We start from the raw sequence: 72,089 nt of genomic DNA on the forward strand, positions 1-72,089 counted from the left end.
ATATATTTTGCTTTACTAAATAATTTAGCATAGCTTCAAATTCAAACCAATTCGTTTCGTTTCGTTATTCAGCTATCGTTGCTTAAGTGGCACTAAAGTTCCATGTATTTAGTTTTAAACCTTTCTATTTGTAACTATAGTTTCGTTTGGTAGCTTAAGTCTAAAAGCAACTGATAAGTAATGTTTTGTGTGCTGTAGAAATAAAAAGTGTATAACGTGTTGTTGTTTTTGTTGAAAAATTGTTTGTTATATTTTCGCAAGTAATTTATATATATATAGCTTATTATATAAAAAATTTGTGTGTGTGTGTTTTGAACTTAAAACGTAACGAAAATGATTTTAAATTAAATTTAGTTTTAGTTTTTGTTTTGCCATTTTGTTGTTGATTTCGAATCAATTAAGGAAGTACAAGTTAGGCGCGCTTTAGCTTTATGCCCAATTTGTTGCACAATTGTATATGTATGCGTAACACACATTTGAAACTTAAGTTAAACTTATGACATGAAAAAAATGGCTGCTTTAAATATTTAAATTTAATTTATACAAAAACATGATATGCTAAAGTTGTTTAAATTTAAACTAATTTTTTATATACGCTCGTGTGTTTGTGTGTGTTAAGACCTATGCTAAATAATTTATTAATAGACTTTAAAAATGCTTAACTGCAATAAATTAGCGTTTTTTATATATTTTTAGTAATTGTTAAATTATTGTTAGCTATGCAAAGTTTTGAAAAATTATTAATGTGTGCACTTTATGTTTTAAAATTAATTTTAGTTGTAAGAAATTAAAATTAATAATTATTACACATGAGATCACAGTATTAGAGACATAAGTTAAATATTTTTTTTATACCTTTTATATTTTTTGTTGTTAGACTTTGTTGTGTGTGTTAGTAACTTTTGCTTCTGTGTGTGCTTTTTAATATATTTTTTAACTTTAATGTCTTGCGTTTTTTGTTTTTGCTGCTAGCACAACCCAAAATTACGGCTACAACATTCGATAATATGTAACTAATTTATTTAATTAATGTAAATTATTCAGCATCAGCGTTTGATTCCTGCTTGCAGTTTAGAAAGTGAGATTGGAGTCATCGCTGCTGAGCACATAGTTCAGATGCGGCGGACTGTTCAAGGGCGAGAGTGTGCCATAGTCGGAGCTCATGGTGAGCTCAAAGGGCAGCGGACTCTGATCAATGTCAATGGCCAGACCCAGATCTATGTTGTAAAAGTTGTCGTTGGCTCTGTAGCTGGAATCAAATGAAGATGTTGAGTTCTCTGGGCCCTACATGCTGGTGGCGCTGCTGGTGACAATGGCCAAATCGGCGGCATGCAGCAAATGATGATGCTGCTGATACTGTTGCTGGTGTTGCTGTTGCTGCTGTTGATGCTGCTGCAGTTGCTGTTGTTGTTGAGCGGCAGCGGCTGCTGCTTGCTGTTGCTGTTGCTGCTGCTGCTGATGCTGCTCGCGGCTAAGCTTGGACTCCTTCTTAATGCGCTGCTTGAGATGCACCTTGGCATGTCGCTTCTTCTCATCGGAGCGCGCAAATTTGCGTCCGCAAATGTCGCAGCTGAAGGGTTTTTCGCCTGTGTGCGTGCGTATGTGTGTGGTCAGATGATCGCTGCGACTGAAGCTGCGCATGCAGATGCGACATTGGAATGGCTTCTGGCCAGTGTGTATGCGTATGTGGCGGGTGAGCTCGTCGCTGCGCGAAAAGCGACGATCGCAGTTCTCAACGGGGCAGGCATAGGGACGCTCATGCACGGGCGTCTTGCTGGGACGATTGGGATACTTGCGCGGCTTAACGGGCACGAGTTTGAGCGGCACAGTGCTTTGCTGATAGACCTGTGAGAGTATTTCATGTCCCTTGCTGGTGCTGGGACTGTATTCGGCTAACTGCACAGCAGCAGCTGCGGCTGCAGCAGCGGCGGACGCAGCGCTGGAGTAGCCAGTGCCATTGGAGTTGGGCTGCAGTTCGGTGTAGCTTTCCTGCTTGGGTATAAGCACGCCCAGCGCAGCATTGCTGGAGCTGGCTGAGCTGGTGGGTCCAGGCATTACCAACTGTTGCTGCTGCTGTTGTTGCTGCTGCTGCTGCTGCTGGTGCACTACAGCTGCAGCATATTCGGCGGGCGTATCCAGCCACTGATACTTGGGTGTGGACAGCTGTGGACGCACTGCGTATTGTTGCTGCTGCTGCTGCAGCTGCTCGTGGCTGCTTTGCAAATCCGCTAGACTTGCAAAACTTGCAGTTGCTACGCCGCCTGCGTAGCTTGTTGGCTGCTTTAGCAGCAGCGGCGTGCAGTCCATGCTTAGACCCAGCAGCTCTGCATGTTGTGCTGCTGCAGCTACAGCAGCGCGTCCATCGTCATAGGCTGCAGGCGTTGCTGCTGCTTGTTGCTGCTGCTGCTGCACATAATGCGCCGGCAGATTAAACATGGGCGGCTGGAAAAGCGACTTGTCCGGACTGGGCAAGCCCCAGCTGTTGCCTAGACTATTCGATGGCGGCGACATTTGTCCTGGCAGCACACTCAGCTGTGGTGAAGCCAATTGCTGCTGCTGCTGTTGTTGTTGCTGCTGCTGCTGCTGTTGTAGCTGCTGCGCTGCATTCATTGCGTTGCTGCTGGCGTTGCCTGTAGTAGTAAAAATGCCGCGATATGAGATTTTGCCAGACTGTTGTTGTTGCTGTTGTTGTTGTAAGGCATGTTGGTGATAGTGTGTGTGTTGCTGCTGCTGCTGCAATTGTTGCTGCTGCTGCTGTTGTTGTTGCTGTTGTTGTTGTTGTTGTTGCTGTTGTTGGTGTTGACTGTGATGATGATGATGGTGATGATGATGATGATGATGTGGCAGCTGTTGCTGCTGCTGTTGTTGTTGTTGTTGGTGTAATATTTGGTGTTGTTGTAGTTGGTATTGCTGTTGGTGTTGCGGCGAGCTCAAATGCTGCTGCTGCTGTTGTTGTTGTTGTTGTTGTGTTTGCTGTTGTTGTTGGTGATTGTTGTTGTGTTGACAGTTGTGGTGTAATTGTTGCTGCTGCTGTGTGTGTCCTGCTGCTGCTGCTGCTGCTACTACAGGCGAGCCAATGCGTTCAGTGTCATTTGTATGTTTGCTTGTTGCAGTGGCGATTGTTGTAGCTGTTGTTGTGCTTGTTGTTGTTGTTTCTGTTGTGTGTTGCTGATTGTTGTTGTTGTGTAGTGGGTACATATTACAACTATTATTACTTGATTCTTCCTTGACAATGGACAGACTGGGCGGTGTGCTGCGCTCCTCCTTCAGCGAATTGCAGGACGAAAGCACTGGGCTGCCCACAGAGACAACTTGCGGCTCCAGCGACAAATCCTCGCACTCAATTGAGCCTGCAATGCAATAGAAAAAAGTAAATAAATTAATTGATGCGCAGGCAAATTGAAGTTGCATATATAAAGCTCAAGCTTTTGTTTTTTTGCTGCTGCTGCTGCTGATATCAATCACAGTTCGCTTGAATGAAGCTGCTGCTGCTGCTGCTGCCTGCAGCTGGTCGCGCTTGCAATTTCGCGGAAATCGCACAACACGGGAGGTCGCCTCATCGCTCATCGTTGTCGCTTGCACTCGATCGCTAGTGCTGGACGCTGCTGCTCACGCCGCTAATTTGTGGCAATGGCAAGTTGCACGTAACTAAATCACGCTGCCAGCGCTAAGAGGAAGCAGCAAAGTGTCGCTGCTGCAGACTAATTACGCAAATGATCACGATAATGTTGCTGCTGCTGTTGATCATTGTTTGCAGTCATTAATGGCAGCGCGACTGTTCATGGGAGCGTATTGATTGAGTTGCAGTTGCGCCTAATGTGCTGCGACATCAATCTGTGTGGCAGTGGCAACTTGCCACAGAATTCACAGAATGCAGCGTTATCAAAGCGGACTGGGGCAGCTGCCTAAGCTCATATATAATATTTTAATTTTAATGCTGTCATGTGCGCAAAATAAACTCCAAGCAGTTTATTATCCTTGCTGTCTGACTCGCTCCTTTGACTGCCCAATTTGAATTATGTCGCTTGAGCCTGCCAAGTTTAGCGATTAAAAGCTGCTTTATCAAGCCAAGCGACGCTTCGACCCACACCCCCCACCCCAGCGCCTGTCTAAGCAAATTGTTTTAATGTATTTTCAGTTTGTCGCTTTGGCTATTTGCTTTTATTTATTTGCTTTGTTTTAAATATATTTTTCTTGCGCTGCGTGGGTTGTGCGCCAAATTTATGTTTGACATTTTTTGGCGCGACGCGCACAATTTTTAGTCATATATATAGCATATGTATTAATTTATAAGCATATTTTATGCATTTTCAATTGTCAACTGCTTCAAGTTGCTGCTGCTGCTGCTGCTTGAGCTTCTCGTAAAGAAAATGACGCGAGCAATTAAACTCAATTGTTTTTGATAGCGCGCTGTGGAAAATCTAGTATAGTTTATTTTGCTTTGCCTTAATTCAATTAGAAATGTGCATATGTCTGACTGATCGCTCTATATAGTATGTGTGTAGTATCTTTAGTACTTAGACGTCTGGGGCTTTGCAGCAAGCGCGTATCTTATGCGAAGCGAGCAAATTGCGCTCGAAACATTGACACTGAACGGAAATGTTTAATACATGTGCCGACAACACTTTTTGTTGTTGCTGTTTTTTGATACACACATACTTATTATTATTATTATTACTATGCTTGCTCATTGTTGTTGTTGTTCTGATTAATTAAGCGCTGTGCGCAGTCGTTGAACGCCTTCAAGTCTCTCGCTCGCACTTTGTTTACACCAGTTGCAATTGCAATATGTTCTTTATTTTTTGTATTATAAATTAAGCAATTAGTCATTAAACAATTATCCAAACTGTCTAACAAACTGTCGCACTCTCTAATAGCAATATGGCGTATTTATTATTTTAATTTTTAATTAACTTTATACGTGTTTGCAAACACAATTTAAAAGTTGTCGGCGCTCAAATTTAAAAACAATTTTTCATATTGCTTGTTTTTTATTTTTTAAATTGTAATAAAATATGCACAAATATTAAGCTGAATTTTTGTTATATTTTAATAAATAATGCTGTTTTTTTTTAATACTGCTTCAACTTTACTTTACTTTTAACTTGTGTGTTACAACTTCAAACTAGCAAATATATTTTGATAAACTTTGTAATAAAATAAAAATATGCAAAAATTGTAGGATGCATTTTTTTTATCTTTTTAAATTTTTTCCTGTAGTTTTTTTTTCTTTTAATGCTGCTTCAACTTTACTTTACTTTTAGCTTCATTATTACAACTTGAAACTAGCGCATTTATTTTGTTAAATTTTTTCTACATTTTTTATCTCAAACTAACTTCTTTTGTAACCTTATAAGCATGTCAAAAAATCTTAATAAATTGTAAAATTGCTTTATTTAGCTCGCTATGTATGTCGAAGCTCTTCAGCTTCAAACTCTTAACATGCAAACACAAATAATAATTTATTTTTTTTAAAAATCTCGCATTTTTTTATAAATTGGTACTTGGGCTCTTGCGTATGTTTGCTTTTGATTTTGAACTTGTTTTTTATTTGAGCATGCGTAGCCCCTACTCAGTCGCTCTATCTCTCTGTCTCGCTCTCTCTCTTTTGGAGTGCGGGAGTTATGGGCAAAGCAACTTTTGCTGCTTGGCCTGGCCGCTGATTTATGTAGCGACTTAAGCCTGACAACGGATTAGTTGCATATTTAGAGTTGCGGCGTTGCGCTGTTGCTGCATGTGGCATGTGGCAGCAGCAGCTGCATCCATTAGCAGCGCCGAGATAAACCAAAAGTACGCGTATATATAACAGGCAGCTACAGTTCAACGGGCTGTGTGTCTTGGGTTTGGGTCTTACCTGTAATTGGCGGCGGTTCAACCACTGTGGATGGCCCAAAGAACGAGGGTATATCGTTGGATGTGGTTACGGGCGTATTGAGATCGCCGGGCAGCGCTTCTATCAATTGTTTGGCCTCCACTGCTTCGACGCCGCCGTGCTCGGCACTAACGGGACTTTGTTGGCTGGTGTTGAGCAAACTCAAATGTGTGGCCGAGCTGCGTCCGCTGCTTGCTGATGCTGGCTGCGCTGCCACGTTGCTTGGACTGCCGCCCTGTGTGGGCGTGGCTGTCTGCTGACGTCCACGCAGCGCGGAGTTGTTGTTGTTGTTGCTATTTAAATGTTGCTGTTGACTCTGCGACGTATAATGCAGCAAAGTTTGTTGCGCGTTGCTGCTGCTGCCGCCGCCGCTGCTGCTGCTGCTGCCGAATTGCGCGCTGCTCAAATAGCTGGCAGCGGCTGGACTGTTGCTCTGAGCGGCCGTGCTGGTCTTGAAGAGACACGTATCGAAGCTTAGCACATTGAAGTGAGCCGCCGCAGCGGTTTCGGTTAGGAGGAATGCGTGATGCGTTGGCGCCACCAGGGTTTCAAGCCCTTCCATGATCATGGCCGCTGATGGGGTTCCAGGGGCTACGCCGCCTGCAAAGCACAGGAAAAAAAGCAAAAGAAATGATTAGCATACAGTAAACAAATTTATTTTAGAAATAAATAGGTATATATAAAGAAATATGGCATAAGATTAATATTTTAAAATTCTATAGTAATTATAAGGATTATAAACAGTGCAATATATGGAAATATTCATTAAATTTCATAAATTTTGCTTTTACCTAATGTAAAATATATTTTAAAATTCCATAGTAATTATTTTTGACTTATAAACAGCGCAAGCTTTAAAAATATTGCATATATTTAATATATGCAGCTTTTATTTAATGCCTAAAATACTTCAAAATTTTATAGTATTTATTTTTGGCTTATTTATATATATTTATAATATTCTAATATTTATTTACGCTTTTTAATTTTTTTTAACAACTTTTTAGCACAGCATTAAATTGTTTTAATCATTTTTAAATTAGTTTTGGCCTATTTATATTTTTTTATATTTCTAATAATCATTTTAAATTGTTATTTAATTTCCTTACCATTTTGCAAAGCATTAAATTGTTTTAATTTTTTTTAAATTATTTGTGGCTTATTTAAGTTTTTTTTTAAATTTTATAACAATTATTTTCAACTGTTTTGCAGCTTATTTATTTTGATAACAATTTTTAAGCAATGTATTAAATTGTTTTAAAAATTTTGAAGCACTGACAGTGACTAAAATAAATATTTTTAATGCATAAAATTTATAAAAATTATTTTTATAGCTGCTGCATATATTTTGCTGCAAATGTGTAAAGCTAAAAGTTTCGAAAAAAAATTGTTAAAGACGTAACGTTGTTAAAACTGCTAGCTCTTGACTATTATTTATTGTATTGCTTTAATTAATTTGCCATGGCAGCTGTTCAATTGCATAACAGGCCATAATTCTCTTAAACACAAACCAATTTAATGTCGCCAACCAACAGCAACTTTCGCTTTTGTTGCTGCTGCGCCTGCGCCCACATTGGGACAATTAAATTAAGTTCGATTAAGCACTTGAGTGCTTGAGAAATAGAACAAGTGACTTTCCCACACGGGCCAGGCCAGGCGAGTCGGCCAGGCAAGTGGGTCAGCAGGCCTGAGACACGGTTTGGGTCAAGCGTTGACCTTACGCAATGTTTAGCGCTTTTAATTGCGCAAGCGCCAAGCAAAATAAAAATATATTAACAACGCTTAGCTGTACAATAAACTTGGCTTATAATTTGGCAAATGGCTAAGATTTGACGTGCCACACAGTGAAGCTTGTGTGGCGTCATCTTTGTGGCTTGGAGTGCTGGCGGTTCGACTTGACCGCGTTGATTTGCATTACAAGTGCGCACTTGTGTTGACAGCCAGCTATGCGCCAAAATAACTACCGTGTTGCCTGCCACACACACACACACACACACACACACAGACAGACAACAACATTAAGTTTAGCTGCTTCCCGCTGCGTTGGCACTTTTGGCACTTTTGCTTTTTTATTTACATTTGATTTCACGCATAATTTTCGTAGCAAAGTGCACTCGAGTCGAGACCCGCACAGTGGGACGCTTACAACAAAACTGCGACGCACACACGTGCAGCAAATTATATTATTGAGCCCACTGTGCAGCAAAGTCAGCGCTAGCGGCTCTAGGCGCTTTACAATGGCAGCGCGTGCTGTGCTCAGAGCTTGTTGTGTTTGCCTTTTGTTGCTGCCTGCCATTCATTCATTCATAAAATTATGCGGCCGTAGTCAATAATTTTTACAGTCGATCAAAGATTTGTATCTGTATGCGCGACCGTGCCACATGAATCATTCACGCGCGCGAGAGCTCCAACTGGTCGTGGAGTGATCTGATTAGAGATGGAAGCGGGTTGCAGCTCGTGAAGCGCGAGGTCGATATAAGAAAATGCTGGAGCTGCGTCTAAGCGGCAAACTCTAATACAATAAATAAATTTGTATATAGCATAAATAAATATTTAATGCAGAATTTTATTGCTTATGGAATTGTATTGGTTTGTTTATAAAATAAGTAAAATTTGCATATTGAGCAAAGAAATATTTTATTAAGAATTTATTTCTTATGGGAGACCCAAGTGTGGAGTGTTTCAACTTTAAATTCAATAATAAGTAAAGAAATATTTATTTAAGAATTTATTTCAAATGGAATTGCATTGGTTTAGTTATAAAATAAATTAAATTGCATATTGAGCAAAGAAATATTTATTAAAGAATTTATTTCTTAAGGCAGACCCAAGCCAATGCGGATATTAAATTGCTGCGGCTTTAAATTCAATAATAAATAAAGAAATATTTTTTAAATAATTTATATCTAATGGAATTGCATTAGTTTGCATATAGTATTAAGTCGTACTAAATAAATATTTTTTTAAGAATTTATTTCTTATGTGAGTTGCAAGCCAATGCGGAAATTTGATTGGTTTGGATTCAAATTTAATAATGAGTAAAGAAATATTTTTTAAAGAATTTATTTTTAATGAAATTGCATTAGTTACACATGTTATTAAGTCGGGTTTAAATAAAATTGCATATTGAGCAAAGAAATATTTATTTAAGAATTTATTTCCTATAGCATTGCATTGATTTCAATATTGCATTGAGTTGGAAAGTACAGCGGCTCGAACTGAACTATAAAAAAAGACAAACCGCTGCCATCTCTAGCGCTGATCTTGGAGCAGCTTGAACAGCTTCTTCTGCCTGCGCTGCTTGTGTGAGCTTAATAACTTGGCTAACAATTGACACTCCCTTAAAAAAAAAAAAAAGTTGATGTTGATGTTGAAGCAGCAGAGAGCGAGAGCTGCAGACATTTACATTTAAAACTTAAGACCAGGCTACAGTGAGCACTAGCTACAAGCAACGCTTGTCATATGCTACAATACACGCTCACTTTAGTGGCTGTTTACTGTACCTGTACACTTTATGTATCGAAGTAAATCTTCTATGTGTCTGTTTCTTTCATTCACTCTGCATAATTTTGCATAGCATTTTGGCCTAGTAGTTGTCTTGGCTTGTTGTTGGCGACATGTAGCATGAATGAATATTGGCACACAGCTTCAAGCCATGAGGAAGAAAGGCAAACACAACAGCAACAGCAACAGCAACAAAATCTAAATAAAAAATAAAAATTGTTGCTGTTGTTGATATTATTTTAATTAAGTTTTGCCAAACCGGCTCTATTGGTTGCTGTCGACTGGTTCCGCTCGATACTCAGTCAGCCAGTCAGTCAGCCAGTCAGCCCAGCTAGCGTTCTGGGCTGTTAAGAGTGTTAACATTTGGTTAGATGGGCGCCAATTTGTTTTTAGCCTAACAAGTGGCCAAGCGAGCCAAAGTGCTCGACGGGCTTGACCCATAGCTCAACACACAAAAAGTTTGCCATGCAGCTGGTCAAATGTTTTTTTAAGCTTTTGTTGTACGTTTTTGAGTTGAGACCTTTATTGTGGCTTAAGCTGCGGACGACCTTATGCACGACGTGGCTACTTAACGGCTCCAAAAATAAATGCAATTTGTTGTTTTTGCGTCTATTATTTTAAGTAGAGTTAAGTAAATTCAACAGACAGCCTTGAGCTGCGCAGGCAAAGTTAGAAATTCAGTTAAAAGAAATTGTAGCATGAGCGGCATCATTAGTCAAAATGCAAAGTACAGGCTGCAACATGCAACACACACACACACACACACACATGCAACAAGCTCAGCAGACGTTTTGCATATGCAGAGACAAAAGACAAAGTCCATCATTCACGCAGCGGGGCAGGCACACAGACTTTGGCCTGCTGGACAGCTGGACAACTATAAACAGCCAACAAGTTAAGCATAACAGCAACAGCAACAACAACAACAGCAACATGTAAAATGTATCTTTGTCGTCTTTGCATGCGTAACACTTTGTCACACTTTTCATGCCAACAGCTTCAACTTGTTGTTGTTGTTGTTGTTCCTGTTGCTGTATTTTTCACATGAGAACAATTAATGAAAATAAACAGCCGCAGGCGCTACCAGCAATTGCCAACAGCTACAAATATGCAGCAACGCTAACACACACACACACATACAATGCGTATATGTGCATGTGTGAGCTGACGTTTGACTTAAGCTATTTGCAACTGGCAAATAATTTTTAACACGTTTAAATTCCGATTTTTGTTAGCATTTTAAAATAAATAAAAATTCAATAAAAACTGGTCAAGTAGCTAATTGTTTATATAAATTGCAGACAACAAGGCACATATAAGAAAATGCTCAACATATTTTAAAATTTATTTATGCATTTTAAAATAAATAAAAGTTTGTTATAAAACTGTTGAAGTGGCTAAATATTTATCAAAATTGTAGACAACAAGGCACAAATATTTTTATAATATAAGAAAATTCAAAACAAACATATTTTATTTAATAATGTATTTTAAAATAAATAAATATTCAATAAAAATTGGAATTCTTAAAAGAAAGTGTAGACAACAAGGCACAAAATATTTTAACAGCTTTAAGAAAATTCTAAGCATTTTTTATATATTATAAAATAAATAAAAGTTTAATATAAAAGTGTTGCGGTGTCTAATATTTTAGTGAAATTGCAACCAATAAGGCACAAAATATAAGAAAATGCTCAACATATTTTTTTAATTTATTTATTAATTTAAAATAAATAAAAGTAGCTCACAAATGAGAATTGCATAAAGAAATTGCACAAAATATTTTTATGTTATAAGTAAATGACCAGCAAACATATTTTAATTAATAATGCATTTTAAAATAAATAAAAGTTCAATATAAAACTTGAATTGTTAAAAGAAATTGCAGAAAATATTTGAAAATAAATAAAAAAAATTATCAGCATTAATATTTCATTTATTTTTTAAGGCATTTTCTTTTTTTAGTATGCACTTAATTTTGTTTAGCGCGGGCGACGCTCAACTCAACTTACAACTATTTGTTTAGCTTGGCAGCAGCAACATTTGTTGTTGTTGTTGGTTGCTTGTTGTTGTTGGTGTCAAAGTGCCTTTTTGCTTAGCCAAATGTGCTAAGCGACGCTTTCATCTACCGTTAGCGTCGGCAATTTGCTTTTTGATGTCATAATTATTTGGTTAAATAAACGCAGCAGCAACCAGCAGCAGCAACAACAGCAGCAACTTCTTGTAAGTTGAGCAAATTGAAAACTGTTGGAAATTGTTTTTCACTTCCATTATGTGGACATGGGAGGCTGCAACTGAAAAACTTACAGCTAATTGTTTTAGCTGTCTATACATTAGCCTGGTCTGTTGTTGTTGCTGTTGTCGATGTGCCATTAAATTGTTGTGCTGTCTATAAAAATAAATTTTTAGCTTAGCCGCGCGCGCTTTGCAAATTAAGCGACAATAATTTAATTACAGGCAAAATTGCAGTCTAGAGACACAAAATTTATTAGTTGCATGCCACACTACATAGTTGCAACAGTCGCCACATTGTCAGGTGCAGTGTTTTAATAACGTGCAGAGATTTTTATTATGCGTTAAATGAATTTATGCTTGATGTAGTTTTCGTTTATAGAATAAAATTGTAATAGTTGCAACGATGGACAGACATTTATTATTGCGTATTAAGGAAGCAACTAAATGTGCCACAAAAATATAAACAAAAAAATTATAAATATGCTAGAGCACTTGGCAACATTTTTATAAAATGTATAAAAATTAATGCGCACATACAAATTTGTTTTTTTTAATTTCCACACTTTTTTATATAAATATAATTTTAATAATCACCTGGATCGCTATGGCACGTGCTGAAGAATTCAAGCAAAAGCTGCTGAGACGCTTTTTTTGTGTTTAGTTCAGTGCAGTCCTTAGCACTGGCACATACACATGTACACTGTGAGAAAACACTTGTCACTCTTTGCTTATTGTTGTCTACACTTGAAAATGTATATTTTTTGTTTTTTTACCCACGCTGCATAAAAATCAATAAAAATTCTTTGCGCTGCTGTCTAAGTTAACATCTTTAGCTTGGATAAACTATATATACACATATATTGTATATATATATTTTGCATACGTCACAGCGTTGCAGCTTTTCATTCATTAAAGTAAAGCTTTTGCAAATATCCTTTCACTCTCGCCATATAAATGGGCTTGGCTTTGTTTAAAACAAATATGCACTTGTTATATAGTAAATTTGTTTATTTGTTTTTGTTGTATATTTGTTGTTTAGTTTTGGTTTGCACACACATTTGATTTGTAATAACTTTTTTTTTTTGTTTGCTGTAGCTCAACTGCTGATAAAATTTTTCAAACCGTCGCGTTTGCTTGTTCGAACACAACTGAGGCACGAGATGCGCCCTCTTTCGGTTTTTATGAATGAAACTCAACAGCTTGGCGCACAGCACAAACAGCTAGAGCGAGAGCGTGTCCGCACAAGCGAAAAGCGCGCACAGGCGAGAGCGAGCGCGCGCGCTTGAGAGAGTGAGAAAGCAGCTAAGCATTGCCCCTACTTGGCAGCAGACTGGCACGCGCCGCAGTCGGCGTTTGAGTTCGAAAAATCGAAAGCAGCAACGAGTGGGGAACTGAGCACGTCACAGCTCTCGCACACACACACACACACATACGTAGCGTCAGTCAGCCGGCTAGGCGCGTATCCAATCGTATGTGGCGTTGCCTCCCTATGCTGCAGCCATTTTCGTGGCGCAGGCGCAGAGCAACCAATCAACAGTTTGCCAGGCCCGTTTGCTGCTCAACTGTGTGTGTGTATTAGTTGTATGCGTGTGCTTCTGTGGTGAGTTTTTGTCTGTTGATTTCACAGCGACGGCGGCCGGCGCTGCGCTCTCTCAAGCGTTGCGCTCTCTTTGTAGGGGGCTCTGAGGTAAAAATAAGACAACAGGTACCCCAGTCGCTAAGCATACACACACATATATATATACGCTTGCTTGTGTGTGTTATGGTTTCCCAAAATACGTCATCAAATGCTCATATGGCGCGCCTAGCGGCCCATTAACTTTTTCAATCTACGCAAAAACACAAAAAGCAGCAGCAGCTAATCCAAACAAATGATTCACTTGACCATTTATGGCCAGATTTGGCTGGCATTATATAGTTGGCTGTCCATTATATAGTCGACACTGGCTGGGTCAAGGAAAACTGTAGCCGGAAGTGACGAGTACTTTAAGCTGTTTGCTCTTGCCTGGGGTCATGGCAGCGCCAGCAAAACGCTAATTGGCAATTGGAGGTGTGTGCGCGTCTTAATTGCAGCAAATTTCTAGGAAAAGCAAGCAACAAGGCTTGGGAAAAGCTTAAATTGAGTTTTACAGCAAATAATGAGCGTAGTGCGGACATCAGCAGTTCATATTTGTCAGTTATACATATATATGTTAAATTTATCTAAATATAAAACTATATTACATAAAATGTTCTATTATAATTTTTTCTAAGCCTAACGTATACTAACATTTTATTAACTAGGCAGCTTTTATTTTAAATACATAACTTATACTTAAATTTTCATCATTTAGCTTAGAGCTAAAAATTAAGCTTTGTTTGCATAATTTATGCGCCTAAAATTAAGTTAAGGTCTGCAACAAGCAAAGATAATAGATTTTTATATCTTTGCTTAAAGTCTTATTAAAGTTTTTGCAGCACTATCTCTAGTTCTAAATATGCAATTTTCCTTATAAATTTTGATCTAGCCTGTCATAAGCTTTCGGCTAGACAAGCCTTTTGCTCGCTGGAATGTTGCAAATAAACAAAAGCGAATTGTGTTTCATGTGCTAAGGACAAGGTTGCAGCAACAATGTGCACTGAATTGTTTATAAACAAAACTAGATAAACAAACGCAACATGCGTTGAGTTCATGTAAATTTTGCTTGTAACCAAACTAATGTAGCCCTGACCTAAAGTGAGTGTTCAGCATTAGCCGCAGCCATGACATGGCTAAAGGTATAGCACGCCATGTGCTAAAAATAAACGATAAATAGAATTTTTTTTTGGGAAATTGTTAACTATTTGTTGCTTTTTTTTTGCGCGCGCGCTCGCACAATTTTTGTTTTTTTGACGTCGGCAAAGTTTTTCCTAACAGACGGCGCGGAATTAGAATTACGTGCACGTTATCTCTTCGACGTGTTAGTGTGCGTGTGTGTGTGAGCCTATATATAGTGTATTTATAGAATTTTGCCTCATTTTGTGAAAGTTGGCAAAACAAAAGCGCAAAATAGACGCGAAAATTTTTAAATACCTAGCACATGATAATAATTAATGGGCATGAGCAAAGAGGCGTGGCAAGCGAGGCAAGGTTGAAAGGGCAGGCTGCCACCTGTAGACAGCAGCAGTGTGTGTATGTGTGTGTGTGTGTGTGAGTGAAAATGAAACGCAAGGCAGCCAAAAATAAAATTACTATGCACACAGCTGTGTATCGTTTTTGCTTTTATGACGTAGTCGCCTTCAACTTGGCCATAAAGCCAAAGCGGCAACAAGCGTAAAGTTCAATTGATGCGCCGCACGCTGTGGCAAGTTATGTGGCCAAGTGCAGTTGCATTTTGTGTGGCTATAAACTAAAAATAATGCAAAAGCGCGAAATGATTTTGTAGCTGCCCAAGAAATTGAGACTGAGACTGATTGCCAATTTGCAAGCTGTATAAAAAATCAAATAAATTTATGCAGCAAGTGCTGCACCTTTTCCTTAATTTGGTAGCAGGCGCAGCCAAAGCAGCAACAACTAATAAAGTTGCATAAAGCTAAACAATTGGCGCATTAGCAAAATTAATTGAAGTTTGAACGCACTTGTTGCGTTTCTATAAGCACGAGCAGCATTGTGACTACACACACACACACATGTTTAAGTATGTGTGTGTGTTGTGTGTGTGTGTGTGTGTTGTGTGGGTTTTCTATGTCGTGTTATCGCGCGTTGAGAACATTGGCTCTGTTGTTTTGCTTGCGTGGGTCAAACGGGGAGACTCGACGTCGTCGTCGTCGTCGTCGTTGCTGCTGATGAGGCAGAGGCGTTAGATAGTCGCAAATCGCAAGTTGCATGACACATGGCACGCGCCTCGACAGCATCAAACTAAAAACCGCAAACATTTAAACTGCGCAAGCGAGACAGCAAATTGCAGCAGCATCCAATGCCAACTGCCAATGTTTTTTTTTTTTCAGTCAAGTCAACAACAAGCTTTGCCTTTCTGCCATAAATGGTGGGCAAATGCTTGTTAGGGCCAGACTCAACTCGAAGCGGTGTGTGTAGGTTGCAATTAAAAGCGTATTGACGTTTCGCTCGCTCGCTCGCTCTATGCTCAAGCCACTTGTTGTTATTGGCCAAGAGCAACCATTGGATGCTTCAGCACTTGTTAATAGTTTTATTTGCCGCAGCTGTCAGCTGCGCATTACGCAAATCAAAAGCTAAAGCTATAGCTGCAGCTATAGTCGCGACCGACTATAAGCAGTGGGCGTTGTCATTCAGCAAGTTATCAAGTCAGCTCATTGAGGTGTGAATAAATTTATATATTTCATATATTACGCATACGCATGCAGCAAATATCTGTTTTTTTATTATTTGTGTAACATGCATAAATATAAAAATGATAATAATTCATTTAATTTATGAGCATCATAATATGCTTTATGTGCTTTGGCAGCTTGCCGTAAATTGTTCCAGTCAACAAAATTCAGAGCACACAAATTAGAAATTTAAACATGTCAAGCAAAAGTTTCCACTGGAAAGGCTCAGTCATAAATAAGCTAAAAATGTTTCAATTTAATAAAAATTAATAAACACAAGCTATTGCTTAAGCGTAAGCATTAAATATATAACAAACATTTTATTTTGTTGCTAGCTGACAAACAAATTCATTAACATTCTTGCTTGATTTATATTTTTATTATATACGCGCGTTGAAAGCAATTTACTAATTTAAATTTAAAAAGAAATTTATTTTCATAATATTTATGGCTTACTTTTGTTATTTAATAATTTTTGGAAAGCCAATCTCAACCCACTCTAATTCATTTGTTTAATAACAAATTGTAATGTATGTTTGCCAAAATAGGCATAAGCGGCTCGTTGGCTAAAGTTGGTGAAAGTGGGTCACATAACAAACAAAATAATTATAAATAGTTGTACTGAAAATATTGATAAGTATCTTTGTTTACTTTCAAAGCGAAAGGCCATGGCTAAACAGCTAAATATAAAACGCGTGCCTCAAAAATTTGATGAGCAGCGAAAAATTGCATTAAGATAAAAACAAAATTGTAGGGTTCACACACAAGATTTAAAAATAAAACTAACTAAAAATAAAAACAGCTGTTTGCAACGTTTTTGAACAAGAGCGCGCGTGCCATGTTAAAAATCGTATAAAGCCAAAATAGGTATTGCGCCTCTCTCTATAGCAACAATTGTTTAGTTTAGACAAATTGTTTACAAATGCTTGTGGCGATGACGTATAAAATATCAAAATAATTAGAGAAATTCTGCACATCAAGTTCATAAATACGCTGAGCGCTTAATCAGCTAGTACTATATTAGTTGCTTACGTTTTAGAGACGTACGTAGTACACTCGTATTTTGGTTGCTATTTATAGTTGATTTCAGTTTGTGCATGGGCTCGGTCAAGGTAATTTTAGGCACTAGTCGTGACGTTCGGCCAGAAATAGCAAATGCTGATCATAGCTCTAGCCTATATACGATTTGCATTTGCTGTATATATATGACGAACTCTATATATATACACGATTTTATAATATTTTGTCGAAATGCCTTGAATACCACTTTAATGACTTTATTTACGAGGCGCTGCACATATGTTTATATGTCTCTATATGTTCGCTTTGCTTCTTTTTTGGATATTTATATGACAACGACGGCCACAAAAAGTTAATCCCACTAAATGCTGCTTATAGTTTATAACATGAAATACTTGGCTGCTTGCATGTATTGAAAATGAAAAGCAAATAACGCAGATAGTTTCATTTTGGAATCAACAAGTTCAGACATTAGTTGCTACAATAGTTCAGTTCAGTTGTTGATTTGTTTATGTCGCTTATTTTATTTAAAGCTGAACAACTGTGGTATGACATAAACTAGTAAATTAAATGATCGAAGCAATATAAACGTTAAATATTGCTTTGCAGTTCATTCAGTAGCTTATTTCATACCACAGTCTTTCATCGATCAGCTACAGCTGAACAAAAATGAATGATGAGCTACTGATCATGCAAGCGAATGAATAATTTAGCTACTGAGCTTAATGATTGATTAGTGTATATATGTATTTAATAAACGCTGTGATCTATAGTTGACTACGAAATAAATTGCTAAACAGTTTAATTGCATTTGTGCTGCATAAATGCGTATACGTAATTTGTAAAATTAATTTTTATTAGCAAAATTTAAGCTCAATGTTGTTATTACATTTTTATATATAAATTAAATTATTTAATTAATTTTTAATAGCAAAATTTTAGCTCAACGTTATGATTAAATTTTTATATATAAATTAAATTAATTAATTAATTTTTAATAACAAATTTTAGTGGGTATATTATATAATTAAAGTTAATTAAAATGTAATAATTATTATGCCTATTGTTCTTAAGTTATATTTTAGTTTAAAATAATATTTTTTACAAAAATGTCAAAGTGTATAAAAACTATGCACAGTCGACAATAAAAGTAAAAGAATACAAAAAATATTTAATATATATATAAAACTATTTAAAAATTATGTTTTTGTTTTTAAGTTTGATAAGCTTATAAATTGGCACTACTAAAAAATAAATATTAATTCTTTGCTCCCAGCTTTGCTTGCTTTTAAAATTGAATTTGGCATGCATTGGGTATTAACTGAACGCTAACTAAACATTTAGTTACTCTTATCAGTTCTACACGTCATAGGCTTTAGTTTAGTCGCTGTGGCTAATGCTAAGCTTTGATAGCGTCACAATATTTATAAATTGTGCGTCAATGCATAGATACACATAATTTAGCATATATATCTATATCTGCATATACATAGCTATATATGTCATTCAGTCCAGCTATATTTATATTTAGTAGGCTATATAGCGATGTTCGCTTGTTTTCTTTTTTGATTAAGACGCCAACTTGCGATCGAGTCTGCGGCTAATGAGCGCACTAAACAGCATTGAAAAACATTTCAAAGACACAGAGACAGACACAGAGACAGACATAACATAACATATAGCATAGCTTTCTGGTATACCCTGACACACTTCCGTTTGTTTGTTGCGCCAACTTACAACATTAATTCTTTTGCTTTCTGCTTTTCTCTGCCGCGAACGTGTGACAATGGGCCAACAAACAAATTTTTCAACGCGCTCGCTGCTTGGAACAAAAATTTGAGACGCTTGATATAGCTTGTAATTTTTATGTTTACCCCAGCCACACAAAAGACTGAAAACTCAACGCATAACTTTTTATATATAAGTGTGTCACGTTTGTATTCTAGGAAGATCTATGGAAACTGTTGCGTGTTTATTGATTTAGTGCTGCATTTGCTGCGCGTTATATATAACCTGAGCCCAGTCACATGGCGTTTAAAATTGCAAATATATAAAAAACAGTGGAAGCTCAAGCAAAATTATGCTTAAAAGCAATTAGAAAATAAAGAGCTTTGAATTCTATTTAAACTAATTTATTAGCAATGTCTTTTCATATAAGTTCAGCATTCCATGAATTTTTATTAGCAAAGATATCGATAGCTAATTGCAATTGCAGAAATACAAAATACTGTGGAAATCAAAGTGTAAAAATTAATTAATATTTCGTAAAAAATCAATTAAAAAATAAATTATGTCGATTTACTGTAAACTAATTTATTAGCAATGTCTTTTCATATAATTTTTATAAACAAAGATATCGATAGCTAATTGCAATTACAAAAATATAAAATACAGTGGAAATTTAGGTATAAAAATGAATTAAAATTATGCTTAAAAGTAATTATAAAATAAATAGCTTTGAATTCTATTTAAACTTTTTATTAGCAATGGGTTTGCACACGAACTTTCATTAGCTAAAGTTATCGATAGCTGCAACAATCGAGCGCTGTTTGCTTAGCAGCGCTGCTGCGAATTATTTATTGCTCGCTTTATTGAGTTAACACTGTCTATGTTAATATATTTTGTTGCTAATTTTAGCCAGCTAAGTAATTATAGTTGTTTTGATTTTTTTGTGCTTTGTTTTTTTGCAAATGTAGTGGGAGTGTAGTTAATACGTCATTGTTGTTTGCGCTTGTTGACGTCGACACATTAAATACTTTTTGGAAAAGCTAAGAGGAAAATTTTTGTTTATAATCAGAAGCTAATATTCGTTACGTGGCTTGCTTATAAATAGACTTGCGTGTGTTTAAATTTAGACTCCAAAGCAAAACACATATATGTAGCTATATATACTTTTTTTAAAAGACTTAAGCTTAACAAATGGCAAAGCAAATATTTTTTGTTGCGTTGAGGCTAATACAATACTCTAGTTGCTGTCATTTTTCATGGCGACGCTCGGGTTGACAGGCAGACTTTGGGGGCAAACATAAATCCCTACCAAATGCCATGACATGTAAATATTTTCAAGAGTCGACGCGACAATCAACAGCAACAGCAAGAGCAACAGCAACAGAACTTAGCACCAACGTATAATAATAATAATATTAAGAGGCACAAGAGCTCGTTGCAGCAGCTCGCGCGTATATATAATTTCATTCTATATGAAAAAAATGCAAAGTGACAACATAATTCGCCAGTTTATCATAATCAAAATACGCCTACATTGTTTTCGCCTTTTGGCTTTGCAAAATGCATAATGAAAGCGACACTTTGCGGCCACACTTCAGCAACAGCAACAACAGCAACAAAACAATGACACAGACGAGTTGTCAGACGCAAAATAACTTCAAATAGTGTTTTCTATTTTGCAGTCTCCAGTCAGCAGGCATTAGAAAATTGCTACACACACGTTTAATTAATGTTGAACAAGCAGGAAAACAGTTTTGTAAAGCGCACAAATTAATCAAATTCTTAATGCGTTAAAAATATCAGTGCAGGTGAAAAAAGTTTTGGCTAGACAGTTTAACATGTACTTAACTTAAAAGACTTTTAAGTTGTCAAGTGTTGTGGCAAATATCAGATCCACAATTATTTAAAGTCTGTCGCATACACTTTGTTAATTTTGAAAAATAATTTAGCTGCTGTAGGTTGAGCGCATTCGTTGGCATTTAAATTAATTTTTAGCTGCAAAATTAGGGCACAAATATAGCTGCAGCTTTTAGTAAATAAATTTCTATATATTTTGGTAGCTTTGGAATTTTTTCATAGTGAATTTATCATTAAATAATACTAGCACTTTTATAATGAATTATTTGGAGGTATAAGAACTTTTTTCAAAGTGAATTTATATATTAAATAACACTAGGATTTTATAATGAATTATTTCAAATTATAGAAATTTTTTTCATAGAGAATTTATAAATTAAGTAGCACTAGGATTTTAAAATGAATTATTTTAAATTATTGGAATTTTTTGCATAGTGAATTTATAAATTAAATAGCACTAGCACTTTTATAATAAATTATTTGGAAGCATTAGAATTTTTTTCATAGTGAATTTATAAATTAAATAGCATTAGCTCTTTTATAATGAATCAAGTTATTAAATAGCACTAGAATTTTAATTTAATTCATTTAAGCTCGACTAGTAACAGTCAACAGTTGAGTAAAATTATTCCAGATGTAAATGTACTAAATTAAATATTAATAAAAGAGAAAAGAAATGTTTAAAATTATGAGATTATTACTCAGACTATAAAGATGCTGCATTCCAAGTGTATGTCGCAGTCGTTTACACTTTGGCTTTGCTGCTTATTATTATTTTTTTTATTTGCCTTTGTCAGTCATTAAGCTAAAATCACAATTCATTCAATTCAATTCATTTCATTTCAAGCAAAAAAACAGGTCAAGTTATGCCAAAAAAAAATAAAAAACAACTTGACTTGGGTACGCGCTATACGTGCCGACTATAATATACAATAAACTTATATAAAGCTCACGAGCACCTGACAAAGAAATCAAATAAATGTTGCAACCCAATTTGGTCAAAAGTAGGCACCACAAATTTCGTGGCCAGCATCATCATCAAAAACTTGTGTACCTTTTACTGTTATTGTTGTTATTCTCAGCGCTTGGGCTGTTGACCAATTATGGGCAAAAGTTTTTGGCTGATTTGTGATTTGCGTTTAATTGCGGCGGAACGACAAATAAGGTTAGCAGTCAAGCTAGCGGTTTGAGAAAGAAAAAAACAAGTTAATAATATACAAGACGACGCTTAATCAGCCAAAAGACGTCGGCGACTATTTATAAAGTCATGCGACATGCGCTAAAAGCTTTGATTCTAACTGAAGTTTGATGATTAAATAGCTATATAGTATATATAGCCAGTGGGAATTGCAGCCGTAGCTAATGAAAATTTATGGCCTACGTCAGCAACAAAAGGAAAATAATAAGAAATGCCGTCAGTTGGGCCACCTGTTGTACAGTCAAGGACAACGTCTTGCTTTCGTCATAGCAGCGAACACACACACATACACACACACACACACATGAGAGCATGTAGAGTGGGCTGTTTGGGTGTTGTGGGCTAACGCGTGCGCGCTGCTAAGTATGCTATGCTTTTTAGCATTCATTCATAAAAATTTTGACCGGGAACTTTAGTTTACGCAAACAAATTTCGCTGCTGGGGCTGCTGCTGTTTGCCCCAGCAACCGGCAAAAATTTTAGCTCCATCGATTTTTTAACAGCAAACAAAGAGCGCGCCGCGTTGCCTTGACTTTGCACTCTGCTGTGGCTGCTGCTGCTGCAGAAAGTGCAAACGCGCCCAAAGCTTTTTTTGCAGCCAGCAGTGATGATGATGACGCCTCCTCTTTTCGCCTTGCTAGCAAACCGGTGCACATTTATCATTGCGGCAGTCAGTCAAGCAGGCAACCAACCCGATTTGTTCAAGTCTCGCCACGAAGGCGTTCAAAATTAAAAGTCGCTCAACTGCAATAACAACAACAACAGCAACATTGGCAATTGCATTGCGCAAATGCGAATGATATTAAAATGAAAAGTTTGCCAAGTAATAAACTGATAAAGAGGCAACGTCTGCGTCTGTCTGATGGCGACATATCTGCAAAAAAAAAAAATAAAAATACACAAAAAAATGCAACAGCGCAAGGTAAACTTATTAAACAACATGGCGCTGCATTTATAGAGCAAATTAAGTAGCAGTCATGTTGACTATGGCATAAGCTTTATATAAATAAATAGAAAGCTAATAAGAGAAGAAAACTGCGTAGGCATAAATAAAAATATTTTAAGAAATTACTAATATGCTAATTTATCAAAAATTTTCATTTATACGATAAATAATCCTTATGTTGCAATAAGTCAAAAGCTAACTGCTTGAAAATATATAATATAAAAATAAAATGTGTACATAATTAATTACTAATTATTTTTCAGAAAGTTATGCAGCAATTGCTTTAACATTTAGTAGTAAAACAAAAAAATATTAAGAATTTACTAATATGCAAATTTATCAAAATTTTCAATTATACAATTCAGTATTTAAATTAAAATCTAAAAAAAATATGCATAAGGCTGCAATAAATCAAAAGAAAAAATGAAAATATATTTGCAAAGAAATATAAATTAAATTAAAATCTATAAAAAATATATATCTAATAAATCCAAAGCTATATACTTGAAAATATATAAGCAAATATATAAAAATAAAATAAATAATTAAATAATTTTGAGTTCACTATGAAGAATTTAACATTTAGCTAAAGAAATAAATATAAGAATTTATATGCTTAAGCAAGGACTCTTCGCTGCTGAATGCGTTATCCTTGCCACAGCTATTGTAGCTTTTATAATCTGCCTAAATTAGTTCATTAATTAGTTCGCTGCTTTTCTTTTGCAGAGCACTTGCTGTTCGTTTTCGCTTATTTATATTATTTATTTATTTTTTTGTGTTGCCATTACCATTTTATATTAATAAAAAGCAAAGCAACAAATTGAGATCCAGTTTATGTTGTTGCTCTTGTTGTTGTTGCTGTTGCATTGTGGCTGCCTCGTTGCTGCAGATAAATGTAAATTATTATGTCGTAAATTTGTTGACTGCCATGTTGGCCCAGCTTGGTCCTCCGACAATGCGCCAGGCGTCGATTTGCCAACAAAAAAGCAAAAAATGCCAAAAAAAAAAAAAAGAAAATTATTATGGCTTATAAAATGGCTTGATTGAGTTTTTGTGGCCTGTGGTTTGCATAACGCGCTGACTAGAGCGCCTGGGCGAACCGGATGCGATAGGCGAGCATCAGACAAGAGACAACAGACATCAGAGACTGGCAGGCCAGGCAACGCGCCAGGGCTACAAAACATGCTTGTGTTGATTTATTTGCCGCTGCACGCGGCGACTAACACGTTTGGGCGACAAAAGTGACAAGCAGCGCAAAAAGTGCAAGTTGCAAAAAGTTGCAACGTGGGCAGCAGCAGCGCGTGCCACACAACGCCCAAGCTGAGAGACATACCCAGCGTAGGGTTTAGGCCAGCGCCCGTGAACTCTGCGCCAGTTGACCAACATTTTTAGTTTTGGGGCAGGCCAAAAAGTAGCAGCAGCAGCAGGTGGGTGAACGCTGCCGGCCGGCGAACAAAAACAAACAAACAACCCCCGCAAAAAAAAAAAAAAAATATTTTTTTGCGACCAGACGTGACGACGACGTCGCCAACAAAAGCTACATACACTTGTGTCGATGGCGTAGAACACGCAGCAAACTCAATGTGTGTATGTGTGTGTGTGTGTGTGTGTGGGGGTGGGTGGTGTGACGTGTAGCATACGCGTGCCGCTTTGTCCTACACACAACGTGTGGGGGTCACTCACACTGAGCACTGAACGCTGAACTGCTGCTCCAAAAACAAAAAACAAGCGACTGACTGACTGACTGACTGAGCGACTGACGACTGGAGGCGTCCACACGCGACTTAGTTGCCAAATTGGTTAGCCAACTGGTGGGCTGCACTTAATACATAAGCAAATATGCCACAGTTAGTGGCGATCACTTGTTCGCTTGGCTCGTCGTCTAGTCGTCGTGGGTGTGGGAACCAAGCGCACTTGAATTGCATATTTGTGGCTTTTATATTTTTGTGAATTATAGCACATAAATTTCATTATACATACATTGTATATGCATGTGTGTGTCTGTGTGTCGCCCACCCTCGCTCTAACATAAGCGTAACCGATCGTCTTTAATTTAATTAGTTGCGCGTGCGACAAGCGCTGCAGGTTGCATGCCACGCTATGCTGCTCTCACTCACATACACTCTCTGTGTGTGTGTGTGTTTGCCGTTATTTATGCCTTGCCTTGTTTATGGCTTCTCATATAAATTCTCATTTTGCTTGTCAACATTTTCGGTTGCAGTTTAGCTTGAGTTGAAACGCAATCATAAACTACTCGGCATAAAGCTTTGGACTGCGAGCAAATAAGTGACTAATCAGCATATAGTAAGTAGCTATGCTCACATATATAAAATATATAATAAGCTAAACGATTTTGAGTGCATTTTTAAATAAATTAGCAGCTTAATTCTTTTTTTATTTGCTTCATATTTAAGGCAAACAAGCAGCAAATTGTGTTAGTAAATTTAAAATTAATTAATAGTACTCTAGTATAATTACACTTGTATATTTGTTTAAAATTTTTATTTAAAAATATAATAAAAGCAAGCTATAAATGATCGCCTAACTATTTTGAATTCGATAAGCAATGCAATTCGCTAAGTGAAATTAAAAATAAAGTTAGTTATACATATTTTTAGTTTTAAATTGTTATAAAATTCCACTTAATATATTTTTAATAATAAAATAAAAAGAGTCCACAAATATTACATACACAATTGTATTATAGCTGATTTGATCGCTTAACTATTTTGAATTCGATAAGCGTTCAAATTCGCTAAGTGAAATATAAAGTTAGTTCTACATATTTTTAGATTTAAATGTTTTTCAAGTGGAATTACCAATATGTATAATATTTTTCTAATATGAAATAAAATAAAAGGAATCCACAAATATTAGAAACAAAATTTGTGTTATATCGAATTCGATAAGCAATGAAATTCGCTAAGTGATTAAAGTTAGTTCTACATATTTTTAGTTTTAAATGTTTATAAAATTCCAAATAAATATTTTTCGAATTTGAAATATAAATAAAAGCAATCTGTAAATATTACAAACTTAATTTTCCTATAGCTGCTTTGATTGCTTAACTATTAAGTTTGCTAGCTAAGCAATAAAAATGACTAAGTAAAAATAAAGCTTGTTATAATTTTTAGCTTAAAAAAATGTGCATAAAATTGCAAGCAAAATATGTGAAAAAATTCTGTATGCATAATAAATATTTTATGCTTGTTTTTAAATTAAAATTTGGTAAATTACTATAACAACTTTTTTTTTGCTGACAAACTTAAAGGCGCTTGTAGCAAAAGTTCACGCTGTATAGATTTAAAATTTAAATGTAGTGCTCAATTTGGGCATTGGTGACATAAAACTTAGCCCTACAAGGCTTTAAGTTAGCCAGAATTTCTTCGGAATTTGTTTAGCAACACTAATTCACTTTACAATTATAATACAGCGCGTTCTTATTTGGCAGCGTCTGTAGCTAAGCGCGCTGCTTACAATAATTTATGATTAATATGTTACTTATATAAGTTATAAGGCTGTTGGCCTTGTGCTTAGATTTGATTACTGTTGCTTACTAGGAACTTGGCTGGCACATTTAGCAGCAGCAGCAGACAGGAAATACTTGGAAATTACTTGTCTATATATTTTCTATGCATACAACTACAGTTCAAAGAGTGCTTAATGTATCTTTGTATATTTGTTGCTGTTGCTGGCCGCCCACCTGATAAATGTCTGTTGGCTGTAATAATTTATTATCACGTTTCAGTCTCAGGCCAGCGAGCGAAGCAGCAGCAATTAATATGGAAAAGTAAGCGGCGGCGGCGGCAAAACAAGCAACAAAATTAAATGAATGAATCAAGCGCAAGGCAAATGTCATAGAGAAATCATCAATGAAAACAACAGTCAATGTGTGTGTATCTAATGCTTGTATCTGTGTTTTTGTTTTTTTGTTGTTAATTGTGTTGGCGTAGCAAAAGGCAATCGGCAGCTTTTGACTAGCTTAAAGCAAAAGGCGCAAAGCGTAGCAAAGCGTTTGGCCAAATGTTGCAAACGAATTAGCCGCAACATGGCGCACGACAGTTGTTGCTGTTGCTTTGCGTATCACATACATACATATACTTATAGCTATGTGTGTGTGTATCTGTGTGGGCTGCTGCTAGTTGCGGTCAGTGCGTGGGCAGGCGGGCACCCTGTGCTACGCCAAGACATAATAAAATTTAACAATTTATTGCAGTCGCTGCTTTAATTTGTTGTTGTTGTTGCTGTTGCTGTTGCCCTCCAACTCGCACGCTTGGCCAAAAAACAAACAACAGCAACACTTTTCATTCACAAAACGGCCAGCGCGTTGTATGCAAATTGATACGGCTGACTTTAACTATATGCATGCCTAGCTATATATACAGATATATATACAGATATATATATTTATACTGCCGACTGCGACACACTTGGCAAGCGTTGTTGTAATGATTGCAACACACTCTACCAACAGCAGCAGCAGCAGCAACTGTGCTGCAACTTGAGCGCCTTGGGCGAGGGCAAGTACACGATCGACAGATAGTTGTGTGTCCTACGTGTCGCATACTTAATGAGCTTGCAAATAAAAGAGAGAGCAAAAACATTTGCACTTAGATTTCTAATAAAGTTTAGCGCATAACAGTAAATTATCAGAGCAGCTAGGCAACTAGATCTGAGTCTAGAGTAGCTGCAAGTTTTATTTACTTTATTTCTTTTAAATAAATTGCATTGAATTAATGAATGATGAATAATGAATTAATGCATATTTCTATTATCTATTAACTATTTTTATTTCAAATAATTGTCACTTTAATTATATTTATTTTTAACAAATTAAGCATAATGTGTCTATTTTATTTATTTTTATTTTTATTCACTTGTTTAGTTTTAATATTAACATTTTTTAATAAATTGTTATTTAAGTAATTTGTATTTTTAATGCATGTCTACTATTATCTATTATCAATTTTTAATTTTTTATAACTTGTTTATATTAATATTTGTATTTTTAATAAATTGTCATTTAAGTTAATTTGTATTTTTAATGCATAATGTGTCTATTTTATTTATTTTTATTCAACTTGCTTAGTTTCCCTATTATTTACTATTTCAACTTAAATTGTTATTTAAGTAATTTGTATTTTTAATGCATAACATGTCTAATTTAATTATTTTTATTTTTAATAACTTGTTTAGTTGTATTATTTGTATTTTTAATAAATTGTATTCAATAACTTGCTATTGTACATTTTTTTTATTTTAAGAACTTGTTTTATTATATTTTTAATAGCTTGTCATTAATTATGTTACGAATTTCTTGTTTACTTTAACTTGGTGCATATAAAATTATTTTTAATGACTTGTTTGTTTTAATAATTTGTGGCTATTCATACATTCATTCTTAAATATTTTTATTTTAATTAATGCTGTTTAAATTTATATTTATTTTGAATAGCTGTGCTGCTTAAAATTTATTTATACGAATTTAGCTAGAGGCTGCACATATTTTAATTAATTATTGCAACATTTTTATATTTTATAAGCGCATTTGTTGTGCGACTTACTTAATTAACAAATTTTAAATGCAACATAGGCTTGTTGACAATTGCATTTTGCATACGCCATTATTTATTTAAAGCATTAAACAAAGACACAAACACATGTTACTGTGCGTTTTGTGCTTGTTTTTATTATAATTATTGTTGTTGTTGTTGTGGCTGCTGCTGCTGCTGCTGGCGACATGCAACAAATGTTAGACATTCAATTTGTTGTTGACACTTCATTAGCAAACTAAAAAGTAGGTTAAATGTTGCTAAATTTAAAGTAACAGCAGCAGCGAAGATGCCACAAGTAGCGGCTACAAAGAGTGTGGCAAGCTCACGCCTTGGGCACGCAGCTTAACCTAATAAAATCAACGAGCTGCATTTTATGCTTTGCATCGTATTTGGTTACAACTAGAGCTGTGGCTGACGAGCTTTGACTTTTTTATGAATGAATATAGTAAAAAGGCATAAAAAGTGAAGCTGCGCCCACGTGCTGCGCTGCGCGCAGTCTGCTGATGAAATCATGAATGAATGAATGGAACGAGGCCTAAAGCCAGGTGCCAAAAGGGCAACAGTTGTTGTTGTTGCTGTTGTTTGTTGTTTGTTGTGCATTGTGTGGGCAGCAGCCAAATGCAAATTGATGGCCATGCAATCCAAAATAAGAAAAGATGCTGCCATTAGTTTGAAGATGCACCGGAACCACATTAGCATGCTGATGAACCGGAATAACTTTTGTTGCGCTGCCTAACAAATTAACTGTCAAACTGGCAAACAGTCAATGAGCATAGATAACTTTTTCTTTATACAAAATCGAAAGCAGCAGGTCAGCGTTTTAGTTTAACATATCGTATTTCAAAAGTTTGTCAACGCGCTGCATTGTGCGCTGTTCTTTAGCCGTTAACAAACTGTATGGCAACTCTTTGTTCTGCCTGGTCTACAACTTAATAAAATGTCGCGTAAAGTTATGTACAAAGTTGCGCTGAATTCTCACACAGCTGGCGGGCATTACAACTTTATTGCTGCTGCTGCTACCATAACGACAGCAACAAGTAATGAACCATTAAACAACGTCCATGGCCAAGCTGACGTCATGTGTGTGTGCAACGCTGACATAAATTGCATTTGAATATTGGCCAACATAAGCGTGCAGCTCAAGTCAAGGCGGCGGCTTGTCACGTTGTCGGGGGGTTCGATTTTTTTGGCAACAATAACGAAAATAGTTAATGAATGCTGCAGCACAACAACAAACATCCGCTCAGTTTGGCTGTTTGGTTGCGTGGGTTGTTTCATTCATTCAACTTTATTTTAGCGTTGAATGAATTGCAGTTTTGTTTGCCACATAACGGGGCAAGCAGCAGCAGCAGCAGAAGCGCTCACTGATTGGAGACCCGCTTCCCCGATTTACATAAATCAGCTGCAAATTTGTTCCACTGTTCAAATGCAATGTCGCCATTCGTTCGCTGCTTGTGGCCTTAAGTGCAAGCGAGAGATTCGAGGAAGTCAAGCCAAGCGCACAAACAAACAGCACACAACAAGCCAAGTTCAGCCAAGTTGGCTTAAACAGCGCAGCGGCGTTCAAGACGCAGACGCAGCTTAGAAACTCTTGCACTCTTGGCTTCAACTGTTGCTGTTGTCTCGCTCACTTTTTTTTTCTCTTTTTTGATTATTTATTTTATATTAGCTTTTTTTTTTTTATTTCGTGCGGGGGCTGCTGTTGGCCAAAGTAAGTAGCTTTTGTGTACGATTTGCCTGGCCTGATTGCAGCTACGTGTGTGTGTGTGCGATTGTATGTGTGTGTGTCTTTTGATAGTGACTAAAACTGTGTTTTAATAAATGTGTTTTCTTTTGAAAGCTAAGTGTGCGCTAAGCAGTTGATAGTTGATAAAGAAAGATTGTACTTTAGTTTATTATAAATAAATGAGATTTTGTAGGTATGAGCCACTTTTTAAAAAACTGCATTTAATAGTGCAATTATATAAATAATTTCAGCACATTTAAGTTGCTTAATCGTTTGCTTAAGCAGCGTTAAAAGTTTTCTTAATTTCATAGACGTTGCAGCTGCTGCAAGTGTAAACTAATCTGCTTATGTTTTCTATAAATTGAACTATCGCTTGCTTAAGGAGAGAGAGAGAGAGAGAGAGAGAGAAAGAGAGAGAGAGATGATAGATAGATAGAGAGAAGAGAGAATAGATAGAGAAGAGAGATAATAGAAGAATAGATAAGGAGAGTAGATAGAGAGAGAGTGAATATAAATACAAAAAAGAGAGCGAGAGTGAGAGAGAGAGAGAGAGTGGGAGAGAGAATGGGAGAACTTTTCAGACTTGCATATATGTATGATGTATATACCAGGATAAGTGTAAGTTACTCAGCTGATATTTTCTATAAATCGAACTAACTTATATAAGAATATTCAACTTCTTAATTTAACAGCTGTGTTTACCTTATGGTAAACATATATATAAATGAATTACCATATTAATAATTTAATTAATTAAATACAAGTTATATTTTATAATAAAACTTTTAAAACAATCTTACAAATATGTCTTTTTGTTGATATGTAGGCGTAAGGAAGGCGTGGTCCTAAAGACTAAATATTTTTTCCGAAATTCAAACTTAGTCTCAGTGACATTTGTGCAAATTTTTAGAGCTCTAGCTTTATGTTGAGGATTAATGCCAACCGATTCGACTGCTTAGTGGAAGCAGCGACTTTTATAGCGATTATTGAAAATATGTTAGGATAACATACAATGCACACACATGTATAATCATATCTTACTGTTAAGCTACTTATGTTAAGTGTTCACTGTAGATTAACAGGCGTGAATAACCTTTCTATACAAACTAGACCAGATATTTCATTGAGGCGGGGGAATCTACTCAGCCAAAAGGGATAAATACATTTGTTTAGCTTATACGATAAACTAGAATACGATAAACGATTGTTAAGATTAAAAATATTGAAATTTTGCCAAACTTGCGTATTCTTTTTGAATTTAATCTATCTAAAAGAAAAACATACCCAATGAATATTTTATTTAAATAATAAATATGCATATAATGCATTAAAAATTTTGTATAATTATTTGACACGTTTGTAAGTTATAAACGATAGTTTAGCTGCTAAATTTTTGATTTTAAGAGTATTTTATTATTTTAATAAATTTAGTGCTAGACCAAAACACAATTTCTCAGCATAATTAATGCGCTTTATTTTGTACTAAACTATATTGTATAGGCATATATATATACATATAGCACTTGAAGCGTACTTATCCCATTAGCAAGACTAATTAGCATGTCTTCTATTACGCTGTGCGGCACAAATTGTCGCGTCGCTCAACATTGACAGGCAGGCCAAGTCGAAAAATGAAAGATATATAATTATATATACATTGTGCTAACGATATGGGCAGCGCGAAAAAAATCTTGGCAAGCAGCAATGTTCCAAAGTCAAGCATTGGGTGTGCTGCTGCTTATTTTTGGTCAAGCTGAAGCGCATAAATCTTGGACTATATAGAGAGTGACAGTTTGCATGTGTATATTATATATATAGGAGATCGTCAATCAACAATGTAGAGAGCGCAACCAAATGAAATGAAATGGCTTCGAACCATGTCGAACTATGGGCGCGCATGAGCTCATTGGAAAATATGCGCGTAATTTGCGGCTATTTTTGTATTGGTTGTTGCTGCTGCTGCTGCTGCGACTATTTGAATTATGTCAAGTGGCAGCGGCAGTGGCAATGGCAAGGGAAACGCACTTGAAAAACAACGAAGCATTGAATTGACCACCAATCAAAATTCGAGGCAGTGGCAACGGCGGTGGCTATAAAGCTTTACTATAAAAGGCCAACCACACGTGCGTGTGGGTTGTAAGCTGAGCTCGCGCGCGTTACGCCCACAACAAAAACAAAAAAAAAAGAAACAAACTAGAAAACAATAACAAAAAACTTGAACAACTCAAGCAAAAGCAGCAGCAGCAGCAGCATAAAGTTGAATGTTATAAATTTGAATTACCAAATTTAGTAGGAAATCTTGAGCTTTTTTTTTTTTTTTTTGTAATAGACAATAATACACTTGCCAGGCAGCAGTACTTGTAGCACATAGCTACAGTTTGTGGCAAGCAATGCTCATAGTTCATACGTCATATTTGTTAGATTTTTGTTGCTCACGCTGCCCACGATGCTGCGCACTCAAGCGAGCGGCAGTGACTGACATTTTGGCTCAAAATCTTAAATGTCAGCCGTGCTCTCTGCTGCTGACGACTGTGGCATGACAGTTCAAATGTGTGGCACGTAAGGAATACACAGGCTACTTTTTCCTTTTTTGGCGTTGATGCTGCCAAGCTGCATGATGAAGTGCAGCGCACAGAAACTTCAACTTTGTAGTTTGTTTATGCTTCACACATTTGAGAGCGAGAGCGCGACCGGAAACTCGCTGCGCCAGCCTATAATTTGCAAATTTAATTTGCAACACACGCCAACATATGACCCCAAATGTAGCCCAAAAACAAAGCAACAACAACTGCTAAATTTGCAGTTGCAGCTAACCGAGTTGGCTGGCTGCTCGTAGGTGTTAGCTGCCTGGCTTACCTTAAACTAGAAACTGTTGGCTTATGAATGAAACTGCAGCTCATGAATGAAATCAACAGCAACATGTTGTTCATGTTCGGCTTAGACTTGCCAGCAATTTTTTATGCTAATCCCGTATATATTTAAAATAAAAAAAAAACCAACTTGCGGTTTGGCGCACAAAACAAATTTGAATGTAGTTTATTAAGCGCAGTTGCTTAATGTTTGTTGCTGTGGTTTTTTTTATTAAAGATTTGTTATTTGTTTATCAACTATGCGTGGGCTGGCGCCAAACTAGCAGCTGATGCTGCTGCCATGTGAAAATTTGCAGGCGCCAACTAATTTTAAACTAAGTGCATTAAAACTAAATCTAACATACAAAGTCTGCTTGTAAAGTTTTAGTTTAGCGATATATAAATAATTTTTATAATTTTTTTTGTTTTACTCTTTTCGATTTTAGCTTAGCATTTTATACACATATTTTATTATTATTTTCTTCTTGCCCACATTAGTTTGCTTTAATCGCATTAATAGTTTTGATTTTAAGTTTTTGGCTGTCAAGCCTATTAAGGCATTTAGTTTGATTCACGATTCATATTAACAGTTTGGCAGTCATAAACGTTTATAACTCTGCTAAGTAGTAACACCCACATAAGCAGCTAGCTACACTGAGAAAAAGTGTTAGCTAGGAAAGTTGTGCAAGCGCTTAACAGTGTAAAAAGTTAAGATGCAGCATTCAAATCGCTCAAAGAGAAGTTAGAATTAAAAAAAAAGTATGCAAAGCAACTAAAGTTTGCAATATTTCAAAGACTTTGAATTAGGTTTATTAAAATCAACTATATATAGCAAGTTTGCAAAGTTTATTAATGCTAAAATATTTTTAAACATTTTTTTTAATAAGTGTAAAAAAATGAGATTTAGTATTGAAATTGCTCAAAGAGAAGTTAGAAGAATGCTTAAAGCTATTAAAACCAACATTAATCGCAAGTTTTACATTAGAAATTATAAAATTCAACTGTTTAGAGTTTATCAATGCTAAAATATTTTTAAGAATTTTTTTTTGAATATTTGTAGTGTAAAAAAATGAGGTTTAGTATTGAAGAGAAGTTAGAACAATTCTTAAAGCTATTGAAACCAACTAAGCTTGCAAAATTTCAAACACATTTAATTCGAAATTATTAAAATCAATTATATTTTGCAAATTTCTAAAGCTTAACAATGCCTAAATATTTTGAGGCATTTTTTTTAAATATATGTAGTGTAAAAAAATGAGGTTTAGTATTAGAATTGCTCAAAGAGAAGTTAGAAGAATTCTTAACGCTATTGAAACTAACTAAGCTTGCAAAATTCCAGTCTTTTAATTCGAAATTATTAAATTCAACTATATTTTGCAATATATTTTTAAGCATTTTTTTTTTAAATATGTAGCGAAGTACAAAAAAAATATAAATCACAGCCGAAGACTGTTGTAGTTTTACTTTATGTGTAGCTGAATGTACTAGAAAGATAAGTAAAGTTGGGCCCAAACGACTGTAGTAGACGCTTTACTTACAGTGCATACAGTAAGCATTCAAAGCATGGAAAAGTTAAGCTATAGTCTCTACAATTTTTTAAACTGCATGATGCTCATTGATACGCTTTTAATAATAAGCAAATGTTTTACTTTCATTTCTATATTTAAATAAAGAAAGTCTTAGCTTTAGCTTATCTAATACTTACTCTAACGCAAGCTAAGCTAACTTTTGCTCATTTAGTTTCTCTCAGTGTACTTTTAAGCACTACTTTGCTTACTCCATTACAACACCACACTGACCTCTGTGTTAAGCATCTATTTTTAGGCTTATGATTGCAGCCAGCAAGTTGTTTTACTTTCAAAGTCGCTGGCAACTTTAGTTAAATGCCAAATCAAAGCAAAACCACAGAAAAATATAAAAAAAAAACACCCACTCAGACTTGCGGTTAGAGAGACTAGATTTGATATAATTCGACTGGGCAGCGTATGCGATTGGAGTCTGTGGCGCCAGTTTGAACAGGTGACAATGCAAAATAAATTAGTTATAAGCATTGAATTTGTTTAATAGGCTATGGCACACTTTGCGGCCCACACAAGAGCGAGCTGATGAGCTGTGGCTGTAGCTGTTGCTGCTGCTGTTGAACTATGACAAAAGTTTGTGAGCCAGCAACAATGCTAAAGGCAACAGCCATGTTAATGGCAATTAAGTTGCCCGTCGCCGTCGCTATGTGAGGTCTTGTGAACTTGTGAACTGCACACAAAGCGAGTCTCTGCTACGATCAGACTTGTCTAGCAGGAAGTCTAGGCAGGCAGGCAGCAGCAGCGCAGCTTCCTTAGCTAATTTCCATGCTGCTCTCGCCGCTCGCTGGGCCTGGCAATTAATCGCCGCTCAACTGGCACACTGATTGCAATTAATCTTCATTAAACGCTAAGCTAAGCTCAGTGCGCTTTGTTGTTGTTACGTTGGCGTTGGGGCTGGGCATGTCCTTTTGGCCAAAGTGTTTGACAGCGAGACACGCTTTGGATCCTTACAAACCAATTTGGCGCTGATCAACGTCGTCAGCAACCACAACTGACAACAACAACATGCAAGTGGCCGCACAGCAATCACCTTAATTAAACATTAGGCAAGCCTCGCTGGCTAAGCCAAAGCCAAAGCCATAGCCAAGCCATAGCCATGGTGTGGTCCATGTCAACGATTTCCGCTTGGCACAAGAGGCGGCAAAGGTTGCATGCAGCTTGCTTGCTTGCCACACAGCGCTGCGTTTGTCGCCTTAATTTTCATGCAGTTTTCTTGGCTGCTGCTGCTTCGTGTTGTCAGTTGGCCTGTTGCTGCTGTTGTCGCTGTGATTTTCATTGGAAACAGTAACGATCACCCAACTTGATTTGCCAAAGCGACAAAAAAAGCAAAAAACAGGTCACGTTATTAATTGTTGAACCTTTTGCCAGCAAAGATTTATGAATATTGATTGCAACTGCACAGCAGCAGCAGCAACTGTTGGCGCTGCTGAGGGCCACAGCTGAGATTGAGTCAGTTTCCTGTCGATTAGGGTCAGTCAGCTGCATGTCTCATGAGTTTGTTGCATTGCAATTGCTGCTGATCGGTCAGCCGGGGTCATTTCCTGGCTAATTAGTTGGCTGCGCAGCTTTAAATGTGTGTGCAAGCGAGACAGCAGCACATATATGAGACAATTAAGCGCCGTCGCAAATTTATGATATTAATTAATTAAGACAATTTGCTGCTGCTGCTTGCAGCGCAGTTGCAGCTTCAAGCTCATATTTCTATGCAAAATTCAGCGCACGTTTTTGCCCAAAGGCGCCAACATTGACACACTTTGGGTGGTCTTGCTCGCTGACCATCCAGCGAACGTGTCTACACACCTGTTACCATAAAAAAAAACGAAAGGGCGCTATCGCTAGCTGCATCAACTTCAAGTTTGTTTTTGGCAACATTTCAAAATTTTCGCAGCGGCGCCAGCAACACAAAAAATAAAAAGCGTTAGACAAATTTCAAATTACAAGCGAATGGCATTAAAAGTGCGCTGAAATATTTATTTATGAAGCCATTACGTGCAGTTAGAGTTGCAAGTGCTGTGTGTGTTGCTGTGTGTTGCATGCCCCACTGCCGCCTGGTGGCGACACATTATATGCGTAGCCAACACAAACTGTCAGCTTCATTCATAGATTAATTTTGGCAATTTATGGACTGCATTTTGAGTTGCGCGTATTATGCAACAGACTGTGGCGCCACTAACATTATACGCATATGACACTTAAAAATAATTAACTTATAGCGTATAAAGTGGTGGGGGACTTACCTGTACCATTGCTGCCAAACCAAAGGGCCACAAGGTCCTCACTTGGCGGCGTATGATGATAATGATTGCCGTATATATAAGGATTTGGATAATCAAGCAGCACGCGTCGTGAAGCGCTGGAGGCTGTGTCAGCTGTAAGCAGAGAAAATCATAAGTTAAGTGAGAGATTAGTAATAAAATTTAAGGGTTTAATTGAGGAAGCTACATGTAAATTTCAATAACAAAAATTGACATATACGAATTTTTTTATACTCAAAGCATAAGCAAATCGAAGTTTAATATATAGAAAATATATATTGTTTAAAAGCTTTTAGCTAAGCGTTAACATTTTCGTATTGAATTACAGGCAAATTGTAGTTTAATATAAAGGCAAATTTAGCTGTTTATTATATTATTTAATATATTTTATTTATTAGTGAGCAAAAGTGTAAGTTGTGTAACGAACTTTTTGGCTGATAGAAAGTAAATAGCTAGAGTCCGCTAATTTCTAAGCCAGTGCAACGATTTTGCGCAAATTAGTCTTAAAGTACGCACAAGACTTTAATTAATGAATAGCAGTTCAGTCATTGATAGCTTTTCTTTGAAGAACTGGCTGCTATGAACATTTGAATACCGAAAAGGCTCACAGGCAACTTTAGCGCTGATATACGTAGAAAATAAGAGTAGAGTAGCCATAGCTTATCAATTAATGCAACAATTTTAATAAAATTAGTCTTTAAAGATGCGCCAGACTGTAATTGAGCAATAAGCGTTCGATCTTAGGTACAGTTCCTAGGTTAAGCTAGAAGTAAACTTTAGCTGAAAATCGAAAAGTTGCACAGCGAACTTAACGCTGATATATAAGGAGAAAACTTTAGGGAGCTATAACTTCTCAATCAATGCAGCAATTTTAATAAAAACAGTCTTAAAAGATGCGCAAGACTTTAATTGAGGAATAGTAGTGCGATCATTGCTACATTTGCTTGGCCGAACTAGAAGTAAACTTTAGTTGAAACTCGAAAAGGTCCACAGACAACTTTAGCGCTCATATACGGAGGAAACATGAGTAGAGAGCTATAGCTTCTCAATCAATGCAGCGATTTTAATGAAATTAGTCTTAATATACGCGCAAGACATTAATAGAAGAATAGGAGTTCGATCATAGCTACTTTTGCTGGCCCAAACTAGGAGTAAACTTTAATTGAAAATCGAAAACACCCCCAGGCAACTTTAGCGCTGATATACGAAAATAAAAAGAGTAGAGAGCTATAGATTATCAATCATTGAAGCGATTTTCATAGAATCAGCCTTAAAAGAAGCGCAAGACCGTAATAGAGCAATAAGAGTTCGATCATTGCTAGGTACAGTTGCTTGCTCGAACTAGAAGTAAACTTTATTTGAAAATCTAAAAGCTGCCCAGCGAACTTAATGCTGATATACGAGTAGAAAGCTTTTGGGAGCTACAGCTGTTAAATTAATGCAGCGATTTTTATAAAATAAGTTTTAAAATATGCGCAAGAATTTAATTGTGGAGTGGAAGTTCGGTCATAGACACATTTGCTTGGCTGAACTAGGAATAAACTTTAATTGAAAATCGAAAAAGTTTTTAGGGAGCTTTAGCGTTCATATACGGGGAAAAAATAACTATAGATTCTCAATCATTGCAGCTATTTTCATCAAATTAGTCTTAAAAGATGCGCAAGACTTTAATTAAGGAAATGGAGTTCGATCATAGCTACATTTCCTTGGCCAAACTAAGATTAATCTTTAATGGAAACTTAGCGCTGATATACGAAAGTAAAAAGAGTAGAGAGCTATAGATTATCAATCATTGCAGCGATTTTCATAGAATCAGCCTTAAAAGAAGCGCAAGACTGTAATTGAGCAATAAGAGTTCGATCATAGCTAGGTACAGGTGCTTGCTCGAACTAGATGTAAACTTTGTTTGAAAATCGAAAAGTTGCCCAGGGCTCATCAAAGTGTTAAATGCTTATTATTTGAATGTAGTTTTGGAACTTACCCTGCGTTAATTGAGCTGCATAGTCCGTTGCCTTTTGCAGATTGATACGCGGACGCGGTTTGCTTAGCGCTGGCGCTTGCAACTGTTGCTGTTGCTCGTTTTTGGCTGCTGAGCTGTCCAATAGCAATTGTTGCACTTGTAAAATGTCAACGTATTCGTCAAGCTCAGCGCCGTTGCTTGCTGGCTCGCGATTGTGTGGCGGCAAATAGTTTGTGGCTGCAGCTGTGTTGCTGCTGCTGCTGTTGTTGTTGTAATAGCTAAAAGCAGGCACGCCAGCAACACTTGTTGCTGGTGTAACAAATTGCAAAGGATTGCGCGCAAGCGGCGTTGTGGGCGTATTTAGCGAGTCCTGTGTAGTAGTTGCTGCTGCTGCTGTAGGCGGTGAGGGCGTGGCTGTTGTTGTTGTAGTTGCTGCTGTTGCTGTTGTTGTTGTCTGCTGCTGGCTGCCTAACACTTCATTTTGACGACGCATTGTCAGCAACATGTTTGTTTTTATTATTAAACAAAAAATGAAAAACGCTAACAAAATAATAAAAACACATAAAACTTGGCACAATAGACTCCATTTGAACTTAGATACGCACTAACATTTTTTAATTATCAAAATTTCACCTTTAGCACATTTGTTTTTGTAATTTCACCAAATCAGTCTTTAGATCATTTTAGTTAATTGATTGAGCTGCAATATAAAATACGTGCGATTAGTCATCATGTATATTCCATATATATAAATAAACAGCCAACTATAAAATATACTTTTAAAATGTTAATAAACGCGCTACAAAAAAATGTAAAAATGCCGACGGTTTTGTTAAATTTACTACGCGCACATAATTGTCAAAAATATATATTTTTAGCTTTGTATATATAATATACTGTCTCAATATTATTTTATTTGAATTGTCGCGCCGTTTTGTTGCTTTTATTTTATTTTAGTTTGGCGTTAAAACGAAAGCAGCCGAGACGAGCTGCTGAGCCGTCAATGCGCTACTGGCGCGAGCGTTGAAAATTCGAAAATGGAAAGCGCTCAAATTTTTCCTATTGCAAATACTAAGCAGCGCGAGTAGCGTCGGCAGCAACAAGCGATACGAAATATGCACGAAAATTGTATCAGTGTAATTGTTGCTTTTGTTTCTCGTTAATATAATTTGATGTTTGTGTAGCGGCTGCTGCTGCTGCTGCTTGTTTGCGTGTGTGGGTGACACTGAGAGTGGCAAGCGGCATTTCCGACTCCTGTCTATGTGTGTGTGGGTGGCCCAAATGGCAGAGAGCGAGAGAGAGTGAGAGCGTCAAGAGCGCGCGCGTGGGTGAGGCCATCAAATTTGTTCATATATTGATAGCCAATTGCTCTCTCCCACTCGCTCTCGCTCTCGCTCTCTCCCTGACTACGTCACAGCATTCTAAGGCTTATCATTTTTTTGCTGTTTTTGTTTTCAATTTTTTTGCTGCTGCTGCTGCTACTGACGTCTGTGCGTATGAGTAATATTAAGCATACGCCTATTGATATTGATAAGTGGCTTGGCCTGTCCTTTTAGTGAAATGAATTCCTGCGAAATTTCGTAGCAACTTCATAAACTCGTAGCGATTAATGCTTAACGCCCACGTTGCAGCAAATAAAGGACCAACAATAACAACTAAGCAACGAAGCAGCAGCAGCAGCAGCAATTAGATGTTTTTTCTTTATGCTGCTCGCAGCTCATTTTGACATTTAAAGGGTAAAGTTGAGTATGCAAAGGACCAGCAATGAAATGAAATCAGTACGCTGATGCGCACTGATGAATGAAAGTTCTAGCTTTGGCATTTACAACTTGCTGATTCATGTTTCAAGCCAAGCTGCTGCTGCTGCTGCTGCTGCTTGGGGGCGTAAGCGCTGTGGGGGCGGGTTTTGCGCGCAGCAACATGTGAGTGTTTGTTTGCAGGCGATTAACACGCCTACACAATAGCGCATGGACTAACTGATAAATTGGCGTAATTTTCATTGTAAGCAGCAGCAGCAGCAATTGCTGCCAATATTTAAACAAAAGCAAGTCCAGCGCCAAATCAAATTCATGCACACAAGCTCATAAATATGCGTAGCTGCTGCTGCTGCTGCTCCTGTTGCTTGCTACTTTGCCCTTTGCCGCTAGCGCTGCTGCTTGCCACGTGTGTGGGCTGTGGCAGTAGCTCCCGGGGTTACTATGACAGCAGGTGGGTGTAGCTAACTAAGCGACGAGAGCGCGCGAGACTTGCGTATGGCCAAATGTATGAATGAATTGCAGCCATCAATGAATAAAGCTCACATAGAGGAGAGCGAGAGCGAGAGTGAGAGCGAGAGAGTGTGAGCGTACCTGCCCCAAAATCTCTCTCTCAGTGTCTCATGCTTTGAGTTGAACTTTGATATTTTAACTTTGCGCGTTTCATTTTCATACATTTTCATTGCTACGCATTCAAATGTCAGCTGCACTGCAAATTTCGCATTAATTGTAAGCCGATGCGTATATGTGTAAATTGTGTTTAATTAGCAGCAGTTTGTGCTCTCACGCAACGGCAACGGCAACTGTTGCTGCTGCTGCTCCCTGTTGCTGCCGCTGCTGCAGCTTGACCTTTGACAGCGTTTTGCGGCACGCGTGGAGTTTGACATTTGGCATTTAATGTTGAGAGCTACGTTCATATTATTGCCTGACTGGCTAATTGAGTTGTGTGTTAACATTAAAATACAGTTTGCTTCAATTGTAAGTTAAACTAGTGTTTTTTTTACGGCTGCAAAGCGTTTGAGTTTAACTCGTTTGTTTAATGTATAAATGCGTATTTGTATATTAAAAAAATATTAATTTGCTAGCCTAGTAATTAGTTAAGATACATATATAAAGCATATCAAATCTATGTAAGAAATGAGCGCAATAGAGCAGCTGACTAAATGGTAAACAGTTGAGCTAAATATTGGGTTGAGCTATAGCAGCAAAATTCATTTCCGTACTAAATTCATTTACTAGCTTAAGCTTTAAATTTGTGCTGCTAAACTTATGTTTTGATTGCTGCTGCAAAGCGTTTTAATGTGCGCTATGCAATTGAGCATTAAGTGCAGCTTATTTTATATTAAAAATTACATTAATTTGCCAGCCTAGTATACAGTTTAGCTATATATATAGTAAGCATGTCAACGAAAGCAATAGAGCAGCTTTAAAACTAGCACACTTATTTTAAAGTTGAAATAAATATAGTGTAGACATATAAGCAAAATCCGTTGCTCAACAAAATTTGTTGCTTAAACTTTCTGCTGCTAAATGCGCTTAATATTCATTTAGCAAATGCTTAAATCAGCTAGGCAAAAGTTATTTTAACCTTTCCACAAGCTAAACAAATAACAAGCATAGAAAATTCAGGCAGGAAGCATTGGCAATTATATACAGGTTAACGTCCCCCCATCTAACTCATCATTAGTGATTATTTTTTGCTAAACCAATTTGATACTTAAATTTTTTATTTAACTGCATTTTTATTAATTTAAAATGAAACAAATTTGAATCATTTAAGGCTTTAGTTAAGATTTTAATGAATTTTGTAGAAAAATCTACAAGAAAAACGTAATAAAAAATTGGTCATCAGGACCATCTTACATAAATTCATTATAAATTGTTTTTAAAACAACAATTATGCGAATAATAAAGTTCAGCTAGTCCACAACATTTTCTCATCTTTTCTATGTATATATATATATATATATTTGCTATATAATATTCATTATTAGTTTAGCGTTTAGGCAAAATATTAAAGCAAGCTGCTTGACTTATTCAATCAAAAACATGCAGTTCAGCCACATTGGCTAAAAGGTTAGTCTAGACCGCTTCCCAAGCGGAGCTGGCAGCAGCGGAAGAGACCGCTTAAGCTACAATGTGTTACACGCTTGGGCGGTGGGGGCGCATTGGAGGTGATGTGGATATGTGGAGAGCCTCTTCATTGACTGAAGTGATTTGATGGCAATTTAAGCCGAATTTGATTTTTATGAGCGTTGATTAGCGTTTAAAATTATATAGCGAGCTTAAAATTCAAACTAGCTAAATCAATAAATGACAAGCAGTGTTGGTAAACGAATTTTGCAGCTCTATAGGGCAAAGCCGATTAGCTAAATGAATAAATGACAAGTAGTGTTGGTAAACGAAGTTTGCAGCTCTGTAGCGCAAAACCGACCATCTAAATGAAGCAGTGTTGGTAAACGAATTTAGCAGTTCTATAGGACAACCCGACTAGCTAAATCAATAATTGACCAAGCAGTGTTGGTAAACGAATTTTGCAGCTCATAGCGCAAAAGCGACTAACTAAATGAATAAATGACAAGCAGTGTTGGTAAACGAATTTCGCAGCTTTATCGCGCAAAATCGACTAGATAAATGAATAAATGCCAAGCAGTGTTGGTAAATGAATTTTGCAGCTCTGACTAGCTAAATGAATAAACGACAAGCAGTGTTGGTAAACGAAGTTTGCAGCTCTATAGCGCAAAACCGACCAGCTAAATGAAGCAGTGTTGGTAATCGAATTTTGCAGCTCAATAGGGCTAGCTAACAAAAGAAGCTGCCACCTTAACTGTTGCACTAGCATTCCATATGCACTTAATAGCTAAACAAATGCTTTAACTCAACTAGCATAAAATCTTATACAAAATTATTATTTCTACAGCTTGACTTGCGTCTAACATTTTAGTTTATATTGTCTATTAATAACTTAAGCGCATAAATCATAAACAATGGCTCAAGCGCAATGTTGTTAAGCAGTTAATAGACTTGTTTAGATGTCAGCAAAAGGCAAAAGGCAATAGTTTTCATTGAGTAGCGAGCTGCGTCGCTGAACCTCCTGAGCCAAAGCTACTTACCCGCCATAAAAAGGCAATCAGATGTCGTCGGCAGCACACGCAAGGCACAACAAACCGACGGACGGACGGATAGATGGACGGACAGAGCAACAGACGAGGAAAGCCGGCTTGCGGTCTCTGTGGCTCTGTGGCTGCGGCTCTGGCTCTGACTCTGGCTGTTTGCCATCAAGATTTAGCGCGTAAATAAGAAGTTTGTGCCGCGGCGGAAAGTCAAAGCCGCAGTGCGAGAGCGAGACGGCAAGCTGCCTAGATGGCAGGCAATAGATATAGAACTTGCAGCCGATCTGCGACTGCGTTCGTAATTAATTATCAAGACGTAGCCGCGCAGACGCACGCGCAACTCTCAGCAGCGAGTCCACTTGGCTTGGCTTGGGCTTGGATGATGGCCAGCCGCTGATAAGCTGTTTGGGCAATGCCTAGTCAAAGGATGTGCGCCGGCTACTGCGATTACGCGACGCGACGCGACGCAGATAGCGAGAGCGAGAGCGAGAGATCGCGAGCGCGCGTCGTAGCTCGAGATTATGCAATTTTGATTTGGCGCACGCAATTGGACTTGGGGAGTAGCTTAACGATCTCATGCGAGTGTCGCGTAAATTTTGTCTGCAGATTTTAGCAATTGAAGCGATAATTTCCTTCCGGTTGTGGCGTTTGTTCGAGAGCTGTTCGTATAGCAACTGAGGCTGTAAAACTGTTTGCGCTGCTCAGCGCAGTTTTGGCTGCGCCGGCAGCGAAGCTCGCGACGCGTTGCTAACATCGTGGGCCGATCATCGCCTTACTTAGACAGTTGACTCGTCGCCCAATGCGGCGACGTGTGGGCAACTGTACCCCAACCTACACACACACACACACACGAACAAACAAACAGTACTTATTGCTGTCTCGCTTGCGCTTGCAATGACAGCAGCCAACTCCCCCGCAAAGCTGCGCGTTCGTTCTCAGCTACAAAAGGCTGAGCTTGACACACATACAGCCAAAGCTGAGAGGGCTAACAGCTACATAAGGCTAATTAGGTTGTATCAGCTGCTCAGCTGGGGAAAAGTCTAATGCAAAAAGCTTTGTCGTGTGCTATAGAATGTTCTGGACTTTTGCAATATTTTGAAATTCACCTCAAGGCAGCACAGCACTCAACTTCAGCTCGGATTTAGGGTCTATATATAGATGCAGCTTGAAATTAAGGGAGGTTGGGAGCAGGCAGTGGGCTAGTTTATAAATACTGTTCAATTTATAGTTTGATATATAGTAAGCATGGACTAAAATGGGTTTTGGCTATTAAAATTTTAATTTTTGTACAAGCTGGAATTGAAATAAAGCGCAAAAGCAACGTTTGTTATATAAGCAGTCGAGCTTTAGTCGCAACTGAAGCTTAGACTAAGTTGAAGTTTAATCAAAGTCGTAGCTTAGACAAGTTACAATCAAATGACTTTCGCTACTTCGACTGCAGCAATTTAAACACTCTTATTTACTTTAATATTCAAGAATTTTTACTTATTTATGCATTCCGCTATATGGAAAAAAAGAGAAAGAAGAAAAAAGAAGAAGCTCTGGATCTAGCTCCAGCTCCAGCTCTAGCTCTAGCTCTAGCTCTAGCTCTAGCTCTGGCTCTACCTCTCGCTCTGCCTCTACCTCTAGCTCTCGCTCTAGCTCTAGCTCTAGCTCTAGCTCTAGCTCTAGCTCTAGCTCTAGCTCTAGCTCTAGCTCTAGCTCTAGCTCTAGCTCTAGCTCTAGCTCTAGCTCTAGCTCTAGCTCTAGCTCTAGCTCTAGCTCTAGCTCTCTGCTTATGCTCTAGCTGTAGCTCCTTGCCTCTGGCTCTAGCTCCAGCCTCTAGCTCTGGCCTACCTCTATCTCTCGCTCTGCCTCTCTCTAGCTCTTGCTGCCAGCTTGGCTTCTGGTTCTAGCTCTAGCTCCTACTCTGGCTCTGGCCTTGATCTAAGCTCTAGCTCCTAGCTAATAGCTCGGTCTAGCTCTATATCTAGTCTTGTGCTCCTAACTCCTCGCTCTAGCTATTGCTCTTGCTCTTGCCTCTTGCCCTTGGCTCTAGCTCTAAGCTCTTAACTCTAGCTCTAGCTCAGCTCCTGGCTCTACCTCTATCTGCTCGCTCTCCTCTACTCAGCTCTTTGCTCACTCTGGCTCCTGGCTCGGTTCTAGCTCTAGCTCTAGCTCTGCCTTCAGCTCTGCACGCTCTTATAACTCGAAAGTATAAGTTGTTGTTTTGACAAATTGTATAAGAAAAATGTTGTGATGTTGTGCGAATGTGCGCGCACTTAATACTTGCTCTAATAATTTGCAAGCTGCATTTTCTTTCTACGATTTAACCCTCTAGCTCTAGCTAAAGCGTATTTCATAGTTAGGTGCAGTCTTCTAATAATAGTATGCTAAGTAGATATGAGAAGTTTACTTATAGCTTGATCTAGGTCAAGCTCTAGCTCTTGCTCCAGCTCTAGCTCTAGCTCTAGCTCTGGCTCAACCTCTATCACTCGCTCTGGCTCTAGCTCTGGCTTAACCTCTATCTCTCGCTCTAGCTCTTGCTCTTGCTCTTGCTCTAGCTCTTGCTCTAACTCTAACTCTAGCTCCAGCTCTTGCTGTAGCTCTAATTACATCCATTGCCATTTCTCTATTGCTCTTTTAGATATTTTCAATATGAGTAAAGGCTGTAGCATTATATTCTAAATAATAAAATCAGTTAAAGTTTTGCAACAGCTAAAATTAAGTTCAAGAAATTTCGTACTCTACAGATTTCTTTGCTAGTATTTCGCAAATCCAAATGTATAATTTATTTAATGCATACCATTTATGCAACGTACATTTAATTAAACATTATTCGAGAATTTTTACTTATCTATACATGCATTATATATATGGGCAGAAGGCTGCATCCATCGCTTAGCAGGCTACATACATTACCATTGCTTCATTGCTTTTTTATATAACTTTAAAACGAATTAAAACTGTAGCCTAATATTAAAATCTCTACAAGCTTCAAGTTGCTATTTGTTTCACAACATTTCTATACTATAAGCTATAGAGCAATATAGAGCTAAACTATAGAGTTTACTTTGCTTAGCATTGATTAAATCAAATGCACATAGATTTAAATTTATTCATAGATTTAAGGCATTCGCCTTAGCTGCTGCTGTAATGCAATCCACATTTAATTAGAAGCCCACACATAACTGTACTTATGTTACGACGATCTCTGCACAGCTAACGCCAACGCACTTGTTGCTGCAATTCGTAGAAATTCTGAGCTTTTTATAGCAGCAAAAGGACCTGCAAATTTGCCATTTAACCTTTGACAAAAAAGCTGCGTAGCTAAAACTTTAACCAGCCAAGCAAGCGAATTGGTAAAAAGCTTTCGAAAAGCTTGCGCAGCAGCTTTGGCGTCTGCAAAACGTGAGAGAACTGCGCCCACATACAAAGCGCGCTCCCACACACACACAAGCAAACACCCCACATATGCTTTGCAGTGTGGGTGGCTTCATTGATAAACGTTGCTGCTTGCTGCGCTGCTAACGTCGACGCCGCCGCCAAGATTAACTGCAAATTGAATTGCAAAACTTTGCAGTCAGTCTCAGCTGCAGCTGCGCTCTACTTTTAACAACGCTGCGCTGACTTTGAATGTGTGGGTGTGTATCATGAGCTCAGGCAAAGAGTTTTGTGAATGAATTCCCGTTGTCTAATGCTGTCTTTGTCTAGCTGCGCTAGAGCGAGAGATCGCGTTAGAAAGAGCTGCAAAGTGTGGCCAACGCCCAAGTTTGTAGTTTGCTTAAATATGGTAACTTGTAAATTAGTTCATACACTGCGCGAAACGCATAGAGCATATTAATTATACTTAACACACATACAACAAAAAGTGCGCAATTTTGTTAGCTTTGATTAATAGTTGAGGCATTGACAAGCGTCGCGCCATTTGGCTGTCAGTCAAGCGAACAACTCATTAAGCCAACTTTGCTGTCCTGGCTAACAAAGCAACAAGTGTGTGCCCGCATCTTGGTTTGGGTGGCCTCAACTCTCAGCGCTATTGACTGTTAATTTATCTAAAAATATGCGGTCATAAATTTTCTCTTATTTCAATTGGCCAGCAGCATTCGCTCTACGACTTTTGTTTTCATCAACATCAAATAACGTCAGCGTTTTTATTTGACATTTCTTTTCATTGTTGATTTATGATAACGCGCATAAATTTTAAGTATCAACTTTATGCAAATTTCCACAGCTTTCCACATATACATATGTTTAGCATGCTTCTTCTTCTAGCATATTTATGGCGCATTTTCTTTATTGCAGCGCCCGTCAATTTATTTATAGCTCAGCCACACAAGTTGCTGCGTTTTTGGTTACCCAAAAATCGTAGCTTGTGTAACTTATATAATTTTTATAATTCCTCAATTAATACACGTCTCAACTTGCGGCCAGAGCCGTGCCCCAAAACGTAACATAAATCTGTTTTATGAGCAGTCATAACAAATAAAAAAAAACTGCATAAAAATTCTATCAATTTTCACAAGACAATATTATTTGCAATTTCAATTAATGCAACGCCCCAGCAGCGACGTTCCACAAGAGAGAGAACTATGTCAAATAAATCACAAGAGTGTGGAGAGGTGTGTGTGAGCTAGAGATGAGCATGAGGCTGCTTATTAAGGCACGGCCTGGATAGCAACTGAAGTCGAGACGCGGTCAAAATCTCATAAGGGCCAAGCCTGATTGGAAATTGCTCAATTAATTAAGCTTAGACTTATAATATTATGTTATGTATTGAATTATTATATTATGTCTTATATTATATTATTCTTATTGCAATTGTTGAGAAAATTATGTATTAATTAATAAACTTAGAACTTACTTGCCATTTGGTTTGATTTAGATTTGATTTTCGTGAATTTTTTAAGCGCACACAATTTTGTTCCAAACCCACTTCCATCTCTAGCCTGTGTTCGCAGCCCTGGCGTCAAGTTGAGCACTTCCTGCATGCAAAAGAAATTTAAATAAATAAATTGAGTTACCACCTCTTGCAGCTTGTCAACAAGTTGCATATTTTGGTGTCATATAATTGCCATAGCCCTAGCATTTGGGCATAGAAATTTTGTAAATTGCTGTGTGCGCTATGCAAATGTCTCTCAAACGTTTACGCAGCGATTTCTCTATTAACTTTAAGCAGCCTAAAATAGGCAATTGACTTGAAAATTGCCAATTGCTCGAGACTTCAAATTGCACACACATGTGTTTGAGCTTGGCTTTGGCTTAACTTGGCTTCATTGGCTTGTCTGTAAGCCAAAGCACATTATGAATGAATAATGTATGAATGAAAATTGCATGCACGTGCCTGCAAGCTATAAAATGTTGCACTCAACTTCGAAGATGCTGCAAACTGCTTAGTTGAGTTTGCAGATAAACAAATATGTGGCAGTGGAGTGAGTGAAAAAAGAGTTAAAAAATGGTATGCAGCAAATTCTAAAAATATTTCTTAGACACAAATCAACTTGGAAAATACATTTTTAAAAAGAAATTGAAAATTTTGGCCAATAACTAATGCAATTAAAATATTAGAGCATTTGAAAAGGGCAGAGCGTAATAAAATTTAATAGAAACGCTTCAAAAGAAATTTGTTATTTAAGTAATAGTTCAAAAAATTGTATAAAGAAAATTCTAAAAATATATCTGAGGCACAAATCAACTTGGAACATCAAATTTAAATAGAAATTTAAAACAATAACTGATTAAAATAATAAAGCATTTGAAAATGGCTTAGGGTAATAAAATGTAAAAAAAACTCTTCAATGAAATTTGTTATTTAAATAATAGTTCAAAAAATGGTATGCAGAAAATTCTAAAAATATTTCTAAGGAACAAATCAGCTTGGTAAATAAATTTTTAAATAGAAACTGAAAATGTTAAACAAATACAAAATAATATAGCATTTGAAAAGGGCAGAGCGTAATAAAATTTGTTATTTAAATTGTAGTCGAGACATAGTTCATTTCTAAATGGTAATTTATTTAATTAATTTTTTTATTATATTACAAAATATTATACAACTTTCGTGTATTGTTGCAACTTTATACGAAGCAGTTCAGCAAACTCATCAAATGCTGTTGATTTTTAAAAATTCAAATCCAAATGTACGTCACAGCAAAATTTTCATTTAAATTGCGCTGAACCCAAAGTTCATTTTAGATAACAACGACTTTTTTCTCGATTAACATTTTGCTAAACCAAATTGCTAATAATTTAAACCAACAGCGACACGCCCCAGCCTAATCTGTGTGCTCTATAAGTTAGTTAAGTTTATTTGAGATTTGGTATCTTTTGTTAATTTTATGAATATGCAGTTAGAACATTAACGCTTAATTGAGCGCCCACTTTGTTGCTCGCGGCAAGTTCGTCACCTAAGTCTTTTGTTTTTTCGTCAGCGCAAGCTCGTCACTTCTTTTGTTTATCAGCTGCTGCTGCTGCTGTTGACTTCATTAGCAAACACGCCCGACTGTCTCCAGCGATAGCGATAAGCAGCAGCAGCAGCAGCTGCTAAAGCATTTGATGAAAATCGTTTTTTAATAACCATCAAAGCACGGCCTTTTAATTAATAGGAAATTTGGGTAACAAAGTGTAGCAGCCGAGGACTGGAACTGGCTACTGGCCCATTGGGCAATTTGTATGCAAAACCTTTGGCTGTAGCTAAAGCAGCAGCAGCTGAAGCAGCAGCTTAAAGCGCTCTGCTCTGAGTGCTTTGCATCGTTAAGCGTAGAAAAAGGCAAACGAAATTAAATGTTAGTAGCTCCTATTGTTAAATGCAGTTATTAGATTTGACAGCTAACCGTTAACAGTTTTGGCGATAGCTTTGTAAACGTGCCGCTTGCTACTAAATTACTTTTTGTTTAGAAATTATCGGCAGCTCGTTGGCTATACTGGTTCAGAATTTTTGGGGCGGCAACAGATGAAAGCCACAAGACTGTGGAACCAGCTCAATTAGCATTTTGATGGCTAAAACAAATGAGCAGCAATTTTTGCCGCCGCCGTCGTCGTCTCTGCCATTTGATAGACCCATTGATAGCACTTCATAAAGCAGGCAATCGTTTGTAACCTGCTGTTGGTGGATTCCGATTTGAAGTCTTTATGAAATGTCACGCGATTTTCGAAAGAGCCGCAGCGTACAGTTTTGGCTTCCAGCAGCGCCAGCTGTGACAAACTTGTGGTAATTAAGATTTTTCGCTTTTACCGTTACACCGCAAATATTTGTGCAGCTTGTGCATAAATCTATCAAACTGCCAAACGTCGTGCGCTAGTCAATGCTCATTTATTTATAAAATTATATTTAAGTGCGCACGCAAACGAAATACGAACATTGAAAGTTCGACAAGCGTCGACAACGCGTCAACTTGTTTGGCAATAAAATTTGTAAGCATTTATCTCTTGTATGCCGGCCAAGTTCTTTGTTGCCTTGTAGTGCGTAGTGCTGCCCAAATGAGGTTTTTCTTTTTTTTGCATTACACAAAAGTATTGAGTTTCAAAACGATTTGTCAACGTTTAGACAGAGTAACAAACCGTCGACTGTGGAGTTCAGCGCGGGGTGGGGTGGAGCTTGGGTCGCTGTCTAGGCAACATTACCCAGCGCATTTTGTTGGCTCGTAAAGATTTGTTGACACTTGCGTTGATGTTTTGTGGCCTGGCCATGCAAATCAATGGCAAGCAGACCACCTGCAAAGCTTGACTTAACACACAGTTTGAGTCTCTAAATTAAAGGGAAATTTTTGTTTATCACTTAAGCTTAATTCATACGAATTGAAAATTCATAAATGCAGTTTATGTAGCTTGGGTAACATTATTATCGCATATAGATCTCGATATGTGAGCAGTAACAATTTTTGGTTTGAAACTTGTCTAAGATTTTGTGCTTGCTGCTGGAATTAAATACAAATAGCAGCTGATAAGACAAATATTGTACATATATGTTATACATATATAGCATATATTGTCTGCAGCTTGCTCTGGTTTTATAAATGTAATATAGATTTAATTCCAAGTTACAATTAAAATAATTATAATAATATTCCTGTTAAACTAGACTTGGCTTGAATTGAATTGATAGTAGGACTCAAACAAAGTGTTAGACTCAAAGATATTATATATAATAAATATAAACTAGACTAAATAAGATTAACATACTACTAACAAGTTCAAACAAAGTGTTGAGCTCAAAGATAATACAAACTTATAAATAATTTGAAAGTTCTGCGCTTAATTTTTGTGCTGAATTAGATGATTGCAAAATTTAACTTAACAACATATTAGCAACTAAATCTTAAACATAAAATCATTTTTATAATTATTTCTAATAATTTTAATAATATTTTAGCCAAAGCAACATTTTCTTACATAAATTTGCTTACAAATTAATATCACAGAAAATATTTCCATTAAAAAATAAAATTTTAACATTTCATTGTTTGCTATTTGACTGCAAATATTTGTTGATACGCTATTTATTTTAAGTATTTATGTATTTATATGTATTGGCATAAAAATAAAGCAATTTGTATAGCAATTTATATGCCTAAGCCAAGTTAGAATTGAATATAACAGAAAATCAACTGTGCTATGGCTTGTCTTTAACTTTTATATTGTAACAAATCAAAATCAATTTTGAATTTACTAATTTAAATTAATTGACTAGCTGCAACTTTTTGTTTACTCAAGTTGACTGCAACTTTAGTATAAAATATTTTCGTTTAATGTTTCCAGTTCAATTTCCTGCAGCATTTTTATAGCATTTTGATAATTTAGTCTCACTAATCATTTGCTGCATTTTTATAGTCGATTGGGAAACAAAAGCTTAAAGCTGTTGCTCTTTTCTTACGTAGCAGCTACTGCTGCTGCTGCTTACTAGAGTAAAAAATCTAATATCAAATAGGCCGCTTGGGCTTATCGCACTATTTATGGTGGCGAGCGTGCACCACTTAAGGCAAGCCCTATGAACTTTTAGACTGAGTTTAATTTAATTATGCACTAAATGAATTCATTTGATTTCATTAGCAAATCCACATAGTTATGGCTGTGAACGAATTGAACGAAAAATTTCACCTGCCGCATTCGTTACACATTTTTTAATGCCGTTGTTTTGGCCATGACGAATTGCCCGTGGCCGTGTTAAATGTAAAATTAATAGAGAAATTAGGCGCAAGGGTCTAGCGACAGTTAGTTAGTTGCATGGCCATTCGTTGTGTGGCTTAAGTGGTGCACACAATACTGTGGCTAAGATACGAACGCCCGCAATTAGTCAATTAATAAAATAGCCATAAATATGCGTTCGAAAGGTTCGAAATGGCAACTGCAACGGGGCCATAAATTAATAGTCCATTATTTCTAAATTTTTAGTCCACTTCAAGCTGTCGACGCCAAGTCGCCGCCGTCGCCGCCGCCAGTTCAGTTCACTTCGTTTGCATTTTAATCTCACAGACTGCCGCTTGCTCTCTCGCTTGCATTTGGCCACAAATTAGTAACAGCTTTGACTTTGTGTTGACTTGTCAGCGCGGCCAATAACTTAGTTGCTGTCACGTTATAAAAAAAAAATGCTTAAAACGAAAGTAAAATGCAGGCTACGCTTTATGCCTTATAATTTTATAGTAAGTGTCTAATGAAGTGGGTCGAAAGCATATATAACTATAACATAAAAGTGCAGCAAGTCTTGGCTTAAATTGCTTGACAAGATTTTAGTTGCAGTTGAGGAAAGTGAAATTAAAATTAGTGAGCAGTACTAGCGACAAAAGCAATAAGAAGCATTAAAGTTGATCCAACATATTGAGCCAAAAGTCAGTCAGCACATTAATTTTTGCAGTGTATATATTTACAAGATTTGGCTATATAACTATAACATAAAAAGTGCAGCAAGTCTTGGCTAAAACTGCTTGACAAGATTTTAGTTGCAGTTAGTGAGCGGTACAAGCGAAAAAGCAATAAGAAGCATTAAAAATGAGCAAAGTCTGTCACATATTGAGCCAAAAGTCAGTCAGAACATTAATTTAGGTACTGTATATATTTACAAGATTTCTAGCTTATAGTATTTTAAAAAACTTTGCTGAAGATACTAAATCAAAATACTGCAAACTTTTCAAATGAAAGCGTGAGCAAACAAACTTGTGCTTGCCTAAAAAAAAATATAATAAAATGTCTAAAAAATGTTTTGATTAAAACTATAAGTGAAATGGTAAAATTAATAAAGTAGCTAGCTAGAGGAAATATTTCAATTAGAACTGGAAATTAAATGAGGCAATTCCATAAGGAAAACTTTGGTAAAGATACTAAAACAAAATACTAAAAATGAAAGCGTAAGCGAACAAAAACTTGGGCTTGCCTAGAAAAAAAATTAAAATAAAATATAAAAAAATGTTTTAATTAAAACAATAAGTGAAATGGGAAAAATTAATGATGTAGTGGAAATAATTCTGTAAATGAAATGAGGCAAACCTGCTGCGGTTTTACTGCTTAAATTTATACAAAGTAAAACTTTTTATTTGTAAATAAATAGTTGGCTAGCAATTTGTTTACGTTTTAATTTGCACGACTGACACATGTAGTTAAATATTTTGCATATCCAAAGCTGACTCAGGCACACTTAGAGACCGCGCCCCAAGCCTGCAGCGCTCAAGTCAAGTGTGTGCAGCAGTGCAGCTTGCAACAAGCCGCAGCCAAAGCACAAAGTGCCCCGCAGCATTTTGCGAACTCATTTTCCGACTCAATCAAATCAAATAATTTATGTCTAGCCAAGTGTGTGTGGAGGTCAAGCGGCTTGAGAGCTGCAGCCCAAAGCACATAAAATGTGTTGATTTTTTTCATTTCCCTAAAGCGTTGTAATAAGTATAAATTAAGTTTTTTTTGTTCGCAGGGCTTGTTTTATTAAAAAATCAAATATATACAAATCTAGACATATGTACAACTGTAGTTGAGCAACGCTTTAGACAAAGTCAAACTCGAAGCCATCTTCTTGATATTCATAGACGCTGGCATCGCAAGTAACTTGCACAAACTTTTCATTGCGCCAATGCTTGTACTCGGCGGGCTGCAGCATTGTCCACATGGCATCGCTGAACACCAGCAGTGGCTCCTTGTAGCGCTCACGCATGCGCAGCTCGTTGAGCTTGTGCAGCTTGTTCACATGGCTGTGATAATGATTGAGCGCCAGATGCGCAAGATTTGGACACTCGCCCACCAGCGCAAGCATTTGAGGCTCACGCACTATCTCCCAGCCGCTAAAGCTGAGCACCTTCATTTGCTCGCAGGGTATGTGCTGGCGATCCAGAAAGAATACATCATGGAACCAATTCTCGCATACAAGCGAACGCAGCTTGGGCAGCTCCAGCAGCAGCGCGTGTTGCCAACGCGCAGGCAGCTGCACCACCTCATTGTTCAAAGCAATGCGCGTAATGCAATCACTTTTGGCCACAATAATCTGCTGGAATATGGTCTCCTGATCCGCAGCCAGTTGGCGTGAGTCATCAAAGCGCACAGCCAACTTGCGCAGCTTGGGCAGCTGCAGCACCTCGGACAATATGTTCTCAATGCTGCTCAGATTAAGCTTGAGCACCTCCAGATTGGGCAGCTTGATGTCAGTGAGACGCACGCTGCTGTCGAAGCTGTCGGTAATGTCCAGCAGACGCAGCTGCTTCATGTCCAAGCACATTTCCTGTATCCAGCGACTGTCCAGCGGTATGGAATGATACATGGACTTGAGCGTAATCTGCTCCAGTTTCTTAAACGCAAACAAATAAGCGCCTGAGAGATTCATGCAGCTAGTCAAGCGCTTCAGATTCGGCAGCATCATAACCAAGTCACGCAAATCATCATCCACAATGCTCTTGGGATTGCCCGCAAGCACGCAGGTTTCAACGCTGGGAAAGCAGCGTATATTAATATCAGACAAATGTCTTATATAGTCATAGAATTCGGCAAAGTAAGCGACGCCTTCCTCGTGTAGATGCAGCTCGGTGAACAGCGGATGCATGTGCTCCATAAAGAAGCAATAATCCTCTATATCCAGCAGCAGCAGAAATGCAGTATTGGGTCCAACTATGCGATTATGCCAACGCTTCATCCATAGCTTCAATATTTGCGGCAGAAACTGCGGATAGGCGCGTGCCATGCGCACTTGATCGCTTAGATATTCGATTTGCTCGAATATCTGCTCAAAGAATATAATATGCAGATTGTCTATATAATTGGGTGGCAGCTCAGTTGGCAGCGGTCTGCGCTGCGCCTCCGATGCTTTCTTATAGAAAACTGTTTGCAAATTTGCCAAATTCATTTTTTCAATATTTTTATGTTTGACACACTGAAATTGTTTTGCTTGTTGCACGTTTGACGTTTGTTGACTGAATGTTGCTGCTGCTTAGTTTGACAGCAATTTTATATGCTGTACAGGTAAAGCTGTAACCACTGTACAGGTAGCACTCGCATGCACCCACCCACAGGTAGTTGCAGTTACTTAGCTAATCCTTGCGCCAGCTGTTGCAAGTTGCAGCCTCTGGCTGGCCCAAGTTGCTACCTGCTACATAAATTGCCTTACACTGCCTGCAATTTGTACACGTACAGTTGTACAGTCGCACTTATCTGTTTAGTTATCGTCCATCTAGTTTGCATAATACACGACAACAGACGTGTTGCTTCTTTTCGGCCGGATGCGTGGCTCTGTTCTCAGTTTTTCGCAAACGTGGTCAAGATTTTGTGTCTGCGCTTCCTAAGAAAATGTTGCTGCAACTACAATGCAGCACTCTGAGGCTCACTGTCTGCAGCTCCCCGTGCGCTGCTGCGCTCTAATAATCAAAGCTATGCACCTTTTGCCTTTTTGTCAGCAGCTTAGCGCGCGATTAGACTAAGAGAGCAACTCGCGCTGCAAGTTGAAGTCGCAGACACAGAATGAGAATATTTCTGGCTGATGGTTCACACCAAAATCGCTGGAGCCACAGACAATGTGCATTGATAAGAAAACTACACTGCAACAAAAAATCAATAAATTAACGCATGCGCTATACAAAATGCGCAGTGCATTACGCGCAGCAAAGTTTTGCCCGGGCTACGTTTATAAATGTTATCGGCGTATATTCAACCAACAAAAGTTACTGATAAGGTTGTAATTTAGTTTAATTTTATTGTTGAATTAACTATTATTGCAATTACTTTTAAATTTTAATATGTAAGTCAGTCAATTATTTTATTATTTTTTTGCATAAAAATATTTGTTGCAGTTAACAAAGCACTAACTAAATAAAAGCAACAAATTGCAACAAATGCATAATCAGATCAAACATAAATCTTTTGAGTTGCGGCAGCGTTTTTAGAGCGATTTTTATTATATAAATATTTAAAATTGATTTGCATGTTAAAAGTTAAAGCTGTTGCGTTCTTTGTGTAAAACGTTTTGGTTTGAAAATCATAGAAAATAATTGTATAAAGTTAAAATATATTTTGTTGTAAGTAGCAAAGCATAATTAGAGTAATTCAGCTGAAGGCCTCTGCTGCCATAGGCCAAACTCCGCTAGCTCTTAATTTAAATTAATTTTTAGCTCTTTATAAATAAAAAAAAAAATGATAGTAATTTATGTGTGAAATTGAAATAGGTAAACATTGAATTGAGAAAAAAGAATCTACAGAAATTCCTACAATATTTAATTGCTATTAGTTTCATAATTAAAATCAGAAAAATAATCAAAAAATATAAATAATAAAAAATATATTTCAAGCCAAGCGCTTATTTTGAATAAATGTCTTTGACTTTTTTAAAAGTGAGATTTTTTTCATATATGTATAATAATATACAATATAAAGAATAATTGTATAAATAATATATATAATAAAATATTAAATATAATCAGATTAATAAATATGAAATTCATATGCGCGATTGACTAAAATAAAATATTAATGTGAACTCTATTATATAGAATTTGTTGACTTTAGCTCAATTAATTTATAGTTAAATTTGTAATATTATTTGCTTTAATTTTTCTCAGCCAAAAGTTTGTCAGATTAATAAACACGAAATTCATATGCCTAACTGACGAATATAAAATAAATATGTGTAGAATTTTCTGGCTTTAGGCACAATAAATTTATAATTAAATTTGTAATATTATTTTTCATTTTTCTCAGCCAAAAATTTGTTAGATTAATAAAATTGAAATTCATATGCCCAACTTACTAATATAAAATAAAAATATGTAGAATTTTCTGTCTTTAAGCTCAAAAAAATTATAATTAAATTTGTATTATTATTTTATTTCATTTTTCTCAGTGCACAACATAGCGGTCTTAAGTTTAGACTCCCTCCCGCGCTGCTCTCATCCTTTTTAACCAGCTTGTCAATTGTCGTAGTGTGTGTTGCCATTGTTGCAAGCTAATGGCATTGTTGTCAACTAAGTATGTGTGTGTGTGTGTGCGATTGTGTGTGTGTATTGGCTGTCAAAGCATAAAACACAACAGCAGACAATGCCATAGAGAGCGGATCATAATGCGCTATAGTCTCGAGAAAATAGTTTCCGTTGTTCATAATTTTCAACAAATTTCATTGAGCAAGAGCAGCCAAAAATATGTTTTATTGTTAAATAGAAAAGCTGAGCTCTGAGTTCACACGGCTTTACAATAATGCAAATGCACTTGTCTGTCTTTAGTTTTGTTTAAATATTATTTTGGTTTCGAATCTCTTTCGGTTATTTGACTGTCTTATCGCAGATCAGTGTCGATCAAAGCGCGTGAGGCAGACAAATTGTGAAACACGATGTACGCACATATATATAAACATATATATGTGTAATTGTATGCATAAGCGAGCAGTCAAGTTGAGTGTGGCTGAGACTGTTTTAATAATTTTGACATAATCACATCACAACAATCTGAAGTTTTAGCTTTGGGACGCTGCTGCGTATCGCTCAAGTGTACCAAATATTTTTGTTGTTTGTTGTTAGTGCATTTAAATGAATTACAATATTTTATCTTTAAGCAGAGATCGCGCATGCCCATGACACACAAATGTGAAGCTTTCCAAGTGGCCGCGCAGGTCACAAACTGCTGCGCGCGCAGGTAAATTTCAAGTTAAGAACTTTCCAAGCAGCAGCAGCAGCAGCAGCTGCTGCCGTTTAGCGTTTTGTTTCTACAGAAATTCCAATTCCAATAGTCATAAAAGCCGGCGCTGATCCTTGCACACACAGGTAAAACTCAAAATAATTTCACACCTCGGGGCAACTCGTGCCCAGAAGCTGCTGCTGCTACAAAAAAAAATAAAGCGCACGTTTTTTAATTCATTTGTTCTAAAACTTAATCAGCTCCAAGTGCGAACACTCCTTGGCTGCAACAGGCCAAGACAAGAAGTCGTGATTGCGCAACTCATAATTCACAAACAAGGCTCCAACTTGTAGTCAACAACTGAGAGCATGAGGCAGAGTGAGCGGCAGGCACAGACACTTCACAGCTTCAGTCGCTACGCTTTGGCTTACATTGTTTAATTAAAAAAAACTTTTCGCCGTTTGCCACGTACAACAAACGATGTCCATGACAGCCACAGCCGCAGCGCTTGAAGCTGAGCTTGCAACATGCAGCAAGCAACAGCAGCTGCCCTAAGCCGCTTGCTCAGTTGCGTTGAAGTGGCTCAAAAGGACGACACGTTTTGGCTTCTGTGCAAAGGCAGCAACAGTTGCAACAACACGACGACGAGCGCGCCACTTGCCACAATTACTAGCAGCCCAAGCTGCCACTGCCACTGCCACTGCTGCTGCTTTAATTTCAAAAAGTTGCTCCAGAAAAGTACGAAAATTCACGCCAGCTGCAGCGCAAACAAAGTTGCAACGACTTGGCTGCTACTTTGATATACAAATTTATAAAAATATATAAAATTTATATAAAATGCAGCCTAATAATATTAATTTATAATAGAAATAATTGTATACTTTATTTATATTTTATATAAATGTAGCGCATTTAGTATTTGGTTTTGATTTTTTGGCGCTGGCGCGTGTTTTTATAATTCGCGAATCATGTTGCATTGTTTGGCCGCGTCTGTTGGCAGTGATGATGAGCAGCTTCACTTTTATGGCCAGTGGCAATGATGGCGCACAATTTGAAGTCCCATCCCAAGCTCCTCTTTAACAATGACAATTGTTAGCCGGCAGTTGCCTGATTATTTTGACTTGATAACGAGCTAAACAATAAATACGGCAACGAAAACGGCCAAGTCATGTTTAGCCAGGACTTTAATCAATTTGAATGCACAGGCGCTGGCCATTTGTTGTGATTTCTTAAGTTGTTGCAATTATGTTGCTGCTGCTGCTGTTGTTGTTATAACTGATGTTGGTAAACAAATTTCTAAACGTTGTCAGCCATTAAGACTCAAACAAAGCTGTCAAAGCTATAAACTCTGGCTAGACAATAAGCCAGCTGATGATGCGTAACGTTGCCAACATACTAAGTAGTAATAACGTTAACAATAGCTTGGGCTATTGTTAGCTTGATTAACATAAGAATGCAACTAATGTGTGGACATCTGCAACTAAAACTTAAGTTTTTGTTGGCTATTGTTTAATTTTATTGCAAGCCAAGCTACTGAATTGCTACATTAACAAATTTCATTTTGATTGTTTTACATTTGGTCTGTTAATTTTTTATAACACAAATACGCATCAATCTTAACTATCATTACTTATCCCACAGCGCAAGCTATCAGCGTATCTCGATAGATCTCTCTCTAGGGACCGCACAGACAGTACAGGCTGCACTTGATATGCGCACTCAAAACTCAATTCATAAATCAACAAATCATTAATTTTTCACTCCCCCGTATGCACAGTGGGCAGTTTGGCAGCACAATTGGTTAGAAAGAAAGAAAAAAATAGTTCAGTTCAAGCAGTTGATTTTAAACTAAAACAAATCAATATAAAACTTTTAATTTAAAGTTTATAAAAATTACAATACTTAGACATATTGCTTGTATATTAGATTTTATATATAGGTAGCTGATTTATACAATTTTAGCAGCATTTATAGAACTTAGGCTGCCAAAGTCTAAAAAGTCAGGAACTGAAACAAACTTTTCATTATAAGAAATTATGAAGAACAAATTATTAATTTAAGCAACATTTTTTATATAATTTTAATGCAACGAATTTTAAGGTATATATCATACAATTTTAGCAGCATTTATAGATCTTAGGCTTAGGCTGCCAAAATTCGAAAAGTCAGGAACTGAAATATACTTTTCATTTTGTTAAATAAAATAAAAAATTATGCAGAAAAAATTACTAATTTAAGAAACCATTTTTTATATAATTTTAATGAACCGAATTTTAAGGTATATCATACAATTTAAGCAGCATTTATAGATCGAAAAGTCAGGAACTGAAATATACTTTTCATTTCGTTTAATAAAATCAAAAAAATTATGAAGAACAAATTATTAATTTAAGGAAAAATTTTTAAAATAATTTAAGGTTTTATTTCGAGTTGAGGCATTAAAAAGAAGCTCCGATATTAACTCTACGCTCGATCGAACATTTATTGAGCGCTATTCTCGTACTTGTATTGCAATAAAAAATTCCCAGCAAACTGTTTCTTAATTCTTTTTAAATTATTGCCACAAAATGTCTCAACATGCCCACAGTACCTCAACGTTATGCTTGACCAGAGCAAACCCTTCGCAGTTGTGGCTCCCACAATTAATCAAATGCACACACCCATTTAATTTGTTTATTGAACTATTGTTGCCCACAATTGGCCTAACATGCTAATTAGCCTAGCCATAGGTTCACATAGTAAATCATGATGAGCCACAGCGCAACCAACTGTAGCATAAGAGAAAAAAGGTTGTTGTTGTTGTTGTTGATAAGTTTTTGTTTTATTTTTGGCGGCGGCGGCATGCAAAAATGAGATCGCTTATCGCGACTGGCGATTCATAATAAATATATACGCGCGATAGCGCTCACACTATTTATTATACAAACATATTGTAGCTGCTGTTGCGGCTGAGGCTGCCGCTTATCGCTGATCAGCGGTGCAGTGCAACAGTGCTGCAGTTGCTTGTGGCAAGTCGATCGGATCGTTTCGATCGCCGATTGATTGATAATACCATGAAATGCTGTTGTAAACGAGTTGAGTTAAAAAAGTAAACAGAAAACTCATTAACGCAATAATTAAGACGACAACAAGGTTTTTAAGATAAAATGCCAAAACGACATCATGCCACAGTACGTGGCACAATCACAGCCACGATACACATAGTTGGCCAGACTGTTGGCAGACTCGCTGACGCTGCTTAGGCATTTGTCCTGATCTTCGTAGTGTACCTGCGCGTACATACGCTCAGGTATACAGATGTGATAATGATAAAGGGCTGCAACATCAATCGCTGACAGTTGGGCTACCACACTTTTCATTTTGCCTGCCTGATCCCCGCTAAGCGATCTTAATGCTGATATATATAACTATATAGCGCTATGCCGATGCGTAAGTACCACTTCACGCTCGCCGATGCCTGGTTATGATAAGATATACTGGTTTCCTCTTTTTTGCGCCACAAGCAGCAGCAGCAGCATCAGCAGCAGCAGCAGCAACTGGCAGCGCGGCAAGATATTTATTGTGAAATTGATTTTTTATTACACTGTCACATTTGGCGCTGCAGCAGTTTGCACATTCCTTAGGTACTACAGGTTCTTCTTATACCCAAGACCAGCAGCCGCGTGCTATTTTATGCTTCATTTAGCTGCAGCACATTTAATTGGCGACGTTTGCCACGTCGCATTTGATCGATTGTTAATTGATTTTTGTTTTTTATATTTGGAGAGAAGCTGCCTAATCATTTCAATTAAATTAACAACTTTAGCACTGCCACGCCTACACTTGCTGGCGATTTAATTATGGCGCTGATAAGTTGCTGCCGCTGCTGCTGTGGCAATTATTCATCGAGCAGTTCGGTAGCCCCCAGCCTAGACGCAATAAATAAACCAACATGATAAATGGCAGCGTGCATTTCTTTAAATGTATTTTAAATGCGAATTGTACGTATGTGTGGTTGCAACTTGCTGCGGCGCCTGTTGCTGCCGCGCCGCTCATTACGTGCATAATTTATGATGTTGCAAGTGTGAAACACACCCCTTACTATTGTTTCAATCTTCGATCAGTTTTAATCCGTAGCTAAAATATGATGTCTTTAGCCACATGCCACATATCATTTTAAACAACTTAATTAGATTTGCGCATAACTCGCGCACTTGGCTGCATTTTTATTCTTTTCGCAGGGGTGCACAACTTGGCGCCAGCGTTGACAAATGCTTGGGTGGTAAATGCCACAAAATGTAGCGCCAAGACGCGTGTCAGTTGGCAAATAATTAAGCGCAAGGGAGCAGCAGTTTTAACCCCAATGCATAATAAAGTAATTAGCAGCTGGGAGTCTGCAGTAGAGTTGGGTGCATGGCTGGCTCAAGAGCTCAAATAAGTTAAGAATTTAAGATCCAAATCGATGAAAAAAGTTCAACCTCCTTCGATGTTCAATATTCTTACTTGCTTGAGACTTTTCACACATACGAGGCGCTTCAACCTTTTAGCTTAGTCCATTTCCCAATTCAGATTGATCGAATTCAGAGGATCTTTGGAAGAAACCTTCACCCGTTTATCGTCTCAAGCTGCTTGTTCTGTTTTATGTACATTTGTAGGTCCCTTCCTTCCCGATACTCCATATTCTTACTTTATTAAGTCTTTTCACACATATATAATTGCTCCAATGCAGGTGATTATTGGAAGAGACCTCCACAGATCTCTCTCGCCTCAATCTGTTTGCGCCTATCTACACATTTAAAGTCCAGCCCTTCCCGATATTCTATATTCCTACTTGATTGAGAATTTTTACACATACGAAGCTGAAAACTTAGTCCATTTCCCATTTCTAATTGCTCCAATCCAGGTGCTCATTGGAAAAGACTTCTACACATCTCTCCTCTCAATCTGTTTGCACCTATGTACACATTTAAGGTCCGGCTCCTACCGATATTCTATATTCTTACTTGATTGAGACTTTTCACACATACCAAGCTTCAATCTTTTTGCTTAGTGCATTTCCCTTTGCTGATTGCTCGAATCCGGCTAGAATCCTAAAGAGACCCCCACCTCTCATCTCAAGCTGTTTGCGTCGTCTACACATTTATTAAAAATCTACAAAAATTTGTATTAAAATATGCATTATTAAGCAAACATTATAAACATTTTCTTCTTGTTGTCACCTGCTGTTTAGCTCGCTCTCTCTCTCTCCTCTCTCTCTGTGCTGTGCTGTGCTGTGCTGCATTTCTCTCTCCAACTGAGTTCGCTGCATACATAAATAGACAAACGCTTTGCTCCAAATAAACTGACATAATTGCCGTTGAATTTATGGTATTTGTTGTTGTTGTTGTCTACTGTTGTTTCTTTAGCTTTTCAGCGGCTCATGTTAAAACAAAGCCAAAGTGTCAAAGCAAGTCATTAGGGCTACAAGTTTTCTCTCTCTCTCTCTCTCTCTCTCTCTCTCTGCTGTTGCTCTTCAATTAATTAGGCATTCCTATGACCCACTGTGCATAGTTAGCTTATTTTCGAAATTTTTCACTTTGTCGCTGTGGCAAACATTTCTAGATGCCGACGCAGCGATAGCATTAAAGATCTGTTTAAAATATCAATTTTTAGCTTAATTTCCTAGTTAACAACATTTGCGGCGACTACACAAAAAAAGTCTCAAAATAAATTGCCCTCATCTATATACACACACTTATGCAAGAAGAAGCAGAGAAAAACAAAATCTATTAAAGTTATGGGCCGCATGTGTCTAGGCCAATTTTCTGAGGCTAATTTGGCAATTTGAAGGCACGCCAAAGCGCATAAAAAATTGATTTTGCCACAAAAGAGTCGTGACGCCAATTGTAATCAATTTGGCCAAGCAGAAGGTGTTGCCAATGCCAGAGCCAGAGCAGCCTAAGCTAAGCTAAGTGATTTGCTTGCCAGCTCCGCTATATGCCATATATAAATATTATTTGATTTGATTTGAGACTGACACAAAAGATTTATTAGCGCGCAGTTTAAAGGCCATAGATCAGTGCAATGTATGTCACACGATAATGAGCAATAAAATGCAGTCCAAAAGTTTTATGGGCTTGACTTGTGGAAATGATTGGAGGCTGTGGCCTAGAACGAGATTAGCAAAGGGAAAGGGTTGCAATGAGAGTTAAAAGTAAAGCTAGACTTTAGCCTGAGGTCTGAAGCATCGTCTACCTAGAGATTTGCGTAGTTTAGTCCCTCAATACGAAAGTTTCTTCCCAAAGAAAGAAAAAACAATACATAAGTCCAAATGGAATAGTTACCAAAACCAAAAGGTCGAACTATATCGAAACCAATAAGCATTCCAATTAGAAAAGAGGTAAAAAGAAAAGCGACGTGATTAAAAGCAACCAGAAACCCTTTGGAAAACCCTATATGAACCTGCTTAAAACCTCAGAAGGCAGTGCTCGTAGTTTCATAGACTATTTTCCTTCTGGGTTTTATTCCAATATCATATTAATTAGTCCACTGTCAAATCAGAATTAATTCAAAGTCCTTAAGTCCAGACTGAATATGCTTAGAAACTTAGAGGAAAGTGCTCTTAGTTTAAAAGAAATTGTCCCTTCTGTGTTCTAAAAAGATTTTACTCCAGTTTAAGTGACAAATCAGAATTGATTCAATGTTTAAACCACAAAATGCATCTATTTAAATTATATACTTAGAAGGAAGTGCTCTAGATTTCAAGAAAATGGTTTCAAAGAAAGTTTATTCGCTGTTCCAATCATAAATAGAACCCTCTGACGAAATCGAATTCATTCAAAGCCGTCCTGTCATGAATTCATGTTTTTACCTTTGGAACTCACTTGGCTAAGCTTAGATCGATTGTGCGTCTGAGTGCTTCCCGCTGGAGCCTGCTGATCGTTAAGCTGATCATTTTTTGTTTGTTTTTTAGTGTATTTGTGGCTGCAGCTCGAGCCCGCATTGTCAACACGCTGCTTAACAAGCGTGTTATAGTTTTCTAATGAAGTCATTTCAACGTCTATTTCTAATTAGAAACTGTCTGTCTGTCTGTGTATGGCATACAAGTTTTATATGTTGGGGATATTGGCGTTCGATCGCTTTCTAATTAATGAACGAACATGTCAGCAGCTTGTTCCAAAGGGTACCAACCAATGATTGTTACTGCGTTTCTTATGAGGAGGAGGCATTTATATATGCATTTATTGACTTTTGCGCCGTGTTAGATACTTTTAGTTTGAATTTTTATGGGCTTTTAACAAGCGCTTGCGTTTGAGCCTGAGAAATGGTTGCATATAAACCGCACTCGTTTTTATGCTAAGTTAATAACTTTATTAACGTTGAGCGCACGGCTTTGCTTTTATGTCGATAGCTTGTTCGTTTTTTGAACGAGTTTTTTATAGCCAAACAAATGGAATTTATTACACGAAATGAGTTTGAACTATATTTTTACAGTAGTTTAACTTTTTATTGCCATGATGTACCGTAACGCCAAAGCACAAACCGAAAAGCCATCAGCGCATCCCTAGTTCTCACTCCAGACTGCAGACTGCGAGTCGCTCTGCTAATAAAAAATCTTAACTGACATTTTTCGTTTACGAAAATGTCACAAATTCACAGCGGGACTGTTGCCAATACAAGTGATTTAAATTCAATAAATCATTGGAAATGCGCCACAGAGCAGCGCAGCGAAAAGCAAAGCATATTGATGATGAGGTTGCAAGCATTGGGTCTTGATCTTGCCACAGAGTCAGAGCGCAAAGCATTTCAAGTCTGTTCGTTGCAATTTAATTACAATTGCGCGCAACTTGGGCAGGCTATTTAAATTGGCTATTAGTTGTTGTGGCTAGAACGCAACGAACGCGCTGCGTCTACTTCCGGTTATTGCTTTGGCTAACAACGCTGACCCCATTGGCACTGCTTTGGCTTAATGAGAAAGCTGGGGACTGGAGACTGGAACCGAAATCGAAGCACTTTTGACTTGAGGTTTGACTTTTAACATATTTATGGGACTCAGGCGCTGTTTTTGCCGCGTGCCACAAGATCACACACACGTTGCCACGACAGTTTGCAGCAGTGGGAGGGGGCAGCGTGTAGGACTCGAAGCCTTTTTGGCATTCATAAATTTGTAACTTCACTTGGCGTGACAATTGCAACACATTCGTGTGTGTACATTAGTGCCAGCCCTCGATCGTGGCAAGCAGCAAGCAGCAAGGGGCAGCTGCTTGGTTGGGTGTTGTCGCTGTGTGGCAAGGGCAATGTCTGTGTGTGTGTGTGTGTGTGTGTGTGTGTGTGTGGGGAAAATAGACGTTTCATTGTCGCCTTGGTGGTGCCACAGCGCCACAATTTTATTTATCGTTGCCGCTCTGCGCAGCGTGTCCAAAGGAAGTGTATGCCAAAAAGGAAGGCGTGGCCGCTGGCAGAGCGGGGCGGTTTGGTGTGGCACAACGCGCGTGTGGCAACGCATCGTCTCAGAGCTCTGTTCATTTTCATTCTTTTTTTTTGGCCCTGTCCATTATAATGTTGTTGCTCTCATTGTTGCCACGATAAGCGCTCTGCAATCTTGCCCCAAGTTGTCTTCGACTGCAGCAGAGTCCAAGCTGCAAGCTCTGTGGCCAAGACCCTTGGCAATGTTCACAACATGTTGCATTTGCTAGTTTTACAAGATGTTTCCTGTCGTTGCCGCAGCCGCATCGAATTGTTGTCAATAAGCGCGAACAGACAAAAGGGACAAACGTCGGACACACACACACAGACGCATACTAATGCATAAATATAATGTCAGCGCTTGAGACAGACAGTGAAAGAAATCAATGCTTAATAATTATAAAAAGTGAAAGATTTTAAATTTGAATATGAGCAGCTGAGGAATTTACAATTAAGAATTTCAATTCGTTAGTTTGTTAACACTTGACATGAGCTTTAATTTTAATAAAGAATATATTTTTATATAGCTTGTGAAAAAATTAAAAACATTTTAAAGCTTTGAAAGGCTTCGAGTTTTAATTGGTGGCACAAATAGAATTAATCTAAATTAAAATTTGTATAAAATTGAATATGAAACTTTCACAATATATTAAAAAATAAAATAATAGTAAATTAAAATTGTTTACATAAATAAGTTCTAAAAAATAAAAAACAATTCATAATTCAATATGAAAATTAATTAATTTAAAATATTAGTAAATTAAAATTAAATTGTTTACACCAATAAGTTCTAAAAAAAGAAACAATTCATAATTCAATATGAAAATTAATTAATTTAAAATATTTGTAAATTAAAATTAAATTGTTAACATAAATAAATTCTAAAAAAAAAGAAACAATTCATAATTCAATATGAAAATTAATTTTTAAAGAATTCTCATTAAGTCTTTACCTTTAAAATAGTTATTGCAATTTAAAATGAGTTAAAGCCTCTTAAATAAATTTTAAAATTCTAAAAGTATTCAGAATTTAATGCTACGAACATTGTGGTAAAATCTTATTTAAAAATCGATAATTTAAATTCAATTCGGGTTTTTGTTAGCTCAGAAACTTTGATTTTGTAATTTTTCTCACCGTGTATGCGCATTGAAGGCACAACCGACAGACAGACAGTCTTAATCATTGATTTAGACATACGAAAATTGATTAGATGAAAACTGTTTGCCTGTTCACAAATGGAATTTATAGAGCAGCCAATGATAAATAACAATTTGCGCCTGCTGCCATTTTCGCGCCTGTGGATTCCATTGAGAGGACACTTTTATGTGGACTGTGTCTGTTGCTGATTGCGCTGAGACGCAAATCACAATGTTTCATAAATTCCAGGCCAACCAAATGGGCAATGCACTTGGCCAACTTGAATTTATGCGCTTGTAATTGGCGGTTTTTTAGTATTGGGTTGTTGTTGTCGTCAGACAACGACCTCAGTGCGTTATCAATAAATTCAAATTGACACTTCACACTCGATATGTCACACGATACTTGTGGACGAAACACGAAAACCCAAACTCAAACTCAAAAAGGGCCTGGCCTGGCCTGGCCCAAAAGGCGATGCGAACAGTTATCAGAGCAGCGCGTTGCAAAAGCAACTGGAACTGGAACTGCACACAGGTTGTGGCATGCCACAGATACCTTAAAAATAAACACACACACATACACATACATGCATATATATGAGAGCAGGTTGCTTTTGGCGGTTTGGCGGTTCGAGGTCTTAAAAATATGATTGCGTTTGAACACTGCAGGTTCATGTAATCTCTTAGCCAGAACAAACTTATTAAATGAGTGCCACAGTCAAACTGGCCGATAAACACAGACACACACACACACACACACACACATATGCAGCAGATAAACGCATATGATCATGTAAGAAATAAAAATAAGCAGAGCCCAAAGACAAACAAATGGGCGCTTTAAAGTTGTGCGCAAGCAACTTTTAGATACACTTTGACTGGGGAAATGCTCAAGAGCATAACAAAGGCTATGTTTAATTTATTTAAGATTTTTCAGATTTTTTTTTGCGCGCGTAAATCGTTTTTTTGCAATTTGTGATGGAGAGGGGTGTACAAAAATTTCTTAAAAATATAAACAAATTATTTCAGGCATAAGAGAACTTACATGCCAAATTTGGTAGCGCTAGCTTTTAAAGTCGCTGGAGTCTTGTTGCTTCATAACAGTCAACAGACAGACCATCAACTTTTATGATGCACAAGCAACGACTCGAAGAACACACAAAGCTTGTATAATTTATTTTTAATTTTCAGATTTTTTTGCGCGCTGTTAAATCGTTTTTTTGCAATTGGGCGGGGGAGAGGGGTGGAAAAAAATGTTTCAAAAGTATAGCAAATTCAGGCATAAAAGAACTTATATGCCAAATTTGGTAGCGCTAGCTCTTAAAGTCACTGAGTTCTTGTTGCTCATACAGTCGAACAGACAGAAGCGCATGTCCAAATGTACACAGTTTTATCTGCTAAACAAGTATATTTAAACTTTATGTGATCTGCCACGCCCACAACTGCCTGTTACATATATTTGCACAACTTCATAACACCCACTGTCATTTTTCATGTATACAAAGTGTATCAAAGAAGTTTGCATTAAGTGAACCTTTGCTCAATCTTGCAGTTGGCGCCCGCAGACTTGCCAAACGATATAGTGTCATTAAAAATGGCAAAAGAGGCGCGCCGCTGGCCAAAAGCTGCAGCTACTTGGGCCGCTTGGGCGCGGACTTGGGCCGCTTGCAATTGCAATTGCAGTCGAGAGTTGATAAAGTTCACATTAAGAGTCTCGTTTTACAAAATGTAAACATGTTAAGGGTTAATAAACATAAATAATCTTAGCTTAGCTTATTAACGCAGCGTCGCCACTCAAAGTTTCGCGTTTTGTTATCAGTGCGCGTGCATTTTGCAAAGGTGTTTTGAGTTTGTTTTGATTGGGACCAAGTAGTCCAGGGAGTAGCTGCTGCTTGGCGCTTTCATCCAAACACATGAAATATGTGTGCGATAATGACAGCAGCGACAAAAGCGACTTAATTAGCTCCAGACAGCGCCGACCTTAGTGAAAGCATATCAAACTTTAATTAAATTGCAGCCAATTTGTCAGACAATTAAGCAAAAAATTCCTTAACGCTTTGTTATTGCGGCAGGTCGCGCATTAAGCCAACAGTTAACTGTCTAGCCTGGCGCCTGGCTGCTGGTAACTTAAGCTGGCCAAGAACCGGCTACCAACTTGGCCAACTTAGTCTGCGTCTGCTGACTAAGCCAAGTCAAAGCATTTAAACATCACCTTAGGCCTCATTAAAAACAAAATATTATGTAAATTTCATTAAATTACACACAAATCAATGTTGAAAGTGAGACTAAGCAGCAGTTTAACTGCAGCGGGCTGGCGGGGGGTGGCGGCGGCTGTGCTTGTTGCCGTTGCCGTTGCGTTGCGTTGTTGAGCCAATGAGTATTCAAATGGACACTTGTCAAGCCATGCAAGCGGCTACTAAATCATATTAAGACTAGACAAGGATTTCCAGACGAAAATTGCTGCAACATGCAGCGCCGCTTGCTGCTTGCAACAACTTGACAGGAAAACCAAACGTGCCACAGTCCGCGCAAGTGAAAAACTGCGCTACGCATGATGTTCACTTGACACGCAACGTGGCGACGATCCAACAATTTTTTCTTGCTGCAGCCAGTCACAGGTAAAAATAAGCGAAAAAAAATCAAACAGAACTGTTTAAATTTTTTTATTTAATTAAGTTGCGATTTTTTGTGTGACATGGCGACGCGACGACCAACGAAAAATAAAAAAATGCAAACATATATACAACGTATATCCATGACATTTTCTGTCTGTGACAGCTGCTTGACAAAAAAGACAGAAAAATGCACAAAAAGAAAACCAGATTTGCTGATTTGTGTGTGTTTCCAGCAGAAATCAAAAGCTTTTAATTGTTGTGTGACAGTTTGTAATTGACTGCCAAAGTTAAAGCGAAAATATTTGTGCAAATATGCAAATCAAAATAGATTTAAGTTGCAATTTATTTTAATTTTAAATGTAAGGGGATCGAATAGTAGGGAAGCTTAGCAAAATTGTTGTATTTCAATCTTAAATAAATATTAATAATGAAAATGGAGTAAAAAAAATATATAGAAAAGCATTAAGTAATATAAAAATATATAAATAAATCATAGACATTGTAAGTGCTATTATAAAAGTTAAATAAATATTATGTTCTGATTTTTTTTTTTAGCATTTTTACCATGTTGTTTAATAAATTTTGATTTATTTAATGGAGCTTACCTGATTATTGTTTGTGAGCAATAAAAGATAGCGCTGAAAAATAAAAATGAAATCATATTAATAAAAAAACAGAAATTTTGAGTAGCTTGGTATAAAATTGCACGTAAATATAAATAAAAAAATAAAAATAAAATATTTTAAAGATTACACAGTAATTATTATATTCTCATTAATTTTTGGGTTTTCTTCAATGGTAATTTTTTAAAGCTTACCCATGGTCATGGATCATTATTTGTGAGCAATAGAAAAAATCATTGAAAAATAAAATAAAATTATATATATTGATAAAAAAAATAATATTAAAAAAATAATAATAAAATATTAATTAAAAAAAATGGAGTAGCTTGGTATTAAACTTAACTTATTAATAAAGAAAATTCAATATAAATACAATAGATAATTATAAAATAAATGATAAACGAAAATAAACTTTTAATATTATTTGAAAGATACAATCATAACATGATAGCTAAAGAAATAATATAAAATAAATAAAATGACCTGCACTTGCTTAAGCAACTGATAGACGCTCCCTAAAATTAATTGAAGTAACTCAAAGCTTTGCATTTATTTTTCGCTCATTGATTTTTTTTTTTGCTTTTGCATAGATCTGCGATATGCAACCCAAAAACATGTGTATGGGCTGTCGATATGCGAGCTGCTAGGCTGTGGAACTGGGACTGGGACTGGGACTGTTGGACCGTTGTCTTTAATGTTCATCTTGGCCATAAAGCCAGCGCCATTTGAGATTAAGCAACTGAACGCAACAAGTTAAGTTAGTCCAAGACGCAGCGTCTGTTGGAGT

At 37.1% G+C, this 72,089-nt stretch overlaps 2 protein-coding genes across 5 annotated transcripts; both read right to left on the reverse strand.

Annotated features, from left to right (window-relative positions):
* Positions 1-821: 821 nt before the first annotated feature.
* Positions 822-39,167, reverse strand: LOC108603657 (alpha-protein kinase 1). 4 transcript variants are annotated; one of them, XM_017992634.1, is made up of 4 exons: positions 38,614-39,167; positions 36,615-36,746; positions 5,855-6,472; positions 822-3,350 (listed from the first exon to the last, which is right to left on the reverse strand). In XM_017992634.1, the coding sequence occupies exons 1-4, from the start codon at positions 39,095-39,097 to the stop codon at positions 1,285-1,287; spliced, it is 3,300 nt and encodes a 1,099-aa protein (XP_017848123.1). In that variant the 5' UTR covers positions 39,098-39,167; the 3' UTR covers positions 822-1,284. The 4 variants fall into 4 exon arrangements, with proteins under 4 accessions (XP_017848123.1, XP_033150146.1, XP_033150145.1 ...); XM_033294256.1 differs by lacking the exons at positions 36,615-36,746; positions 38,614-39,167 and adding an exon at positions 12,206-12,651 and having other exon boundaries at positions 834-2,630; positions 3,216-3,350; XM_033294255.1 differs by lacking the exons at positions 36,615-36,746; positions 38,614-39,167 and adding an exon at positions 23,456-23,474 and having other exon boundaries at positions 827-3,350.
* A 15,169-nt stretch (positions 39,168-54,336) lies between these two features.
* On the reverse strand, positions 54,337-56,411 carry LOC108602120. The gene has a single exon (XM_017990147.2). It carries the CDS (start codon positions 55,749-55,751, stop codon positions 54,405-54,407), a length of 1,347 nt encoding a protein of 448 aa, XP_017845636.1. The 5' UTR covers positions 55,752-56,411; the 3' UTR covers positions 54,337-54,404.
* Positions 56,412-72,089: the final 15,678 nt, after the last annotated feature.

Source organism: Drosophila busckii, chromosome 3R (genome assembly GCF_011750605.1).
Source record: "Drosophila busckii strain San Diego stock center, stock number 13000-0081.31 chromosome 3R, ASM1175060v1, whole genome shotgun sequence".
NCBI lineage: Eukaryota > Metazoa > Arthropoda > Insecta > Diptera > Drosophilidae > Drosophila > Drosophila busckii.

Excerpts from the sequence above, each read along its gene's own strand:
- LOC108602120 (XM_017990147.2), bottom strand. The coding sequence starts at position 55,751 with ATGAATTTGGCAAATTTGCAAACAGTTTTCTATAAGAAAGCATCGGAG.
- LOC108603657 (XM_017992634.1), bottom strand. The coding sequence starts at position 39,097 with ATGTTGCTGACAATGCGTCGTCAAAATGAAGTGTTAGGCAGCCAGCAG. Across the intron at positions 36,747-38,613 it reads TGCAGCTCAATTAACGCAGG|CTGACACAGCCTCCAGCGCT; the intron begins GTAAGTTCCAAA and ends CTCTGCTTACAG. Across the intron at positions 3,351-5,854 it reads TGAACCGCCGCCAATTACAG|GCTCAATTGAGTGCGAGGAT; the intron begins GTAAGACCCAAA and ends ATTGCATTGCAG.